This window comes from Notamacropus eugenii, chromosome 6 (genome assembly GCF_028372415.1).
Source record: "Notamacropus eugenii isolate mMacEug1 chromosome 6, mMacEug1.pri_v2, whole genome shotgun sequence".
In the NCBI taxonomy this organism is placed as follows: Eukaryota; Metazoa; Chordata; class Mammalia; order Diprotodontia; family Macropodidae; genus Notamacropus; species Notamacropus eugenii.
In genome coordinates this window covers 71,764,848-71,836,936 of record NC_092877.1, presented here as the reverse complement: position 1 = coordinate 71,836,936, position 72,089 = coordinate 71,764,848, and positions in this window count along the sequence as shown.

Here is a 72,089-nt window from a genome sequence, read left to right as displayed (position 1 = left end):
AGAATGAATAATTGCCCTCCTCATCCAAATTAAGGAGACTGAAATAATATAGCTAATCATCATAATTGCAACAGCAATAATAACAATAGTGGATTTTCAGGAAAATAAGAGGACATTGGAGTCTTTGAGAGAAGAGTATTAGACAAGAGGTGGTGAGGTTCCAAAAGTAAAGCATCTATTTTGAAGTTTTGCCTATAGCTATACCTATACCACGAGCCATCCTCATAGAATTATGGGCAGTTTGAGCAAAAAGACAGATAGAGAATGTCCAGTCAAACCTTTGATGTTACAGGTAAGCAAACTAAGTTTCAGAAAGGTGCTACATTTTGAGTGAAATGGGCCAACCTGGCAAGCTATCCACTATTTACAACATTATTTCTACAGCAGAATCAGTTCCAAATTCTAAGTAACTATAAAATGAACTTTAAGGGCATACAAATTTGAGGACTACATGAATAATGTATGTAAGCCAGTGATTTGGAGTTTGGGGCGGGACTCAGGAATTTTTTGGAGTAAGGATATAATTTCTCAAGGTGTGAGGAAGGAGAGCAGATGTTCATTTCTACACTTGTATATACTTTATGCCATGAAAATTGAGCCCTAAAATTATTGTAGCTAATCAAGACTAAAACAATTCTTTTTAAAGCTAATTTCATATGGAGAAATCCTAGGGTTTTAAAATGTACACACAAAAAATTTAGAGTTCTATTTGTGGAAAACAAGTATAGCACTACAGACAGTGACTAGGGACTCTCAGGATCCATATGGAATGCATCCCGAGAATCTAGGAATGTGGTTAGAATAGCATCACACAATGGAGAAATTTTATATATCTAAAGCAGTAACAAGACCCATCAATAAAATAGAATTTATCAGTACTTATTACATGGCAGGCATTATATTATATGCTGTATATTCAAAAACAAAACCAAACAAAAAATTAAGACAGTCCTTTGTCATCAGGGAGCTCACATCCTATTAAGAAGATGACATTTACACATGTAAGTGTACACGAAATGTATCTAAGTGACAATTTGGGGGGAGCACTATTAGTTGGGAGGGATCATTAATGCAGACTTTTTAGAGGAGATGGTACTGGAAGTGTATAATTTGAATTTTTCTACTTGAACTGAAAGGTCTCAAATGAGAGCAAAGGATGGACATCGAAAAGAAGAATATTTAATTTAATATTTAAGGAATATCTAAGTTTGATATCTAACACTTAGAGCTATTCACAAGTAGAATTGGTTGCCTCTAGATGAAGTAAGATACCCCTTAACTGAGGCATTCAAGCAAGGGTTGGATGACCACTAGTCAAGAATATTGTAGAGAGATTCTTGTTTAGCAGTGGTTTGCAATGGTTTTAACATATGACCTCCTTTGACCTTGGAATATCTGTGAATATTTTACTGGAGAACTCATCTCCAAAAAGTGAGATGACCAGTAGATATTATACTAAAATTATTTCCAATTTTCCCCTCCTGCATATTATTTGTACAAAGTTGTTTGCATGGTGTCTTTCTTAGGAGGCTGTGAGTTCCTTGAAAACTACTTTTTTCCTGTTTTATTTTTTAATTATTTTTCTCTCTATCCTCAGTGGTCAGCACAGTCCTGGTAATTAATAATCATATTATAACAACAGCAATGATAACTAACTTTATATAGCATTTATTATGTGTCAGCCTTTGCACTAGGCACTTTATAGATATTATCTGGTTCATAGTAGGTATTTAATAAATGCTTAATGATAACTTGCCTATAAACCAATTCCAAACAACAATGACATATTTCACAAAATATAAGTTGATAGCTATACTCGAGATAAAAAGAAAAGAATTGGAATAGAGATTCTTAATTATTTTTGTGTTAGGAAGAGTTTGATGTAGCAGTCTGATGTTGCTTATGGACCACTTCTCAGAGTAATGTTTTAAGCATTGGATCATAAAGGAAAATAATATTGAAATACAGTACACACGCGTACATATGTAATACACATATACATATGTATGTATGCATGTATGTCATTTGCGCTTTAATGATATATAATTTATTATAAATGGGGAAAATGTTCTAAGGGAAATACAATAAACAAAAATAATCAGAACAAGGAATACTAATCTGTCTCAAGAGATTGGAGAGTTAGCTCTGCTCTGGCAATACAAAGATTATAATCTAATACTGTTGTCTTTCAGTTTTTGGAATGAGGAGGGGCATGATGGTTTATCCTTCCTCTACTTGGGTCAAGCCAGAAAAAGAAAATGGTTGCCAGAAAGTCAGGTTCAATGAACTGATAAAGTAACTGTAACAGCCCCCGAACCTGTCGATTCAAAATTCACCTCTTCTTTGAAAAGAGACTCCCATTATCCTTCAAAAGTGCTCTTCAGAGTGTGTAATATACATGGTATCATGCTTCCAATTCTTAAGGAAAAGAAGCACAGCAGACCTGAGAATTCTATCATGAGACTCTACTCATAGTTGGTTGGAAGCAATGGACAGGATTTAAAGACAGGGATCATCTGAGGTCACTTTTTCTCTTCTTCTGTCTCTTTCTTGCAGAAAATGGAAACTTCTCAATTCTGCTCTGTCTTTCTGGTGAGCCATGGAACAGTAGTCTCATTTCTCTATTTTTTTCCTGATGGGCAATAGAGAAGAAGACAGTATCTTTTGTTCTCTGTCATCTTGCCTGCAGGAGGGATAATAAAACCCATCTTCTCCGTGTGCAGCAATAGGAAGAAGGCTACCCTTCATGGCCATAATGACCAGTAGGGTTTTTTCCCCTTTCTCTTTTTCTCTCTCTGTTGGGGATTGGGAAAGTTATATGACCTCATGTAAAGGTTGACCTAAATTGAAACAGTAAAATATATATTTCCTTGCAGGCTATTAGATCTGATCAAGAGAATGTAAAGCTGAAAACAGAGAAAGGAGATGCTTGAACACAAACGAATGTATAAATACACAAGGAGTTTGGTGTGGTAGCATATCATATTCAACAGTTAAACAGGAGGGAAGAGAAGAATTCAATAGGTAAGGAATAGTTACAAGCAAATAATTTTGGATTGTGGATCATAAATGGGACTTTTAAAGGAAAGAAAGTAGAAGAAATAGTCATTAGGGTCTTCACGTGTAAAGAAAGAAGGGGCAGAAGACTAGATCTTATCACTTCGGTTGTCGATCCTTCTCTCATTGCTTTGTAAGGAGGAAGGGGGAGAAAGAGAAAAAAATTATAAGAAGATACGATGGAAGAAAAATGCAAATATAAACATAAAACATAAGAAACATAAATAAAAATCATATTTGTTCATCTAGATGGTATAGATTTACCCATAAATGGAGGAAAAAAATAGATTATAAAATAGAATACCCAAAGAAAGTTCAAACTAGCTAAGTGGACAATCATAAACTCCCAGAGAGCAACAGTAAAAATAGATATGGTTAAAAGATTAGTAGGCAAATTGCATTGTGCTCAAAATATGTCATAGATAATAAAATAATATCAACACATTCTATACATACCGAATAGCACAGTATTTAAAGGACATATTAATCTAATTTCAGATAAAAGAGGCAGCAAATCTACAATACTATAATGGTGATGTGACTAACTAGTAGCAGATCTGAATTCAAGTCTCTTGACTTCCAATCTAGTGTTCTTTCAACTGCATATCCTCCCTTTCCCTTGAGACACTGTTTTATACATTTCCCATCATAATTTTAAAATTCTCTCACCTCACACACTCTACCTTTTGTCTTTCTAAGCCTTCCTCATTACTCAATTCTATTAGTACAGTGGTGTAAAACTCAAAAAGAAATAGGGGTCACTATGCCCCCATTATGTTTCATTAGTACATAAGGATCCAGGGGGGAGGCACATATTGATAGTTTTAAATGCAATATTATATGTTTTATTGTATTTTTCGCTATTTTGTTAAGTATTTTTCCAATCATATTTTACTCTATTCTGAAGCACTCTCATGTCTGGAATGAATTTTAGAGATCATCCAATCCAGTACCTTCATACTTCTGACCTGCCTTATATAGCCTGGTCTACTGCTTCACATGTCTTCTGACCAAGCCAGAGTACAATGGCAGTGTTTCCTCACTAGACCTGAAATCTATGCCTTTCTTAATGCAGCCTAAGTTTATAGTAATATCAGAAGATATAATTTTAAACTAAAAAGTAGTAAACACTCTTCGGAACTTGCTGTCCAGTAATATCCCCATGTCTTTATTTTTAAAAGATAACCTGTTCTCTAACAACATCAAACTAATACTTGTGCTTATGATTTTGATTTTTGGAACATAATTGTAAGACTTTTCATTTATCCTTATCAAATTTCAACTTTTAAACTTAACCCAAAGTTCTATCCTGCCAATTTTTTTAAATTTCATTTTGCCTCTCATCAAATATATTAGCTATTCCTACTTAATCTAAAGGTATGGAGAGCATGCCACCTGTATCTTTATCCAGGTTATTGATATAAATGTTAAATAGCATGAGAGCAAGCACAGATTCTTGTGGCACTCTGATGGAGACGTCCTTCCAAAATAACATGGAACCATTACTGTTTACAGTTAAGTCCCAATTACCATAAATAATGAATCTCCTGAAGTAGTCATATATTTAAATTTGCACTGTATATTTTCATTGTTATAGAACCAATTATCATATTTTATGTAATTTTTCAATTTGAATAGTGTGAATTTTAATATGTGGGACCACATCAGAGGATTCATCATTAATAGCAAAGGGGGCCTCCTTTGTCCTTTTAGTCCAGGCATTCTAAATCCATCTAATCTCATTATTGGCTAGTTCACATCTCTTCATATTTTCTATCAAAAAAAAGCATAAAAGATTTGTTTCAAAAACTTTATAAATACCTTGGTTTTATAGAGAGAAAGAGATACATACATACATACATATACATATATATATATATGTATATACAAGTTGTTCCTTTTTTATTTCCTTTTCTTGATGCCAAATAATCATGCCTATAATAATGCATAAAAAATTGTTAGGAATTGTTAGGTTTTCATAAGTGTAAAATAGTTTTGATGGCCAATTTACATATTCTATTTTCTCTCTCTGTCTCTTCTTTCTCTCTCTCTCCTCTTCTTTTACTTCCTCTACTCTCTGGGAAAATGTTTATTTTTCTCCAATTCTCTAGTCTTTCTCATTCACCATGGTCTTTAAAATTTACTGTCAATGGCTCAGCAATTCCAACTGCCATTTGCATTTAGTGACTTGAACTGGTCAGTGGCAAGTAGATAATATCTTAATTGTCAGGTGTATCAGTTCCCTGTAAATATTTTTGTTCTACATTTCCCATTATAAATATTATTCTCTTTGGTAGAAAAAATGAAATAAAGTTAAGAATGATATTCTATACCTTCTTTCCAATATCCCCATCCCCATCCCAAACAGTAGGACCATCTCTTCTTTGATCCTAAACTTTATCCTAATACAACTTTCAAAAAGAGGCATGGGGCTATTTGCCAAGAATAATCAAAGTTATCTCAGAAATATTGAACCTGAAATTGTATATATGTACATATATATATGTATATGCATGTATGTATATATGTATCTATGTATAAAGCAAATATATATAGTGTCTAAACATACGTTAGCTATGTGTGCAGTTGTACCATCTTAAAGTTATACGTTTGTATGTGAATATGCACACACATGTTTATACATGTGTGTGTTATTTTTGTTGTTATTCAGTCATGTTAATCGTATCTGACTCTTTCTGATCCATTTAGCATTTTCTTGGCAAAGATCCCGGAATGGTTTACCATTTCCTTCTCCAGCTCATTTTATGGATAAGAAACTGAGATAAATAGGGTTAAGTGACTTGTCTGGGATAACACATCTAGTAAGTGTTTGAGACTGGATTTAGACTCATGAACATGAGTCTTCTTATTTCAAGCCCAGTGTTCTCCCCTTGGTCACCTACCTCCATATATGTGTGTGTGTGTGTGTGTGTGTGTGTGAGTGTGTGTGTGTATGTATATATTTATTGTGTGTGTATTTGCTAAATGCTACAATTCTCACCATAATCCTGTGAGCTAGGTGTTTTTATTACTCTTCTCATTTTACAGTTGATATAAAAGGGGTTATGAGAGATTAAGTCACTTATCTGGGAATCAAACAGCTATTAAGTATTTGTTCCAGGTGCTGAGGATATAAGTACAGTTAATGCTACATTCTTTACTCTCCAGTTTCCCTGGTCAATGATTCCTTTTTCAAAGTCTTTTCAAAATTCACATTAGTGAACCATTTTTCTTTTCTTCAATGAGATTGAACAAACTAGTTCAAAGGGAAGACAAATCTTGACAGGGCAGTCTAATTTTGAAGTGAATAAATCAAAGACAGTGGCCACGAGAGACAATGTGATTATTCCTTGATATGATATGATACTCTTGTAAACATGGCCACCATTAAAAGTACCACTGGGTTTATTTTATTCCCAAAACTACCTTTTTTAGTGAACTTGAAATACATAAAGAAGATAAAACGAAGCTGCTGGTTTCATCAAATGGAAATGAGATGCTCCTGAGAATTTATGTTGTCCTTTCAGTGGATTTGTGATTAAAGTAGACTATGACTGGGTTGGCTAAGATGACTATTTTTTTATAAAAATTTTAAATAATAATATCTGGATTACTTAAATTCACATTTCTCTGATATTGTCATCCATAAATGTGAAAAACAAAAATGACTGTTATAGGAATCTCTGTATTGTGCTCTACATCTATCACTCATAGCAACCTTCATTAATTGTGGAGTTTCTTACCTCAATTTAATAGAAAATAGAATTTCAGTCAGTGGTACTTCGCAACCAATAAATCAACCAATCAACAAGCACTTATTAAGTCCCTGTGCTGTCCATCACTGTTCTAGGGAGCAATCAGCAGCAAAGTCAGTACACATAGTTTCCTAACATTTGTCTCAGTAATGATTGTATGCTTATGCTAAAAGACTTCTGTCAATGAAAATGGATTCATTTTGTGAGAAAAAGTTGGGGGAAGATGATTTGTAAGTGAAAGGTACCAACCATACTTAGTTAAGACATTTTGAGGGTAAATGTTTCAAATTGAGGTGTGAGTAGTTTGAGTAAGGGTATTGAGAGAAGTGAGTAATTAAAAAGGGCAAGTAACTGGAACATGAGGGAAAGGTTGGAAATATTTTTGATAACTTTATTTTGAATAACTTGAAGGAAGATGAAAGCCAGGAGGAGAACAAAAAAAAAGGCAAATATATTACCCTAAGCCCTGTTCTCCAAAGCTATCCATTAAAAAGGAAAAAAAAAAGCAGTACAATGCCCTTCTTCCTGTGCATCTATATTCTGAAATCCTTCCAGATACACAAGTTGGATTTCATTTTGGACACATTTTCAACAAATTTTTGACTCCGTTTGAGTTTCATGCACAAACAAAACCTCTCAAATGGAACAGTCAACCTCTAATTACTGTTCCAAATAGAATGGTGATTGGATTTGCTTAGTTTAGAACTCAGTCTCTCATTTGTGGGTTATGGATTATGAATCCTGAACCAGGCTTAGACCATTCAGAGTTCAAATTCTGTTTGGTGTTAGCAAAATCTGATCTCCTATTATGGAAGGGAAATGCTTTATCAGTCTGTTTGTTTTCAGTTTCCGTTTTTTTTTTTTCTTTAAAGGACTCCCCATAGTTCAGAACATCAAATAGCTCTTATAAAGGTCGTTTTTATGAGTAATCTTGAAATGAATCAGAATTACTGCCCTTAGTTTTCCTTGGGAATTGACATAAAGAAAATATAACTGGGGGAAGTATTTGGCATGAGAAACATTCAGTTTTGTACGAATCCAGACCTCTGGAAAAAGTTAAGACCTTGTTAGTGAATTCTGAAGAAAAGAAGTCATATTTCTAAGTATAATACAAAGGACATGACAGAGAGGTTTTTCATTAATTACCCATAAATTGTACTATTGGATTATGGTACTCACAGCCTATTAAGAATAAATGGATTAGTTAATGCTTTTAAGATGATCTTTTAAAATATATTTATATAGCATTCCTTATAGGTACAAAGCATTTTAACATAAATTTTCTCCCTTATCCTAGAAGATAGGTAGAGTAATTATTGTTATTCTACTTTATAGTTGAAGCAACTGAAGCTCAAAGAGGTCAAGTAACTCCCTGAAGGTCACCCAACTAATTGGCAGAGCTGAGACCCAGACTCAAAGCTTTGACATCCCAGATGGTGCTCTTTCCATTACTTTATCTGGATCTTCATTTCCTCTCCCAAATTACTTAGTGAAAAGGACAGAAAAACCTTTTATTTAATCAAGAAATAGTACTTCCTTGAACTGTGACACTGGTTTTTACCTGTGTATTGTGAATGTGGAAATTCACAGAATTATCTGTACTGTCCAAGTCAAAGAAATAGATAATTTAAGGAGGGAAGAACATTTTTTATCAAATGTCTATTGAATTTTAAATCTATAGATGCTTTAGAATCTATAGCATTGTCTGTTCCCCTTCCCCAACTTTCTTCTCCTCCCAAAAAGGGCATCCTCAAATAACTTTTAAATTGTGTTTTACTATATAAAAGCATAGAAAAATTCAGAAACAGGGAATAAGTTCAAGCACTAATAAATTAAGTTTGATTCAATGGATAAAGGTCAAATCATTTCTCAAAATTTATTCTAGTATAAATGAATAGGTTCTCTATTTCTGGATCTGTAATAAGATCTTTGCTTGTCTTCAAACTGAATAAGTTTCTTTTTAATGGTTTCAGGCAAAATCGTATGTATATATATGTGTGTGTGTGTGTGTGTGTGTGTGTGTGTGTGTGTGTGTGTATACATATATATATATATAAAACATAATTTTGTGCCACTGGTCAATTTACTTTTAAAATTCCTTACAGGATAAAAATTAATTATGATAACAATCACCTTTATATAGCACTTAAATAGTGCCAGGATCTGTGCTAATTACTTGACAATTATTATCTCATTTGATCCTCATAACAACCCTGGGAGGCAAGTACTATTTTTATTCCCATTTTACAAGTAAGAAAACTGAGGTAAATTGTGGTTCAGTGACTTGACCAGAGTCACAAAGCTAGTAAATATCTGAGGCTGGGTTTGAATTCAGTTCTTCTGACTTCAGGTTGAGTACCTTAACCACTGTACCACCAAGCTATCATTTATAAAATACTTTAAGGTTTAAAAAGCACTTTACAAATTTTATCTCATTTTATCCTTATAACAACTCTATGAGATAGATGCTATTACTATTGCTACTATTATTATGCCCATTTTACAGGTGAAGAAACTGAAGCATCTGAGGCTTTCTTTGAACATAGGTATTTCTAACTGAAGGTCCATTGTTCTATCTATTACATCAAACACCTGCTTCACAGACTTAGAGCCAGAAGGGACTTTTAGAGGATGTCTATCCCCTAGCCTTCATTTTACCAGTGAGGGAACTGAGGTCCAGAGAGATTAAATAACTTGCTCCATTCAGATGGTTAATTAATGTCTGAACCAGGATTCTAACTCAGGAACTCTGACTTCCAATTCATTCACTTTTCTTTCACATGAGGTCTTCCTTCATTAGTTCAGGTCTCAACTAGCACCATACCTAAAATTCTTGCATATGTATTTGCCCCTCTCAGTATTGACTCTTGATGGTGTTTCTATAAGGACCACAAAACCATCCGGGAAACCCATTTATGAAAGAGAAATGGAGATGTGGCCAATAATTATATAAAATTGGGTTTATAATTTTCTTTGCATTCAACCATGTCATAATTTGTTTACACAGTACTTGCTGTGGGTAGGGTTGTAGCGAAGTCATAAAAAGATGAAGATTTAGCTGAAATCTATGACTTTGTGTTACTTGTATGTGTATGTATGTGTGTTGTGTGTGTGTGTGTTGGGGAGATTAAATCCCACCTCCAGCCTTTCTTTTCAGGGTCATTGAGGATGTCACCATGTCTGCGTGTTGTCAAAGCATTTGCTTTCTATGGTGGATAGGATGAAAAAGCCATCAACACAATAGTAAAATGAAGCCTTGGGGCATTGTGTAGCTAAAATGATGAGGCAAGGGGCTGGACTTTTCCGATTTTAACAATGTGTCCTAGCATCCTAAAGATGCAATAAAAATATCTGTATTTTGAAACACAAAGAACTAGATACTTTTTTTACCTGAAGATAGCAGAGAACGTCTACTATGATGTTTGGCAGAGCATTTTACATTTAAGCTTCACAATAGTACTATTTACTAGAGAGTATAGGAGTTATTCCCATTTGGGGGATGATGAAACTGAAGCCCAAAGAGGGTAAAGAAAAGGTACCATAGATAGGAAGTACAAGAGCCAGAAATGGAACCCATGGCTTTTTCTTTCCATATCCAGCACTCCATGGACTATGTCCACACTGATTCTCATTCTTACCAGCCTCATTTTACAAGACAAGCAGAAATATGGAAGTGGCAAATGACTTGCCCAAGTTCACATAGCAAACTGATGACAAAGAAGAAAATTCAGGTGTCCTGACTTTTCTATCTAAAGACTTTGTGTGTGTGTGTATGTGTATGTGTGTGTGTGTGTATGTGTGTGAAAGCAAAACAACTTCATCCCCATAACGTGGTACCTTTCTTTGAGACTTGTCCTTTGAGAGTTATAATACTAGGGAAAAAAATTAAAAGGAGGTCATAAGCCATTGTTTCCTTTTCCAAAGAGTCCCAGTAGACCATCACAGAGAAGAATGTAATGAAAAAGCAAATAGTTCCTTTAGAATATTGTTTTGGATTGAATGAAATGAGAAATGAGAAACTAGTGTGTTAGAATATCCTGAATGATCAAAGCAATAAAAGTTCAGTTGCATAAAAGCCAACTAGGGGAAAAAAAAGGAGGGGAGTAGTAGAAATTCAGAAAGCCTGAGGGTGGGGAGAAGCACCTATACCTGTGATCCGATGTCTCAAAGGAGCGTAACGTGCTACCCAAGGACCTGGCATTTATGATTCTTACGTTTTACCCAAGTGAAGGAGGTTGGGAAGCAACAAATTTTTTTTTTTTATGTCATGTTTATTCTAACACTGTTTCAGGCAGCATTATTTCTTTCTCCATTTATTCAGAGAGGTTGCCCACATTTCTCACTGGAGAAACTGTAACCAGCAAAGGAAGAATTTGTAGCCAAGGAACCAGAGGCTATTACCTTCTTCCATGTCCATTGAACTATGACCTGTACTATTCAACTGGAGAAGGTTGCCTTTCCTACATTCCTCTTCTAGGTGGCATGTACACATATATACCTACATCTATGTGTATGTGTACGAGTCAGGGTTTGTATGTATGTATTTATAACAGGTAAGTTCTGAGGCTAGATTATAATAACAAGGGTCCTTCTTGTTTTCTTATTCCCCCCATTTACTTTGTCCAAGGCTGGCACGCTGGCTGTTTTGTAGGTCTAATTTTCTAGTTCCTCAGAAGCGTTTGTTTTTAATTGGGAACCTTGAAGAAAGGGAGAAATGTATGTTACTTTCTAAAGCCCCCTCTCCTTCTGCTCTAGGATTTGTTTTATCTAGCAGGAATGTATGCAGCGTGTACAACAAAAGGAGACTTAAAAGTGCATTTTGGTGACAGAATATACATGTGAGGAGGAGGGGGAAAAACAGCTGCCATAAAGATCCCAATAAGCTGACCTAGGAAGCACATACCTGCATAATAAGGAGACAGGAAAGTAAAGAATGTCTCTGTCAAAATGGGAGGGGGCAGGGAGGAAGCACTGGATTCAATCAGGACTGGAGGAGAAACAGAAGAGACCAAAGAATTATGTATCCTAAATGTGATTGAAAGCCAGGAAAGGAGAAAGATTTGAATATTTGAGAGGCAACTTAAAGATGATTGGTCAATCAAGAACAAAGTTCAGTGAGAGTCCTTGCCATTTTTCCTTTATGTAGTTTATGATAGATGATAGACAGACAGAAAAATAGGTAGATAGAATAAAAATAAAGAAATGAAACCAGCAAGAATTGATAGCCAGGCTTAAGTTAGATAAGTAAGATCTTGACAGTCAGGACTTCATATCGTAGAGAAATGTTTCAGCTAATTGTTTAATCTAAGGTGTGGAGGACCGAGGGGAGGTCTGAATGGTATGGGAGTTGGATAGTTACCATGTGTGCAAGTTTGCACCACAACTGTGGGCATATTCTTTGATCTTTATGTCTGTGATGAAATTCAATACAATCCTATCTTTCTAAAAAATTCAATACAGACTTTAGAAATACTGTGTAGTAGAGGTGAAGGGAAAAAACAGGAGAATAAAGGATCAGAGATCAGAAGAGAAATGAAAAACAGGATTGAAAAATGTAGACAGGGAGGAGTGAAGCAAACATGAGAGAAAAGAAAAAAGTATATTGACTTGATTTGTTGACCAGGGATACACAGAGTGGGAAGGGACTTAAGAGATCATCAGATCCAATCCTCTCATTTTACAGATTAAGAAACTGAGGCTCAAAAGTGTTAAGTAATTTGTTCAGAGTCACAAAGTTAATTAAGTGTCTGAGCTAGGATTAAAACCCAGGTCTTTCTGACTATAGGTCCTGCCCTCTATCCATTCTGCCATATTGTCTCTTTTGATAATGAACAGCTCCACTGTTTGCTCACTGCTCACAAGAAAAAAAAGTTCAGGAATGAGTTTTGGGCTCCCCTTGTCTCTTTCTGTATCTATCTATTCTTTCTATCTATCTATTCTCTATCTCTGTTCTCTCATCTTTCTCTCTGTCTATCTCCATGTCTCTCCATTTCTCTCCATCTCTCTGTCTTTCTGTCTCTCTTTTTCTGTGTCTCTGTCTTTGTCTGTTTCTGTCTCTCTCTATCTCTTCTTTCTTTCTCCCTCCCTTTCTTCTTTCCCCCATCCCACTTGCTTTTCTTCTCTAGAGGAAGGTCATCTCATTGCCTTGATTGCCTTAGGAATCTACTTGCACAATGATTACTCAGAAGTCCCTATAGGCAGGGACCCCAAAAGAACAAGAATATTTTCAGGAGTCATGTCACAGATGTAGTTGAAACACACAATTTTCATAGGGTTTCTGTTATTATTGTTTGGTTATATCTGACTCTTCGTGATCCAGTGGACCATTCCAACCAAGAGGTTTTCTTGGCAAAGATACTGGAGTGACTTGCCATTTCCTTCTCCAGTGGATTAAGGCAAACAGAAGTTAAGTAACTTGCCTAGGATCACATAGCTATTAAGTATTTGAGGCCAGATTTGCACTCAGATCTTCCTGATTCCAGGGCCCAGTACTTTATCTACTAAGGTATCTAGGTGCCCCATTTTCCTATAGAAGGAGATCCACATTTGTAGAATTAGTGGGGTAGAAGGAGGATGGGGTCACCAGCAAATGAACAAGAAAGAAAAGTCAGTGTTCCCTAAGAGAAAAGAAGAGGAAGGAAATAAGGATTCATTAAGTACCTACTATGTGGTAGGACTGTGCTGGGTGCCTTTTACAAACATCATGACCCTGAGCCTTCTGTCTCTGTCTTAATTCAGTCCATACAACGTATCTTAAGATTTCTTAATCTTAATGGATCTAACCATATTAGTCTCATTGAACATTGAAATTGGTCTCATTAGAACTCATTAAACTCCACTGGCTCTCTATTCCTCTAAGAATCAAAAATAAACTCTTTTTAGCTTTTTACAAACCTTAACAATGTTGCCCCAACCAATCTTTCTAGCCTCATGATTCGTTACTTCCCATTTTTTACTGTGAAATCCATCCAAATCTGCCATCTCTTTGTTTCTGACACATGATGTCCTATATCTTATCTCAGGGTTTTAAACCATCTGTCTTCCAGGTTTGGAACATACTCTTCACATCCACATCATAGAATGTTTCTCTTCCTTTAAGATACATCTTATGTGTTATCTTCTACTTAAAATCTTTCCTATCAGTGCCCTACCTCTCAACCTATCTAGTTTTTAAATACTTTGTATGCATTCTTAATAGACATATGTATATAGGTACATACACACTATGTATATATATATATATATACATATATATACACACATATATATGTCCTTGATATATATATATATATATATATATATATATATATATATATATATATATATATATATATATATATATATACACATGTGTGTGTGTATAGGAGAGAGAGATAGCACTATATCACATACATATGCTATTATGTAGGTTTAATTTCTAGTTCTACAGGATTGTTCTTAATTGGAGGCCTTGAAGAAAGGAGGAAATTTAGGTTTGTTCTGAAAGCATGCTATTCTACTCTTGCTGTAGGATTCATTTTATCTAGTAAGAATATAAAAAGAATGTGCACATCAATATATTTTTATATGCTAGGTAAAATGAATTTTATATTTATTTATAGATACATAGATACATAGATATGTGTGTATGCATACCTGTACACATGTATGCATGTTTGTCTGTGTGCATGTGCGTTCTTAAATGGCTCATCCAGCTCCATGGGAGCCAAGATTGCTTCATTCATTGGTATTCCTAGCACCTACTACAGTGCCTGACTTATAGCTGCTTAGTAAATACTGATTGATTGATTTTATTAATTTAATTAAGGTAGCATGATAACCACATTACATACACTGTATTGGGGCAGCTGGATAGCTCAGTTGTTAAAGCACTGAACCTGGAGTCAGAAAGACCTGAGTTCACATTTAGCCTCAGACACCTGTGGCCCTGGGCAAGTCAATTAATCCTATTTGCCACAGTTTCCTCATCTATACAATGAGATGGAGAAGGAAATGATGAACCATTTCAATATCCTGGCCAAAAAAAAAACCCAAATGGGATCTCAAAGAGTTGTACACAACTAAAATGACTCAACAAAACACACTGCATACCAGCCACCACAAAGCAGTGCTGAAAACTGTGATTGAATTGAAATGACATTGAGTTGTTGCCCTCAATCAGTCCCTTCCCACATCTCCCTCTACCTCTTGACTGATTAATTCCATGTAAGTCTAAATGTTTAGATATTTTCAACATTTCAAAATTATGGAATACTTAACAGGTCTAGGTACTATACATAGCTCTGATTCTTAGATCCTGATCCAAAAGAGAAGACAGGGCAATCACATGAAGAACAAGGAGAAGTGACAATTGTCATTCTATTATATTGAGAAAAGTATTATTGCTGTTCAGAGGTGGGAAATGTCACTGTTGGCTGGTCAGATAATATCAACTTGTACTTCCCAACATTTTAAGGTTTGTAAATATATATACGGTTTATAAATCATTTTCCTCACCAAAATCCCATGAGGCAGGTAATCTAAGTATTAAGAAATTACATCAAAGTTCTGAGAAGATTCTATATGGAAATCCCAGTGTGGGAATTTCCTTATCTAAGGCTGATCACAACTTATCTTTGAGTGAAAAGATAGGCCTTAGGGAGTTGTCTGGGGGCATCTAAAGGTACCCATGATCATACAGCTAATAACTGTCAGAGGCAAGATTGATACTTAGATTTATATTTATTCTGGCTTCAAGACCAGTACTGTATCCACTTGGCAATACTACTTCTAATCTAAGTAGTATTATCTCAAGTCTTATAGATAAAAGAACTGATCCACAGGGAGGAGAAGGCAATAGAACTAGTTAGTAAGTATTAAGAGACTGGATACAACTCTGGTTCTTTTACTTAAATCCAATGTATTTCCCATGATGTCATGCTATATCAGGGAAGACTTTATGCAGGATAAGACCTTTGAATTTAGACTTGAAGACTGGTTAGGTTTTGTGCTGAGTGGAGGTAGGGAGAAGGGAGTAAGCAAAGGTGTCAAAGCAGAAAACCACAAGGCATGTTCAGGCATCAGTAAGCCTTGCAATTTACCTGAAGCAAAAGGTAATGATCATATATAACATAGATTGTGACCAAGTTGTTAGGAGCTTATATGCTGGACTAAGAAGTTTGGACCACAGGAAGCTATTCAGCACATTGTACTCTGAGCTACTGCACATTGGCTCCCAACAAGTTGTCATTTATGTCTGTATTCTATCAAATTAAAGGGGAGGTTATCCACATTTATTCCATTTTTTCCATTCACTACATCACACACAAAGAATGGGCTGGGCATCTTCAGATGTGCACAACCAACCCAGTGCTCTATGAGGTCACCATCCTAATTCAGATCCTAACCACCTCTCACCTGGACAATTGCAACGGCCTCCTGATTGCTCTCTTTACCTTCATTGATTTCCCCATTCTAATCAGTTGTCCACACAATTGTCAGAATGAAGATCTTCCAAAAGTACAAATCTGACCAAGTTGCCATTCTCAAAGAGGTTCAAATACCGAGTTTTCCCAGAATGGAAGCTCACTGTAATACTAACCACCTTTCATTGCATGGGGTGTTTAAAGAATCTAAGAATCTGTGTTTACAAAACACTGTTGTTTGAGTAAAAATGTCAAGCCCATCTGTTTCCTTTATTTCCTTTTTCCCACCGATGACTCTCTAATTCCTTCCATGTTGCCCTTTGTAATTGCAACAATTTCCCTCTGCCCACCCTGCTGACTTCATAGTCTCCATTCTCTTCTTATGTTTTGTATTACTGAATCTAATTGTAAGCCCAATAGGCAAGAATTATGACTGATAGTAATCTTAGGGTATTTTTATCACCCAATAAATTCAGCATGGTGCACTGGAGAGAACACTGGATTTGAAGCCAGAAGACCTAGGTTTGAGTTATCTGATTTCTGCTGATTACTAAATGAATAGTTAATTCATTGTTTAAAAAAATGGGGTTAGAGATGATCTCTAATTTCCTCCCATCTCTAGTTCTATGATTTTCTGATTCTATCTGCATGATCTTGGGCAAGTCATTTGACTTCTCTGCTCTTTGGTTTCCTATTCAGCAAAATGAAGTGAGTTGGACAAGATGATCTCTAAAGCCCTGCTAGCTGCAATCCCTACAGTATGGCAACAAAAGTAATGAAAAGGGAAAGGAGGAAAACCAAGAGACTGTTGTAAACAGTAACAGCAACATTGATCTAAGAATAACTTTGAGTAACTAAGTCATTTTGACTACTATAAATACCCAAATTAGCTACAAAGGTCCTAGGAAGGAAGATATTATCTGCATTCAGATAAAGAACTGGCAAATAGAAGTATCTATAGAATGATTTTACATATATATTCATACTTGTGTCTAATGGTAGCCATGGAGGGGAGGGGGTGAGAGACAAAAAAGGGGAAAAAAAAGTTATATGACAAATTTATTGTATATTTAAAAGGAATTGCAAGCTGTACATTATTTAAAAAGTGTTTTGTAGATTGATTCTATAATCCTGTGATAATATCACTAGTGAAGCTTACAGTTTTGATCTCTCCAAAAAAAAATATTTCTTTTAGAACCCAACTGGGGTTCTGAACATATATATGTTAAAGGTTCTCAACAAATATTTTCTAAATGGATAAAAAAGAAATGATGAGTACCCAAACCCATTGTCAGTATTCCATTACAGATTCTGATTATAGTATCCCTGACACAGTCTTATAAATTAGATCTAGATGAATCATGGAGGTTATCATAATCTAAATGCAAACATTTTTATGATTTAGAAGCTTTTCAAACTAAATTCACTAGCGAGTGGGAGTTTGAAAACTCGACTGGTTTGCCAGTTATGATAATTAACCAACTGAGAAGATGTGAGTTTGGGGGCCCTCTCTATGTTTTTTTTCCAAGCCCAGACTTCTGCTTCTACTTACATAGGGAACTCTTGATGAAAAAAATCCATCTACTAATGTTAGAAAGTTGTCTGAGGGCGCTGAGAGGTTAAGGAATTTGCTTCTGGTCACACAGAATGTGTTTGAACCCAGCTCTGACTCCAGGGACAGATCCCCCCATCCCCATAGGGAAAAATAAATGTGCCTATACCTAATTCAGTGTTAGTTTACCATGTTAGCTCCAGAATAGCCTGGGGAATCATGGAACTGATTATATGTCTTAGAACTGGAAAGGAATCACAGAAACACTTTGGTCCAACCCCCACATTTAAACAGAAGAAGAAGAAATGTTCTAGAGATGAAGCAACTTAGCCAAGTTTACACAGGCAGTGAGTAAGAAAAAAGATTCAAACTCAGCATCTCTAATTCTGAATCCACTGATCTTACCAGTAAAATACCAAGGTAACCATCCCTATATCTGGGTAAGTGTAGACTACCTCTGCCTGCGTGATCTTCCAAATTTCAGGCTCCAGACTAGTGCCAGTGCTTTTTCCACCATACAATTTGATTAAATCAGAATAAACATCCTAATGATGTGGAACTGCTGCCTGACAAATCACCCCAGATGAGTTCAGTCATACATCATACTATTGTCTTTGTTTTTGTTCAGGTTTATGGCTTTGTTTTTTCTGAGTCTTCCTCATGTCCACTGTGATATGATAGCTTCATAGGGCCCCCAGATGAGGAGAAATAGCTCATCCAAAAGGCCAGAAGAAGGCAGCCAGGCATGTCTGAAGGAAACAAGGGGAAATACGTGCATGAATGGCTCAGTAAACAGGAAAACATGTCTCTGAAATCTTGGGACCTCTCGCCAGTTTCCCATTTCTTGCCTCTTCCTTCTTATTGCCTACTGAATCATTTTCCACAGGCATTAAAACTTCTGCTTACAAAGACACCCCAGAAAGAAACTGTTGGAACCAGATCAGGATGGAATAAGAAATAATAAGACTCAGGATGGGTAATGATTAAAACTACACATATATAGACAGAGATAAAATTGAAAGTTCATTTGCCAACATCAGCAGATTTTCCAAATATTGCTTATTAAAAAAGTAAAGTGCATACTTATTATTTAAAGCAGAATAACGAATCACCTCTAACTACCAAGTGTCATATGAATGTGTTTGAAATCAAAGGAACTCTATTGTTTGCCGTACATGACATGACGTGGCCCATTCTTGTGTGTGTGTGTGTGTGTGTGTGTGCGTGTGTGTGTGTGTGTGTTTTCTTTATTTTGGATGAGTGGGAGTTCTAAAGAGAGTAGAAGAAGAGTAACTTACAAGAAAGTGTTATTACAAGATCATATGTTTAGAACTGGGAAGAACTTTAGAGGAACAACTCTCCTTTCTAATATGGATGCTGAGGTTTTTTATACTAATCTTAGCTAAGGTACTGACCAACAATGAATTCTAGGCAAAACTGTGGTAGATGGGCTTGTGACTGAAGAAAGATCAGCATGTTTGGGGTATATATGTAACCAGAGGCTTAAACCCATTTTATGTGACTCTCCTCTTTGAAATAGAATGATCATGCCTTCATGATCAAGTTCATAAGCACTTGGGGAATGAGAGATCTCAATCTTTTGGCTTCCACTTTTGCGACAGAAGATAGACAGTTCCAGATTCAATTAATTTATAAATGTTTATTAAGTGTCTCTTCGGGATGAACACCTTGAAGGGAGATAAATGTTTTTGGAAGAAATCAGCATAGAGGAGCCAGAAACTCAATTATGTTTCCATCTCCAACATTCCACACTAGAGACTTTAGGGAATTCCCCCTTGGATAAGATCTAGGATTTTCTCTTGGTTGAACTGAGATACATCACTCTCTGTTGGAAAGCTCATTCACTCCATAGACTGTCTGGTATATTCTCATCTGTATAAATTCTCTAATTTCTGTTGGCTACCAGCAAGGAAAAATGGATTTATTTGCTACTTGCTAAGTGCGGTCTTTATGTAACTGACATATGGTGAGAAGGGAGTCAAGTTTGTTCAAATAGTTTGGAATACTTCTTCCCCATCAAGGGACAGAAATAAGGAGTACAGCTTGAACACAAAGATTATTTCCCCTAGAATGAGAATATTTAGAGGGGAGATGGATAGATATGAATCTAGATGTTCATCTCTGAAGATGAGAGTGATCAACTTTGTGGTCTCAATCTCCTGCTACCCTCCTGGAAGGAATGAAAATCTCCCTTGTACTATGTTTTCTCTACACAAATCATTTTTTTCACGAACAAAAATTTCAGAAACCAATAGCTTCTACAAAAATGTGAAAATTAATGGGAAAATATGATGGGTCTTTCTGTATGGTCTAATAATTTGAATGATCCATTTACTATAAACATAGGTATGAACTTACTGGAATTCCTAGCCAAAGACCTAATTCATTCATTCCAATCTAATCTAACTAGCATTTATTAAGCACCTATAGTTTACAAAACATTGTATTAAATGCTAGGGATAAGATTAATTTTTTTTTTAAAAGGCTGTTCCTGTCCTCAATGAGTTTATAGACTAAAAGGGGAGTCAATTACAAAGGTAAACAAGAAAGTAAGGTCAGAGAAAGGACTTGTAAACTGGAGTGCTTTCTTTCAACACTTATTAAGCACATAATATGTACCAGGCATTGTGATCTGGGATATAGTTACAAAGCCAAAAACAAACTAGTCTGTGTCTTTAAAGACCTCATACTGTACTAGGCATCTAGGTAGTGATGGGCAACTAGGTGGCACAGTGGATAGAGAGCTGAGCCTGAAGTCAGGGAGACTCATCCTCCTGAGTTCAGATCTGGCCTCAGATATTTACTAGCTATGTGACTCTGGCAAAATTACTTAACCTTGTTCACCTCAGTTTCCTCATCTGTAAAATGAGCTCTAGAAGGAAACAGCAAACCACTTCAGAAAAACCTCAAATGGTCATGCAGAGTCAGACACAACTGAACAACAATGACAACTCTTTTGGGGTCAAAAACAGATAAATTAATATAACATATAGAAAGTGAATATGAAGTAATTTTGGTTTAGTGGAAAGGGAAAGACATTAACAATGAGGAGAAATAAGAAATTTAATTTTGCTTAAAATAAGGGTGAGAATATGAGAAGGCTATTTTAAGAATTTCAGCTTGGGCTTAACCTCTCATTTAACCACTCAGGGCATATGGAAACAAGAGCTGAAGGTGGAGCAGTGTTAACTACAATCTATCTATTACCACAAATTGCATCAGCTCAAGTCAATTAAAATATATGTATGTTCAAGGCAATATTCTCTAAGTTTCTATTTAATTCTTATAGCTTTGATTCCTTTTATTGTTAAATTTTCTAAATAAATGAATGAGTAACAAATTTTTATAGCGTGACCTTGGACAAATCACTTGACCTTTCCATGTTTCAGTTTTCTCATGTTAAAAATCATTATGGACTAGAAGAACGTTTTTAGTCCATAGCATATTTTCTTTGAGTGATAATGAGTTGCAATCAATCAATAAATCATTTTTTGTAATGTTGTATTAAGTGCTTAATATGTGCCAAGCTTTGCCCAAGAAAAATATTCCATTTATCCCAGATACCCACTTTCTAATAAGAGAAGAGAACACATATAAAGCTGGAGAGGCCAGGTAGATGATTACCACTGGATTTGAAGTCAAAAGTTATAGATGCAGACCTCAGTCCTTTCACTAAATATATGTGTGACAATAATTTTGCCTCTCAGTGCCTCAGTTTCCTCATTTGTAAGTCTGGATCTCTAGGGTCCCTTCGAGCTGTGTTAGGTTCCATTGTACTTACTTATTATTTTTAATTATGATCCTGAGTGTTTAAATATGTTCTATATAATCTAACAAAAATTGCCATGAAATATATCAGAACAGTTGTTTAGATTTTTTTAATGTGTTTTGGGGTTTTTTCTTAAAGATATAAGACTGAAAAGGTTAACTTCAGTTGACAGAAATATCATTTCATCTAGAGCAGGGATATCAAACTCAAGTGAAATGGGGACTACTAAACAGTACATAAGGATCCCTGCAGGTTGAATATTGACTTAGAAAACCACATATTAACTATTTATGTTTTATTATATTTTTGTTTATTTTGTTAACTATTACCTAATTACATTTTCATCTGGTTCTGACCTTACTTTGGAGTGTATGGGGTTGTGTGTGTGGCCTGCAGACAATGTGTTTGCCATCTATAATCCACAATATTTCTTTCCCTGAGGATGCCAGATTAATGAGAGAATGCAATTCTACACAATTTCACATTTGGAAATACACTGAAACACATGTTAAGTATCAGAGAATAAAGTTAAGTGATGCATAGAATTTACACTCAATGGCAGCACGTAGTAGGGAGCAAAGAGTTATAACTCTAGATTCAGGTTGTTGGTATTATTTGTTCTTTGTTGTCAATGAGGACCAACAGCATCATGAGGATAACATCTTGAGCATAAATTGAATATGAGTGGAGCAGAGCTGCTCCAAGTCATCAACCTCACTGTCTCCTCCAGAGTCATCACAGTCCAGTGGCAAGACAAAGATCAAGATGACTGGTGATGGCCTGGGATGTAGTAGGTGACCTTGGCCTTTCTAAATTAAGGTCTTTCCCAGATCTCAGTTTGTCTGAGGTCATGCTCATTCAATGACTGGGTAAGTAAGAACAAGATGGTCTAATTTACTATCATGAAAATATCAATATGGGAGGGGGATACCCTCAGAGTTTCTGGTCAGAACAGAAAATGATTGTTATTTACACTCATTATTAGCTATCAAAACCTAAACAATGAACTTCGGAGGCTTGGACCAGATGTATTATTGGTCATTCAATGAAAGTCAGAGTGACCTGAGTTTTAAGATGGAATCAAATAACTCCATCTAAAACACAGTGAGATTTAAAAAGCTTGTCTTCCTAGGTCTACATTTCAAGAAATGAAAATTGAAAAGCATGGAAGGAGGAGGAGGAGGAGGAGGACAAGGAGAAGAAGAAGAAGAAGAAGAAGAAGAAGAAGAAGAAGAAGAAGAGGAGGAGGAGGAAGAAGAAGAAGAAGAAGCAGAAGATGGACAAGAAGGAGAAGAAGAAGAAGAAGAAGAAGAAGAAGAAGAAGAGGAGGAGGAGGAGGAAGAAGGAGAAGAAGAAGGAGAAGGAGAAGAAGAAGAAGAAGAAGAAGAAAAAGAAGAAGAAGAAGAAAAAGAAGAAGAAGGAGAAGGAGAAGAAAAAGAAGAAGGAGGAGCAGGAGAAGAAGAATGAGAAGAAGGAGGAGCAGGAGGAGCAGGAGACAAGAAGAAGAGAAGAAGAAGCAAAAGATGGACAAGGAGAAGAAGAAGAAGAAGAAGAAGAAGAAAAGAAGAAGAAGCAGAAGATGGACAAGGAGAAGAAGAAAAAGAAGAACAAGAACAAGAACAAGAACAAGAACAAGAACAAGAAGAAGGAGAAGGAGGAGAAGGACAAAGAAAAGAAGAAGAAGAGGAAGAGGATGAAAAAGAAAGGGAAAGAGGAAGAGGAGGAAGCATTCTATGCTTTCTGTCTTTAGACCTTTCCTCACATCATTCTTTAAATTTAAATGTTGCCCTCTCTTCCTGTCTCCATCAGTTGCAAACCTACCCATCCTTCTAACCCCAACTCAAATGCTGCCTCTTCTATGCTGCTGCAAACTGAAATGATTCTTCCCTTCTTTGAATTTCCATAGTACTTTTTATACCACCTTTAGACACTATTGCACTACTTTCGATGAGTTCAAGATATGGAATCTGAAGACCTGTATTCAAGTCTTGAATTGTCTACTTAGTAAGTTAATGACTTTGTCCAAGAATTCATTCTCTCCAAGCCTCAATTTCCTAATCTGTAATACAGGAATAACTATACTTCAGTCTTTTTCATCCTACTTTCTTTTTTGTCTTTTTATTAGGAAAAAAATAAGATACACTAAAGAAAAGACTTTTGTTACTCTGAAATTAATCTTTTCTATGCTTCATTTCTCTAAAATGTAGGGAATGACTAATTTTCATTTTTATATTCATAAGTATTATATATGTGTTATTCATATATTATATTCATATATCTATGTTCATATATATTATATTCATATATATATATATATCCCAGCACCTAACACAGTGCCTTTTTCATAGTAAGTAAATAATTACTTATTAAATTACATCATATTAAATGTATTTTGATACATTAAATGTATTTTGACATCTGTAGATGACTACCTGCTCAGTTTGGCCAACTGGCATTATTCATTTTGCTGAAGGTCCTCCAGAAAAAGTCCTACTCTGATGTCTCCTCTTGAAAAGATGATCACAGCAAGTTCTCAAAGGTTAGACCAATGGAACACAAGTTCTGGCCAATTCTATTAAAATGGAAAAGTTTCCAATACCATTCTAGTAATACATTGTGCCTGATATTCAAGATCTAATGTAGTCAAGTACAGAAAGGATTATCATCTATAGATGGGGCACTAGGTAATGAATTGATTTGGATATGGCTGTTAATGAAACAAAGAGTTTTATTTTTTCTTTAAATAGCCCTCGGTCCCTTGGCTCTCCTTTGTATCTCTGCAATTAAAGTGATGGTAGCAAAAAAGAGGACAGAAGATACTATGAATCACAATTTTCAGACTATTTATAAATATTAACTCCTGATTATTAAAGTAATGTTATGATTGTATAGTGCATTGATAAAGTTTCATAATATGTAATACTATTAGTAATATTACAGGAAATGTTAGCTCGCGAGCCAATCAGTCAAAAACATATATTAAGCATTTCTTAGGTGCCAAACACAGTGCTCACCTCTGCAGACAGAAAGAGAAACAACAGTAATAAATAAAAACCCCACTCTCCTTGCCTTCAAGGAGTTAACATTCTAATGAGGACAACAATACATAAATAATAATGCTTACATTCAATATATGTATAGCCATGTATTTTATATGTATGTGTTGTATGTTTGGGTGTACATCTCTATCTATCTACACACACGCATACATTCATAGACACAGTTTTATATACATACAGTAAATTAAGGACATTCTCAAACAGAAGGCATTAATAGTTTGGGGGACAGAGAAAAACCGCGATGGAAGGTAGGATTTGAGCTGAGTCTTGAAAGAAGCAGGGAACCTAAAAGATATAGGTGAAGTAGGAAAGCCTTCCAGGTGAGTGATGGTATAGGCATCATCAGGAGATGGAACGTTGTGTGAGAAGAAAAGCAAGTGTTCTGGTTTATAGAGTATGTGGAGGAGAACTAAATGTAAGAAGACTGGAAAGGGAGGACAGGGCAAATGAAGACATTTAAATGGCAAGCTAAATACTTGATTCTTGAGGTTGCAAAGGGCCACTAGAGTTTACTGAGTAGTGGGATGACATGATCCGATCTTTGTTTTAGAAAATCACTTTAGTAGTACTCAAGTGGAGAAAAACCTTGAGGCAAGGAAAACAATAGGAGCCTATTTCAATAGTTCAGATGAGAGGTAAAAAGTATACAACCCAATCTACTACTGGAAAAATTCATGTGTATCAATGTGCACATTTTTCTTAGAAGTGAAACCAGAAGAGAGAAGGAAGGTATAACTAAATGGGAAGATGTCTCAAGGGGTTCTTCTTGGTTAGGTTCAATAAAGGAGTTGGAGGACTTGATTTCATTGTACTTCCAAGGCAGTAGGAAGCATTATTTCATGGGATATTGAACATCTCAAAATACTCTTGAGGAACTTAAGGGGTAAAAAATACAAAAATGTTTATAGCTTATATATCAGGTGTTGCAAAAAAATGGGATACAAAAATTCCAGGAAGAAATTGACAATTCTTTCCAAATTCATCAATATGTACTTTAATCCTTATTCATTTAAAACAATGGTGGGCGTAGAGAAAAACAGTGATATACAGACATGAATATTGTGCATACATACTATATGTGTGTGTGTGCGTGCGCGTGTGTGTGTGTAATTGAGTGTACTTTAATATTCAATCATTTCAACACAAAGGTGAGCACAGATGAGGAAAGCAAACACATACAGTCAGACAGGTGTATAAAAATATATACATATGTATGTATATATGTCTCTGTATGTATTTGTGTATATGACTCAGTATAGTCATAAATTAGACCAAAGGCTTATAAAGTTAAAGATAATGCCTATATATCAAGAATATTTTCTATAAGAGAATTGGGTCATGGACCCAATTATCAAATAACTTCACAAAAATGACAAGATTATGTCTTAATAAGTATGATATTATTGTTTACCAAGTAGAAGCTATTTTGAATTATTTGTGTTCATCATCTTTCACTGTAGAGATCAAAAAATCAATAATAAATTAGAAGAATAAAAATGAGAAGATGACTATACAATTCACAGAATTCTAATCTCACTGAATAAAATGAGTTCTTGAAGCTGAAAAACTGGAGATGGATAACAGGACATATGTCAATATGAGCTAAGACTATTTCTACAAACTTAGGATGGAAACTTGGTGAAGTTTTCCCCCCACATTGCTCTTTCTATTAAGCCAAGCTTCCTCTTCTACATAATTTTAAAGTTTTATTGTTACTTTTATTTTCACATTAGTCATTTCCCCCCAACTGCTATCCCCTCAACGAATCCTCCCCTATAAAAAAGAAAAATAAATAAACTCAATCAACTGACACAGTGAACAAATATGATTGAGAACACAGTATTTGAAACTAATGGCTTTCTACTTTTCTATGAAGAAGGGGAAGCATTTCATCGCCATTTCCCTGGGACTGAGACTGGTCCTTTGGTATAGTATTTTCAAAAGAGATATAGAACGGCTATTCCACTCATATTCCCCTGTGTTATTACTTCTCATGAAGCTTAATTTAGTTTATTTGTACCATTGAAATAAATATATTTTGGCAATATTTTTAGATTGTCAAAGCCATTAAGTTGCAAGAGACATTAGAAGTCATCTAGCCTGCTTGATGACCTCCCAATCCAACATTCCCAAGAAGTGGTCATCCAGTCTCTGCTTCAAAATCTCCAGTGACAGAAATAATCACTTCCAGTTAAGGCAAAGTAATCACTACTCTGAAATGACCGAAAAAATCTTGTCCCATACAGCAAACATTTGATCTCTGGTAACAACCAAGGGCAACATTAGTTTGAAATAAACTAGTTTACAAAATGTCACAAAGGAAGATGGTGGAAGATGATGAGTTTCATTGTTCATGAGAATCAGTGACATAAAAATTTTGTTTGCAGAATGCTTGATTTAAGGCCTAATTAATTCAGTTTATTTCCAAAACATAAAAGAGTTACTATTCTAACTTATTCCATTTCAGTACACCTTGAATAATTACAATGTTCTTTCTAATGCTGAACTAAAATCTCCTTTTCCATAATCTCCACCTATTTGTCCATGATCTGCCTGTTGGACTATCTAATATTTTTTAAAGATATGTATTGCTGATTTACTTTTAGGTTGATAATGTTTCTCACTACCACCCCAGTAACAAGGAAGTGCAGTTAAACAAACCGAACCTTTCTTGATAACATGTGCCTCATTTCTCTTCTGTTACTCAGTACTCCTACTGAAAAAGAGGCCTTTAGCATCAGACCTTTGGAGTCATATTGTTCAATGCATTGAACTGATTCCGGTGTCTTCCAATTTCTTTTCCTTTTCATCATTGTCAACTGCCTATTAGTCTCTTGATTTTACTAATTCACACGAGGCATCCCAAGTTTCTCTTATCCCTCCTATTTGTTTGTATTGTATATTCTACTGAATTTATTTGCCAAAATTTCTTTAAACATCCTCAGATTAATAGGTGCACAATTCATTTCCAGCCTGTCCATTTGCTTTGCTACCACAAAGAGAATTTCTATTGATGTAATGATGTACGACATCTTTCCATCGTTGACTTCCTTGCCACAGGTTCCCGGTAATGGGATTCCTAGGACCAAAGAGATACAGCAGTTAGCGACTTCTCTTGCATAGCTCCAAATTACTTTCCAGAGTGACTGGATGAAATTGCAGCTCCACAAAGAGTGCAGGTAACCCTTCTGCCACAAGATAGCCAGCTCTCTAATATAATTTGTCACCCCTTAGCCTTTTACAAGCTCAACATCCCCAGAAACTTTAAACAGTTCTTTTATGAGACAGTTTCCATAACCATTAGCATCCTTGTCACCTTCCTTCAGGTTTTCTCTAGCTTGTCAATATCCTTCCTAAAATGTCTCATCATGAGAGGAACACAATATTCCACATGAAGCTTTGCCCTTCCTTATTCTTCACAGAAGGGCAGCAATACTGAAGCTTACAGATGCTGCACTTGATGTCCGGACATGCATTAAATTAAAGAAGAGGCATGCAAATCGCAGACTGCCCAAATTCAAATCTATACATAAATTGTTGGTGATGCAGTAATTGCCGCCGTCTGGTGTATTTTTACACTTTCAAAGAAGGCAGTTAACTGATAGGGTTTGGTATTTCTCTTCAAATGTCCTGGGTAGCTTCCTTTCATCTTTTCCATTCTGTGAAGCCTTTCCTAATTTAAAGTTTAATATCTTTCTTCTGTTCCCATACATGGCAGATGGCACAGGCAACTACCTCCTACTACCCAATTCCTTGGTGACATTTATTATTCATCAGAAAGGAAGTTAGAAAACATTATCTTTCCAATTCCTGGCTTGGTTAATCACATAGATTAAAGAAAACGTCCTGTAGTTTGCAAAGGAATTCTATTTAAACCCATGAAAATATTAAAAGTATAACGTAGTGGCCACCCAGTGGGGACAAATGTGTATTGTTCTGCCAAATAACTCTGTGGGAAAAGAGGAGCGATAGGGAATTAATCATAGTAACCTCACAAGTAGAGATCTGCTCACACGGATTATTTCTTCTGACCTATCAGTGGTTTGCAGAAAATAGCTATGAATTCCTTACCCTAATTCCACTCCCTGATTTGTTTCTTTCCCCTAGATGCTGTGAGTTACAAATACTCTATCATAGGCTAGAGTTATATGATTGCTTACATTTCCATTTTTAAATCTAAAAATATTTTTCAACAAGGAAGCAGTTGAAATATGTGGTGCAGATGTGATTTAGTATTCCTATTTTATTGATAAGGAAACTGAGGCTTAGAGTGGTAAAGAGTCAAAAATCTTAAAAGTGGGGAGGGACCTTAGCTTTCATCTAATCAGAGTTGTATCTAACCATTTGGGCATGCAGGATAAGCAGTGCAAAATAATAGCTGAGTTGAATGTCCTCAAATCAGCCTGGGGGTAGGGAGGAGACTGTAGCCTACCACTCCTATGGGACAGAAGACAGAGATGTTAAAATAATACTAGGCCACTTTAGGAAAGAGCACAAGCCCTTTGGCCACTTGGTATGTGGTCAAAGAGGAGGGAGGAAGGGAGAAAGATGCGTCTTCTGATAGCTTTCTAGTCTATGTAATTAAATTTACAAACTAGTTTCTATTCTGCTAGAACGGAAAAGTGTTGTCAACATAATTGTAAGAAATTTCAAGATGGTTCAATCTTTTGAAAATTACTGTTTTAGATTTCTGTGCCCTTGATCAAACATCTAGTTAGTAAACTAGGCATAGATTTAATATATTCCAACTTCCTCATTTTTCAGATAAGGACACTGAAGGTCAGAATTGGAATGTGACTTGCTTGAGGTCACTCAGGTAAGAAGTAGCAGAGCTAATATGGAGGAAACCAAATATCTTGTGAAACCAAGTCCAATGTTCTGTCTTTTAGACCACACTTATGTTATTATACAATGTCAAGTGAGTTTTAGTAGTTGTGGAAATTATGGTGTTAGGAGCATTCCAGAGTAGGAGAAGATTAGAACAGAGGTAATGTACATTTATTCACAGAATAATTCTACCTGAGTTGCATACCAGAAGTATTGCATACCTGAAGATCTTTCTGAAGCTACAACCGTAAGAGACCACAAAGTACAGCGGCTAGAATATGGGATTTGGAGTTCTAGGGCCTGCATTCAAATCCCAGTTCTGCCACTGAATAACTGTGTGGCCATAAGCAACTGACTTACCCTTAATGGGCTTACATTTCTTCGCCATAAAGGGGTTGGATTGCATGAACTCTCAGGTACCATGCAACTTTAAATCTGAGTCCTTGAACGTAAGTAGACTTTAAATGGGCTTTTATAGGTTGCTGCAGTAGATAGAATAAAGGGCCTGAAATCAGGAAGATTCATCCTCCTGAGTTCAAATGTGACCTCAAACACTTACTATCTGTGTGAAGCTGGGCAAATTACTTAACCTTGCTTGCCTCGGTTTCCTCCTCTATAAAATGAGCTGGAGAAGGAAATGGTGAACATTCCAATGTGTTTGCCAAGAAAATGGGGTCATGAAGAGTCAGACATAACTGTAAATGACTGAACAACAGTCAACAAACATATGGTTCCCCTAGGCTGCTGATAATAAGACATTATGGCACATCCAGCCGGGACATCTTTTCTGAATAAGATCGGAATTTTGATGTTGTCTTTGGGAAGAGAGTCATGGACAAACATAAGTGAAATCAAGCTTTTTCAACTTGTCACTCTCCTGAAAACTTGTTTTCATGTACCTATCATGAAATAAAATGATAATGTGCTGAATATGATCTGTTCCAGTTCCCCTAGTCCCAAAATGGGGATTAATCTGCAAGTGACCTTTGATTCCTCTTCCTTGCTACCTACACCTAATCAGTTGTCAAGTTCTGTCTCCCATGCTTCCTCTCCTTTTCCTTTCTGCAGCCACCACCCTAGTTCAGGAGCTTATGATCATTTGCTTGAACTATTAAATAATATATGTACAATTAAAGAGGGTTAGACATCACGAGGCACATTGGCATAGGATATGGTGTTAGCAGACTTGGCCTCAAGTCCCAGATCTATCGTTTAGTCCCTGGGTAACCTTGAGCAAGTCGCTTAACTACTCCTCTCTGTTTCTGCATCTGTAAAACGAAGAAAATTCTCTTGGAGAGTTGTTGTATTTTATTAATTGTAAAGCATTATATTACTTCCTATTCCCCAAGCCTCCTTTTCTCTCTGATTCATCTTATATATTCTTATCAGAAAGTCTTCTGAATGTACAGCTATAAATATATCATGTTATTAATTAAAATATTCCATGGCTCCCACTTCTTTACTAAATAAAGTTCACATTCCTTAGTTTGGCATTCAAAGCCCTCTGTTACCTGACTTGAACTAATGTTTTTCCCTTCATTTCATATTACTCAAATCTCTCTCTGTCTCTGTCTCTGTCTCTGTCTCTGTCTCTGTCTCTCTCTCTCTCTCTCTCACACACACACACACACACACATACACATACACACAGAAGGAATAGAGAAGTGTTTTAAAAAGTACAAGGTCTATGAGATAATGAGAGAAAATCCATGGAGAGCATTTTTAAAGGACTATAATTAGGATCTTGACGTAAATAGGGACCCAGTGGAGTCATGAGTAGGGATAATGTGATGATACTTCTTTATAGATGTGACAAAGTGGTATTATATAAATGATAGACCTGGAAAAGGAGAGTTTGAGGGTATCATAGAAAAAGTAAAACAATCCATCAAAGGGGTAAGTGATAGGTATCTCAAAATAATTCAAAATCATTTTAGAGTTAAAGCAAAAGGATGGAAGACTGATGAGATAGAGTGAAAATATTCGAATAGATCATGTTTTCCCAGAACTAAAATATACAGAACAAAAGCAAAACTTTTCTAATCAACTTAATGTCATACTCTTCATATAAAAAAACGCTGTGTAGGTAAAATATCTCAACAGTGACAGGAATTTTCTGCTCTTCTTTCCAATGTTTTGGTGGCACCTATTCATAGTTAATCCAAATTGCTTTCACTTTCTCAACTTCCAAATCAACCACGCCATTATTCTCCTCACTTTCATTTTGCAATGCCTCTTCTATCCACTCCATGTTTGGAAGAAGCCATAAGTGAATATTGTCTCTAAAAATAAAATTATAAATGAACATGCATTCGTTCAGATGCCTACAGCTTTACATTACCATGTTAGTCCATGTGAACTTTACCATTCTCTCTAGCTGGCTTGTCTTCCACCTATATGTCTTATAACCTTGTGGAAATGCTGAGGCAGGTGGAGGTAAGGAAGAAGATGGAAAAGATGACTTTGATGGGTCTATGATCCTTGAGGATCACACTAAGATATAAAAATTAAAGCTCACCACGTTGCATGTTCTTCCTATCAGGAGAAGATCTGCTTTTCTACCTTGTCTTCACTGGGTTAGTAGTCTAGAGAGGTATCCTTTGTAAGTTAGTTTTATTCTTTCTTATGCCAGATTGGGACAGGGAGTCTAGAGTAAACTTTTGGCTTAAAGGATCTAGACCTTGCAGGCTATGATCTGAGCATCAGGTTTCTCTTGATGTATAATCAACCCTATTCTCTGTCAGCTATTGAATGAATGATTGAATGGGGCGTAGGCTATGAGTGCTAAGATGTTCCATTGGTAAGGCTGCCTATTTGCCTTCTAAGAAACTTTATCTAAAGTAATTGATCTGTACTTTAGGCCCATGTATGTTCACTAAATGTCTCAATCTATAAAATGGAGATAGTAATAGCACCTACCTCACAAGGTTTTTGTGACAATCAAATGAGATAGGAGGTAAATGCAAACCTTAAAACACTCTGTAAATGTTAACCACTATTATTTAATGTGTTTGTGAAAGACAGACAGAGATCCACAGACATTTATTAGGGGTGTTGGGCAACTAAATGGCTAATTCTACAGTTGAGATTCCAAGGATTTAGTAAGCTAGTATTGAAGGGAAAGATGGGATACATTCTCATTCAGAGAGTGGGTCCTTAGACTCTTTTTACACCCACATTCCTTCCAGCCCCAACACACAAAGCAACTAGTAAGAATTCATATAAAAGAAAATAGAGCCAATTCTAACACAATAAATAATACAAATTAAGAAGAATAGCATTTATATGGCTCGTTAAGTTTTACAAAGCACTATGTGTACATATTTTATCTCATCGGATCCTCATAACAACCATGTGAAGCAGGTACTGTCATTACCTCCATTTCACAGGTGAATATTCTGAGACCAAGAGAGAGGTTAAGTGACTTGTTCAGGGTCATAGAGTAAATATTTGAGGCAGGATTCAAATAGTTTCTTTTTCCAGATTCCAAGTCCAGCACTCTATCTACTCCACTACCTACCTACTTCACAATATTAATTAAATGTTTATACACACACACACACACACACACACACACACGTGTATATATATATATATATATATATATATATATATATATATATATATATATATATATCTGCTTACTCATTAATATGGCAACAGAAATGAAACATTTCTTCATGTGCCCTTGATGAAGAACCATAAATACTCATTCTACTTTTTTATGACATTATCACCTATTTTGAAGTTTGCTTGATTTGGGGGTCTAAAGCCAGTGGACTTTTACTGGTCTCTAAAGATCATAATGTATTGAAAAGCATAGAACTTTAGAGTGTTTGCTTGCAGCCCAAACCACATGCTACTCCTCATGACTGATGAATGCCTAAGTAGTCAGAGGCATCATGTTCACAACCCTCATGGTTATACTGACAGTCATTGGGTTTTTTCAAGATTGTTGTTTTTTCACTGAATAGTTGCAAGGATCCAGTGGCCATGTAAACAGCTGCTTTGGGTGGGCTATGTGGTTTATAGAGGCGTGCTGCATGACAACACATAAGGATAATTTTGGAAAGAGGGAAAAATTTATCCATAAAAGGAAGCTTCTTGTAGTTGGTCATCCAATGGAATGCACATATTAATAATCTGTTACTTTCCCACCACATCACTAAATGCTGGCACTGGAGTGAAATGCCAAATGTAATGTTTCACAACTTAATTTTTTTCCCTAAATATTCATTTTTTTTTACAAGTTGGAGAAAATGTTGTCATTTATGTGTAACTAAAAACAAAATCACTAAAATAAAAACATCTGGTAAAAATAGGTCAATATGTTAACATTTGAGGGAAAAGTATGCCTGTTCATTGTATCCTGCCTTTCTTCCCCACAAAGGGGCCCAAATCTCTAGAATCCTTACTATATGGATTGTAGAGGGAATTTTCTCAATGCAGGTCACTCTAAGGTGGCTAATGTGCCTTGCTATATTAGAATTTCCTTCTATTGTATGAATATTTTAAATAAATCAAAGGAGATATATAAAACTTGCATAGCTTACTGGTTTTATTTCTGGGATGCTTCATGAAATGACTGAAACCCTGTTTTTGAAATGAAATTCTATCAGAGCTTTATTTTATTCATTGAATATGCAGGTTTTACTTGTAGACTGAAATATCATTTCATGACAGAAACTACTTTGTCCTAAAAACCAAAGTCATCAAGGGGGTCCCATGGAGAAGTCACATGCCACTGGGGACTCAAAGAAGTTAATTGGTTGGACTGAACTTGAACCCAAAGGAAATTGGCTCTGGGTATCAGTTTAATTTACATAGAATCTTTTGAAAAATTCAAGTTTATGTAAGTATTTCATTCCTCAAATACTTGAGACTCTAAGCTTCTGTCTCTGCAACCCTGAAACAAAACAACTTTTCAATGGGGAGGAAGAAAATCGATCAAACAATTTATGTGTCATTTTGCTAAACCTAATCAGCTATCATTCTGCTTAATCAAATGTCATTCTGTTTGATAAAGTTTGTCCATTTATATCTACTCTCAGATACAGGAAAACTTGCAATTTCAATCTAATTATAATAAACACCAAAAGATTGTCCAAATGAGTTGGTTGTGAAGGAATTATGTTTTATGACATAGTTCTATGACTTGTCCTTTTTGGTATATTTTCAGATTTTCATTTCCGTAGCCTCAAAATATGACCAATGTTGGTTCTCTGTATCTCTTATGTTGATATTGAGTTAACTTTTTATAGGAATAAGGAGACCTATAATTTCATTCACTTCTGATGTGGGAACTTCCTCCATCAATATAGAATCTGTCTATGCATTGTACTAGTTGTTAAGTCCTGAGGAGTTGCCTCAGGTACGCAGAAGTTAAAAGGCTTGGCTAGAAGCATACAGCAAATGTCAGAGAAACAATATGAACTAAGTCTTCCTGATTTCAAGCTGAACGTGCTATCCATGACTCCAGGCTGTTTCTACAGCTACCAAATTAGAAAAAAAAAATTAACAAAGCCAAAAGCAATGTTAAAACTTTCATGTGACTCTTCTGACTATGGGACTGTAAATTGTTGTGAATAGTATAATTTTCCTCTTTGTCTTATGACATTTGCCCTCACATATTTCTGTATTACCTTCTCTTCCCTTTGTCAAGTTCTCGTATTCTCATTTCTTTCCCAGGTATGACTTACCAATATTCTCAACCCAAAAGACTTTTAGGTGAGGCAGATTTGACACTGTCAGTATTCAAACCTAGAAAGGATTTTAGAGGTAGAATTTTTTCATTGTCATCTAGTGACAGCTCAATCAACTTACTTTGTAGATGATACAACTGAGGCCAGAAAGTTTGATTTGTTCAAGGTCATGTCATCTGTTCCAGAAAACTCAGTGGTGCTAGGAAAAAAATTGATTTACCTCACTACCTCATCTTCACTCCCCCAAATTACTTTATTATATCTGATTCATCACAAGTGGTGGTTAAATCTACTAATATTAGAAGAATCTAGCACACCAATTGATATAAAACAAATTAGTATAATCTTAACTTTGAATTTTTTAAATCATACTGTTTCTATTTTCTTTTCACTATGAATGTTAAAAAAAAAATGCTCTGAGTCCATTGATGCAACTCGGGGTTTTAAGGCAGCATGTTAAACTCAAATCAAAAGGGGCAACGCTGAAACTATACATAAAGATCCCTGTTGGCTGAATGTTGACTTAAAAAACTACATACAGTATTTACATTATCTATGTTCTATTGTATTTTTATTTACTTGGCTAAATATTTCCCAATCATGTTTTAATCTGATTCAGGGTATAATTGGAGTGTTTCAGGCTTCAATCTAGACCACAAATCCCACTTCTGACTTCTCTGCTTTGAGGTATTTTCTCATTCTGGTACTTTTAATTGAATAAGTACATGGAAGTATTAAGTGGCACGTATATGTAAAGAATTTGTGATATCACAGAATACAAATGTTGATAACAGTCAATAAGTCATATGTATTTGCATGAGGGAAATCTTTATATTAAAATAAGGTTTGTCCTTTGGTCATAATGCTACTAAATGGGAAGGGATGGATCTGAATCTGGATCTTGGCTCCAGTTCCAGCACTCCATGAACCACCAGATCAAGAGACTGTCAAAGGTCACATTTATACCCCTCATCCACATATATATTTCTCTCCAGTGACAGCATTTAGTGATACAATGGGAAGTAATAGGGTAGTAATCTGTGCATATATTAAGAGACAAGATAAACATTGGTGATTAGGCATCACATGAACCTCAAAGGATACCTTCACTTTTTATACTTTCCTATATCTTAGAATACTTATTTTTATACCCAAGAAAAATGTAGTAATGGACCCATACAGATCAGGTTAAACATTGGATCATTTCAAGCATAAGGTTAATGACTCAGTAATGGAGCTAGAATTGGGGGTTAAGTACCAAGTTTATGTACTACACTATGTCATTTCCTCACATAATGAAGATGGGCTGTTAAGGATTCAACTTTTTCAAGCCTGCTTAACCCAAACAACAATGGAAAAGAGTATAAACACAGTTTCTCAGCTTTCAGATGGATGAGGTTAAATTGGGCAAGACAGAAAATAATGAGGAGTAATAATGAAGAACTCCAATCACCAAGTGCAGTGACTGAGTTAATATGGAGCTAATGCAGGATATTAGATAATGATATAGAGTTATGGGAGCAGGGAAGAAAGAATGAACTTCTGAAGTAGAAGTGGAAAGACAGTGAGGATTGCTAGAGCCATAGAATGTCTCACTCTATAGGGAAGGCAGGATAGCAATAGTCTTCCTTAATGAGAATGACTGAGAAAGACAAAACAGAGAATAATAGTGGGGGGGAATAATAGTGGAGACAAAGAAAAGATTAAAATGAAGCAATTGTACCAGGAATATTTGAAGAGGGAGAGAGCACTGAAGTCACTTTGCCTCACCAATACTTGCTTTGTGCTGTTTTTACTGATACCCATCCTCCCAGTTCTAGGTCCAGGCTTCATGGAGGAGAGAATACCTGAATTGAACTTCAAAGAAAGAAAATTCTGAAAAGCAATGAGGAGAAGGAATTTCACTTGAAGAAAAGGGAACACACTACACAGGTTGTCCTTCTTTTGAGTACACAGAGAGAGGCAAGAGGGAATATTAAGTTCAAGGATCCCCTAGTAGACCAAGTTGGCAAGAATTTGAGTATACAAAAAGGAGTGACATGGGATAAGACTGAAAATGTGGATTGGACAAGAATTGGGAATCACCAAAGCTCTTTGCTTAGGGAAGGGATTTGGCCATATTTATGTATTTGGAATAGAATATGATCCGCACTACAACTAAATGTATTATGTTCTCATGAGAGTACCTTTGCTCAGGTTGTTCCTAGCACCTGAAATAACCTTAGTTGTCTTTTTTTTTTTCTCATTGAGCTCCTAGCTGTCCTTTAAAAGCCAAGTCAAATTCTACCTCCTGCTTAAAACCTTCATGATGTTCTATATGTTCCATCATGACCTTTCTGAGACCCTCAAATAGGCAACTATTTTTGATTTCCTTGATGCACCTGGCATATAGTAGTGTTTTGTCAACAATTTGTGTTTATTGTCATTTTCTAGAAGATTGTATGTTCCATCAGGGCAGAGATCATTTTTTTTTTATAAATTGTGTTTCTCTCCAGACTCCGAATACAGCTCCCTTCTCAGATTAGGGACCTAATTAAATTTTATTATATTGTACTGTTGTACTATTGCTTATTTATTTTAATTAACTTATAATTTTACAATATTCCAAGAGTAAGCGATTATTTAGAAGCAAAAGGAAAAGATAGAGAGAAAGCTCCCACATAAAATATTTGTTGTATAAGATTTTTATAGAGCCAAGGAACTGGAAGTAAAGTGATTTCTCATAGACTAGGAAATGGATGAACAGATTGTAGTATATGATATAATAAACCATTATTGTAGGAGTAAAATTTCAGTGAGACAGTTGAGAAATTTCAGAAGATATGTATGTACTGAAGCACAGAAAAGGAAGCAGAATTGGGGGAGAAATTAGCCAATGGGCACAACAAGGCAAAGAATTCAGAACTCTGATCAATGGAGTGAATAATCCTGATTCAGAGAACTGACAGCAGATTTTGCTTTCTGTCATTCAACAATGAAGTGGTGAATTGCACGTGCAGAATGAGAGAGTCAATGTGTTAGTAACTTTACCATACATAGGTGGGTCAACTGTATTTCTTTCTTACTCGGAAGGGTTCTACAATGCAGGGATAGTTATTGGGAAGTGACAACAATGTAAAAAAAAAACCAAACCTTTTTTAAAATAGTCAGAAAAAAATGTTTCTAGTCTTAACTCTTCTGGGTAATAGAGAAGGGAAGAGGTTAGATAGCAGGGTTATAGTGAGGGAGCAGCAACTCACACTGGCCAGGAATCTCTCCCATCTGCATTCTACCACTTTGAGATTTGTCATGGTTAACATGTTCTTTTAAAATATAATAAACTGATAATAATATTGATATTTCTCCTATTTCCAACTTATCTTTATTCATGCTGTCAGTTCCCTGTGTTAGATCCTTTACACCTAAATGTTGGGATTGGAAGCTCAATTCCGTGTGGACAGTCTCGGGTGGGTAAAGGTGGGAGCTTCTAAATCTTAGAGCTCTCACGAGACCCTCCCAGGAAACGGCAGGGAATAGAGGTGAACCAAGCTATCTCAAGTAATTCCGCCTCTTCCCGTGAGAAACGTGATGGGAGAGAGATCTCCCCACCCTCGAGATGGTCCCGGATCTGGGCACACTATTGTTATCTAACAGCACGGTATTTAGATGCAAACTATGCTGCTGGAGAGTTAAGTAGGATTGAGGAAGCCTGAAAGCTCTCTTAGCACGTGAGGAGCCAAGAGGACAGTAGGCTCCTCTTCTTTTCTTTCCTCTCTCCCCTCCCCCTCTCTCCCCGCTTGTACTTCTACTTCCAATCCCTTAAGATCCTAGCCTTCTTAGGAAATCTCCCCCTCTTCCTCCTAAGGAAGACCCCCCTGCACTTGTAACTAGACCCTGAAATAAAGCTCAACCCTTGTTCGACTCTGGAACGTCCTTTCTCTCATATGTGCATCTGGTTTTGGCCAACCGAAGACCTCGGAGGTGAGGTAAGAAGACTCGGGTAGCCCACACAGGCCTCTAGGCCTGGCAGTTGGCGCCCCAACAGGGATTGGGAGCACAGATAATCCTGGGTGCTTTTGGGGTACACCCGGAAGGGGCTGTGAAAGAAGCGAGTCCCGAATCCTATGTTCGGAAGGAGAGAAAGTGGAGAGAAGCTTCCCAAACCCCTGGGAAAAGGGCAGAGATGGGGAATCTATTGCCAGTAATAAAGCCAGAGGAACAGGAGGTCTGGGCTGAGAAACTTCACAGGGAATGCAGGAAGGCGGGGGTCACAATAGAGTTAGATGACCTCTGAGAATTTTGTAAAAGGATTTGGAAAGTTTCTCCTTGGCTCAAGCAGGCAGGAATATCAAGAGAAAAATGGGGAGCGGTCGGAGAGCAAATGACTGCTCATGAGCAACAATACCCTGGGGAGCTGGAGGATTTAGATTTCCTGATATTCGGTGTAATTAAAAGCCTGCTGGAAGGGCCGGAGAGGCCAGGGCGGGATTGGAATGACAGTGGAAGCAGAGAGAGGGGAGGGGAGAACACGGGAGGGACAGAGAGTCCAGGCAAGCAGAAAGTTAAGGAGCGTAAAGAAAAAATAGACTCGGAGCTCCATCTAGCGGATGGAAAAGGCGAGGCAGGGGAGAATACGCCGCGCCTTCCCTCCGCGCCTCCTTATAACCTGCTCCATTGGTCAGAATCATGACTGCAAAAAGGCAATGCTGGGACTGCCAAAGAATGCATCTGTTGAAGAAATGATACAGAGATGTGAAAGGGTAGGAAGTCAGGTCTACTTGGCACAGGTGCAAGGGAAGTACCTGGTCGCCGCCTTAAGTAATATCTCTTTGGAGAAAAAATGTTTTAACTGGGGAAAACCGGGACACCTTAAGAAAGAGTGTAGGAAAGAAATAAGTACAGGGAGGGGCCAGGACCCTTGTTTTTCATGTGGAAAGCCAGGTCACTTAGCTAAACAATGTAGGAAGTCGGGAAACGGGGTGAGGGGCCCCTCAAAGGCCCCGAAAGTGTACCCTTTGGCAGAGAATCGGGACGGCCCCTTGGAGGGAGACTCCACCCATCACGTATCTCCCGGGGAGAGGCGGAAATACCCGAGCTAGCCAAGCTAGCTCAGTCTGACCTTCTCGAATACCCGCTCTTCATGGAGGGCCTCGTAAGACTCTAAGATTTAGAAGTCCCACTTTTACCCGCCCGAGACCGTCCACACGGAATTGAGCTTCCAATCCTCACACCTAAAATTTTCACAATAGCATTCTAACTAGTCTTCTTACCTGTAGTGTTTTCCTCTCTCTAATGTATCCTTCCTGAGACACAATTTTTACCATCAAAAACCTATAGGGATTCCCTGCTGCCTATAGGCTAAGATACAAACTCAGTCCATGATGGGGAACCTATGACTTCTAGGCTACATATGGTCCTCTGGGACCTCAAGTGCAGCCCCTTGACTGAAGAAGTTTGGATTCAGTCAAAGGGTCGCACTTGAGAGCCACATGTGGCCTTGAGGCCACAGGTTCCCCTACCCCTGGATGGAGTCTGAGGTCCCTTGTAACTGAGATTCTGGAATTCCCTATTTTGGGGTTCACAGACACAGACCTTCAGAAGTATTTGTAGGACTGGACACAGGGAAAGCTAAAGACAGAGGTTCAGTGGTTCCTCAACATTGCTTCTCAGGTTGGGTCTCCACTCAAATAGCTATCCTGGAGGTGAAGAATAAAGAGGCCTGGCATCTCAGCTTAGTTTATGGAAGATATAAATATGGAAGAGTTCCTATATGTCCAGACCAGATTGCAGCAATCACGATAACTCATGAGAATGGCAGCACCAGGAAGGATCTTCAATGAACCCATTGTTGAAGGAAAACTCCCCTCTCTGATGAATGCGATTCTTCATTTTCTGGTTTCCAGAGATTTTATGGTAGTAACTGACTAAACGGCATCAGTAGAATAGACATAAAGCTCTTTCTTATTTTCATCCAAAGTCTTTTAACAAATGATGCGGAAATCTGTTATTTTTAATCCTATGAATGAAAAAATCCTACAAAAGACGTACATTTGGGCCAAAATGAGCATTCTCTAAGAAACTAAATTTTGTAAAAACGTAGAATGATCTTCTTAGCAGTTAAGGGACATCAAGAAAAATAGTAGAAGCATTACAGTGCATAGGTAAGTAGGGTAATGATCAGTAAGAAATATAGTTGCTGGGTAGAGGTTTCTTTAACTCTAAGTTATTGGACCACTGTCAAGAGAGATAGCTTGGCATGTTCTCTGGTAAAAGGTAACAAGTTCCATATTCCAGGAGATAATTTCTTTTCCAGCAAGCAATGTTGCTTCATTTACATGGAAAGGATAAGACTTGCATTTATATACCCTTATATGTACTAAAAAAAAGGGCCAAAATAACTACAAACCAGACATCACATAAATGACCCTAACACACCAACTTAGTTTTGCTGGCTTCTCCCAATTGCTTCATTCCTGATAAAGTGTTAACTAATCAGAAAGGTACTTCATGGGACATTTGCATTTGAAATCAGGACTCTGAAATTCAGACTGATTAGCCATGCTCCTTCTCCTCTTGAAACTTTTTTTTTCCTGTATCTCTGGTTCATTCAGTTCTGTGGCTTAAATGCCAGATAGGACAACTTTTGTCTTATCATTGAGGTGTGTGAAGTGACAGATTTGGGATGGTTCAAGGAGAACACTTATAAGTAGCTCCCCCACCCCCATCTAAGTTGAAAGTGATGGGTGGATTCAGAAATGGAGAACTTGACTTTCCATTCTAGTTCTGCCACTTTTTGATTTGTAGGAACTGAACAAGTCACTTCAATTCTCTGAGCCTCAGTTTTCTCAATTATAAAATAATCATATTTAACTAAATTTCCACAAGTTCCTTCTAGCTTTAAGTATATGGATACTATAATTCTTTTCTCCTTTTAGAAGGAAATGATTATTTAGACAGAAATGAATCTTTGACACTTCAGGAAGTCCTGGATTACTGCACTGTAGAACAGTTAATATGCAATTGCTAGAAAATCAATAAAGTTCAGTCCAGAAAACAGAACAAAGAAAGTAAAGATTGAAGAAGAAAGGAAAGAACCATATATGAAGAGTCAGAAAAGCTCGGTTCTAGGTGTCAAGTCCTCCATGAACTGTATGAATCTGAGTGTCACTTGGATTGTTTTTTTTTTTTCTTCTGTAAAACAGTAAGACTAAGACATTAACTTTTTTGTGTTATAGATCTCATTAACATTCTTTTTAACTCTTTTTCAGAATTTTTTAATGTCTAACATAAAATATATAGGATTACAAAGGAGACCAATTATGTTGAAAAAAGTTATCAGAATAAAAATTTTAAAAATTTCTGGGACCTCAAATTAAGAACCCTAGCTAGAGGAACTCTTCCCTTTTAGTTCTAAGACTATAATAAAACTTAATTCTCATTTCATCCCATCAAGTACCCTGTATTCCAGTTGAATAAAAATATCTAGTAGCTATTTTCTGGGTTTAGATTTTCATCTCAGTCTCTGCATTCACAAAGGGAAGGTAAAGGATCCCTTCCCCCATAGCTGGATTGCACTCCCTACTCATCTCTGCTTTTCAGAATTCTTTTCTTCCTTCAAAACTCAGCTCATATGCCACCTCCTCTGTGAAGCCTTCCTTACTCACCTTCAACCCAGAGTTAGAAACATTCTCTCATTCCTCAAACATCCCTAAAGCACTATGCCCATTTTCTTCACTTCCATAACTACTTATCTTATACATTTTATCGTACATACACGTGTACCTTTATATTCTCACCCTTTACTATCACTCTCCCATATACATTCTACCATTCTACCAGTTAGAGATTTATCATGGTTAATGTGTTCTTTTAAAATGTAGTCCACTGACAATATTGATATCTTATCTATCCTATTTCTACCTTATATTTATTCATGCTGTCAGTTCCCTATCTTAGGCCCTAAAAGGAGATTATTAGCTTTTTTGACCATAGGCACTATATCATTTCTTTTAAATCTCTCTATTCTCAGTACTTGACACAGTGCCTTGCACTACTACTAAGTGCTTAATAAATGTTTATTGACTTTTTAAAAAAAATGAATTGAACTCCTTGTAAGAGATACAACCTAGTGACCCTGAAAAGTAAAAAAAAAAAACAACCCACTTTTGTTGCTATTGCATAGTTTAAGTACCCCCAGAACAGCATTACAACTTTTCCAATTGGGTTTCTCCAAGCACATGGTGACATTGGGAATTTGGCCAAAATTCATCTCAGACTACCAAACCTTGACCTTGAAACAATGATCACAGATTCCCAGTCTAGTCACTCTCTGAACTTAAGTTCTTCTACCAGCACTGAAGAAAGATAACATTCTGGTAATATTAACAGCATGGTTGCTGTGCAGGTCACAGAAAACCAGAGCTATGTGCATAAATGTCAGCAGGATCAAGAAGCAGCCTCAGAATACTGAAGAGGTATGTTCTCTGCCAATTATGTCTATCCAAGGTACATTCTGCATCCAGACAGAACAATAAAGACTATTTTTTGCCTTCTGATTTCAGACCTGAATGAGGAATAGAAAACAGATTAATTGCTGGATAGACAACTAAACATCTTTTTCTCCTTTATTTTTTTTGTTTAAAATTTTCCCTTACTCAAGCAAATTCTTTCTGAAACACGCAAGATGTCTACATATTCAGAATTCATTTCTACTTTAAATATCCCTAAACCATTCCTTTAGTGAGGCTATTAAACTATGTCATGTTATAAAAAAATGTATTCAATTCCCATACATTTCCTATCTGCATGCCTCTTAAATCCTAAATAAAGTCTAATAAAGCACAATGTTATATTGTTTCTAATTATCTATGTCAGGTAGATATACTTATGGTACTGAAAAGTCTTTCTTCGAGAGCATTATGGCTATGGTTATGCATGTTATTCCAAAGAACATGTGTCTCCTGTATCGCTCTCAATCCATTTCAAAAGCCAATAATAGTCTTTCATTTGTAGATACCTTTATCTCTTCTAAGTGTTTCCAAATCCATTCATTTGATACTTATTACAGAAGAAATACCATGACAGGAAGCAGAGTGTTGCATCTGGATTAAGAGGAGGTAACTTCAAATCCTACCTATGTTACTTACTACTACCTCCATGATCTTGGACAAATCATATTCTTTCTCTGAATTTTCTTCTCCTACCTCCTGGTCTTCCTTCAAGTTTCAGCTAAAATTCCATCTTCTATGTGAAGTCTTTAGCAATCCCTCTTCATGCTACTGCCTTCACTCCACTTCTATTGGTTCAGGATGTTATTGAGCACTACCCTTCATTTGACAAATGTGAAGACTGGAGTCCAGAGGAAGGAAATTACCCAAATTAACACAGCAAGTGAATCACAAAGTCAAGAATGGGGATTCCTTCTCCTTGTCATGTTTTGTCTACTATAACATGCTTTTTCTAAATAGACAAATTGCTGCTACTGAGCTTTTGGTTTCTATCAAATGTTCTTAAAAGCATAAAGACTTCTTTGCAAAGTCTGCATACTGTATCCAAGCAAAGTATGACATCTGTCTTTTAAATTCTTAAGCAAGACCAAAAGAAAGAGGGGGAAAGGAGGCAGGGAAATACTGATATTTCTAAAAGAAGTCAAGGCAGTGGTCCCTCAAAATACCTTTGAGTGTGGTGGCAAAATGCAAATTTTTAGAGTCCCACATGAGGTTAGCTCCTACTTTCAGTTTTATTAATCTGTCCTTTGATTTTCAGAATTTCTAATTTTAATTTTTAATTTTCTGGTTTTTATCTGGGGATTTTAATTTATTCTTTTTCTGGCTTCTTTAGTTGTATGCCCAATTCATTTATCTCCTCTTTTTCTATTTTATTCATGTAAACATTTAGAGATATAAAATTTTCCCTAAAATCTGCTTTGGCTGCATCCTATAAGTTTTGGTATGTTGTCTCATTATTGTTGTTCTTTGATGAAATTATTGGTGGTTTGCATGATTTGTTGTTTGACCACACATTCTTTAGGATTAGGTTATTTGGTTTCAAATTAATTTTTAGTCAATGTTTTCATGGCCTTCTATTATGGATTTTTTATTCATTATCTGAAAAGTATGCATTTAATATTGCTGCCTTTTTACATTTGATTGTGAGGTTTTTATTCTCTGATACATGGTCAATTTTTTGTGTAGATGTGATGTACTACTGAAGAAAAGGTATATTCCTTTTATCTCCTTTCAATTTTAGCTTCTAAAATTCTATTCACCTCTTTAATTTCTTTTTTGCTTATTTTGTGGCTAGATTTATTTAGTTCTGAGAGGAAGAGGTTGAAGTCTCCCACTAGAATAATTTTCCAATCTATTTCTTCCTGTAACTCACTTAATTTCTCTTCTAAGAATTTGGAAGCTATTCCACTTAATATTGACATTATTTCATTGTCTGTATGTCACCTTTTAGTAAGATGGAGTTTCCTTCCTTATCTCTTTAAATTAGATTTATTTTTGCTTTTACTTTGTCTGAGATTAGGATTACCACTCTGTTTTGTTTTGGTTTGCTTTTTTTTTTTAACTTAAACTGAAGCATAAAATATTCTGTTCCAGTCTTTAACCTTTACTCTGTGTGTATTGATCTTATTCAAATATGTTTCTTGCAATTGACATATTATAAGATTATGATTTTTAATGTACTCTGCTGTCTGTTTCCATTTTATGGGAGAGTTCTTTGCATCCACATTCACAGTTCATCCTATTTTCCCACTGGTTATACTTTTCTCTCTCCTTTCACCCTGTCCCTTCTCACCAGTGTTTTACTTCTGACTACCATGTCCCTCAATCTGCCCTCCCTTTTACCAATACCCCGCCATTTTCTTTTCCCTTTCCCCTCCTCCTTCCCTACTTTCTATAGTCAACTGAGTGTGCATGTCATTTCCTCTTTGAGCCAAATTCAATAAGAGTAAGGTTCAAACAATGCTCACCCCCACCCTTCACATCTTTTCCCCCCACTGTAATAGGTCTTTTATATCTCTTCATGTAATGTAATTTATCCTATTCTTCCTCCTCTTTTCCTCTTCTCCCAATAAAATCCTTTTTAAACCCTTAATTTTTTATATCAAAATTAGATGTTTTGATATATATCAACTTATACCCATACTCTCTATGTATATCCCTTCTAACTGCCCTAGTAGAGATACAATTCTCAAGAGCTACAAGTATCATTATCCTATGTAGGGAAACAAACAGTTTAATTTTATTGAATAACATTTTTGTTTTGTTTTGTTTGCTTTCCTGTTTACTTTTTATGGTTTTTTTGAATCTTGTGTTTGAAAATCAAATTTTCTGTTCTGGTCTTTTTATTGGGAAAGCTTAAAAGTCCCCTAGTTTCATTGAATATCCATCTTTTCCCTTGAACGTGTATGTTCAGTATTGTTGGGTAATTGATTTTTGGTTTAATCCAAGCTCCTTTGTCTTCCAGAATATCATATTCCAAACTCTCCAGTTCTTTAGTGTAGAAGCTGCTGAATCCTATGTAATCCTGACTATGGATCTTTGGTATTTGAATTATTTCTTTCTGGCTCCTTACAGTATTTTCTCCTTAACCTGATAATTCTTGGATTTGGCTACAATATTCCTTGGTGTTTTCATTTTGGGATCTCTTTCAGGAGATAATTGGTGGATTCTTTCAATGACTTTTATCCTCTGCTTCTAAGATATCAGGGAAGTTTTCCCCGATAATTCCTTTTAAAATTCTGTCCAGGCTCTTTTTTTGATCATGGCTTTCAGGTAACCCAGTAATTCTTAAATTATCTCTCCTGCATCTATTTCCCAGGTCAGTTGTTTTTCCTATGAGTTATTTTACATTTTCTTCTATTTTTTTCATTCTTTTGATTTTGTTTGACTGGTTTTTTGATGTTTCATAGAGTCATTAGCTTTCACTTGCCCTATTCTAATTTTTAAGGAATTATTTTCCTCAGTTAGCTATTTTTACCTCATTTTCCAATTGGGCAATACTGCTTTTTAAAGATTTGTTTTCTTCAGTGGACTTTTGTTTTTTCATTTGGTCAATTGCATTTTTTTAAGGAATTATTTTCTTCAGTCAATTTTTGTACTTTCTTTTCTAAGTTGCTGACTCTCTCTTAAATACCCACCCCATTTCTTTTCCCAATTTTTCTTCTCTCTTATTTAACTTTTAAAGTCCTTTTTTGAGCTCTTCCAAGCAGGCTTTTTGGGCTTTAGATAAATTCATATTCCCATTTTGAAGTTTCATATGTAGACTTTCTGATGTCATCCTTTTCTGAATTTGTGTTTTGGTCTTCCCTGTCACCATAGTAGCTTTCTATGATCAAGGCTCATTTTTTATTTCTTGATCATTTTTTCTTTATCTATTTCATGACCTTTAAAGTTGAGTTCTGCTCCTGGAGCACAGTGAGCACTGTACAAAGTTTCTTGTGCTGAAGGCAAGGGAACTGATCATTGGCTTTATGTATTGGGGTCACAGATGCTGGTCGCTTGCATACTTCACTGGGGTAACCTGGCCTAGTCACACCTGTTGTTACCTGGGTTGCAGGGCTAGCCATTTGCCTTCTGAGCTGGGGCTGAGGGTCTTCCAGTTGGCCTGATGTGTCACTAACCTGCTGTGTCAGGACCAAGGGGCCTTGGTTGCTGATCTGTGCTAGAGCTAAGAACCTCCTGCTGACTTGCCTGGATACCATCTGTACTGGACTGCACTCCTTTTTTACCCAAGTGAGACAGACCTTTCTTGAAGTCCTTCTAAGTTATTTTAAACTGGAAAATTGTTCCACTTCATCTTTTTATAGATGCTCTCAGTCCAGAATCCATTTAGCAGCATGATTTAATGTTGTTTGTGAGGGAAACTGGGAAAAACTCAGGCAAAATTCCTGGCTTCTCTCTGTCATTATTACGACTTTGCCTCTGGAGTTAGCTCCACAGGGTCATTACAAATCTCCACCTAAAGACCAAGATAGTAATCAAAGATTCCTAGATAGATCTTTTTTTCTCTTTTTCTCCTAGGCAAAACAGAGCCAAAGCCATTTGGACTTGGAATTAGGAAAACATGGATTTAAATCAACCTCAAACTCTAACTTTCTCTATGACCCTAGATACACCTAACCTCTCTGAAACTGAGTTTCCTCAGTTCAAAAACAGTTAGATCCACTTGATTCTAAAGTCACCTCCAGACACTAATCTATGACCCTAATTCATGTCTCCTTTCTTTCCCCATAGAATCATAGATATCTTCATTAGTTAAGAAGTTATCATTAAATGCCAAACTCTGCTGAAGTTGCTGCTTTTCCTACCTCTCCTTCCTCACCCTCTGGAATCTAGTTTGTAAGACTACCATTCCATTATAGTTAATAATTACAAATTTTGGTGACCTTTTTTCAGTCTCCATTGACTTTTCTGCATTGTTTGACACTGTTGAATATCCCCCTTTCTTATATAGTCTCTCCTCCCTTGCTTAGTATTCTGAAACATTGCTCTCTTACTTTTCTTTGATGAATTTGATGATTTCTAAACTTGTTTGCTGATTCATTATCCTGCTCCCACTCCTAAGAATTGACAGCTCCCTACACTTGTCTTTCTTCCCTCTTTTCATACCTATGCATTCTTGCCCTCCACACTCTCAAATGCTTTCAAGATGCCCTATATTTGGGAAGCTAATTCCAAAGAAATAATCATTGTCTCCCACACACTCTTCAACATTAAGAAAATATTCTTTAAATATATAGTTATGTGATAAATGTCATTTCTGTATCACTAAAAGATAGAAGAAAAACACCTCACATATATTACATACATTGACACAAAATTTGTTAGAACATATGGTACAGATTCTAGAATCCATCTCCAAGGTAGATAGGGAGTATAGGAAAGAACAAAGCTGCAAAAGAAACCTTGAATATATCTAACTTATGATACAGCTTTTCTAAGCCTTGAGGATTCCTGGTTCTACATTATCATTTGCTTTATTGATATACATTAGGGTTGCAGAATCAGCCTTCATCAGCAATATTATTTTGAAGTGGAGTTGCTCCTATTTAATAAAGAATGACTGCTTCTGACATAGCTTATGGATACTACCACTGTTTGTCTTTTGTTTGTTTTCTGAACTTCTCATTGGTCCTTCAGATAACTCAGTACCTTGAAGATGCTCAACAGCTTTAGACTTATATAGCTTTTATCTGGAGAGAAATCTATGATGTTCAGTTTCTCATAATTAGCTCAAGTACTAGATGCTTGGTCAGTGATGTTGGGGGGTGGCAATCATCTCAGTCTTCTCAATTTAGGTACCAATAATTATCCTGAAAATTACTTAGAAGAGGCCACTGCCATCTTAAAGTGTGTGTCAAAGAAGAAGGAGCAAAGAAAAATATTGGACAATTAATTATGTGCTTGTTTTTCTTTCCATTTTCATTGTTTTAGTCATCACATATATTGTTTCCTTGCTCTGGTTACTTCAACATTCTGCACTTCATATACATCTTTCCATAGTTCTCATAATTCATTATATTTGTTGTTTCTTATAGCATACTGATATTACATTATATTCATATACCATATTTTGTTGAATCATTTTTCAATTGATGGACATTTCTTTTGTTTACAATTCTTTGCTAACACACACACACATTCATGTGCACACACACACACAAATACATGCCTTCACATTCTCATATGCACAAACATCTTAGTTTTCTATATATGTATATATCTCCTCTTTGCCTATTTCCAAACATACACTTTCCAAATAATATTTCTTACTCCATATATTGCATTCTACTCACATGCATTATATGCCTTTCAACTGTCCTTTGAGTCACCTAAAACTCTGATTCTTAGGGAATCTTGTTCCAAGATTTGGGACTACGGTACGACTAGAAGAATTTTGCACAGTTTGGTATTGGATATAGTTTTACTTGGACAGGCAATTTTGGTTTCTGAATGACACTGAAATTTTCTTAATATAATCCAGCCCAGTCTCTTTTATTTAGTCAATTGTGTAGTCAATTCATTGTCCATTTGTACTATCTGTTCCATATGTATGTGCTGCTATCCTAATTCAGTGGACTGTTCTTCCAATTACATGCCATAGTCTGAAAAACAGGTTCATTCATTTAATATTTTGTGTCCATTAAAATATAATCAATTTCATTTTAAGTGTTCTACATGTCCAGTGCCTTCTGACTTTCTTTAAAAAGTATTCATGATATACAGGCATAAGATTTCTTAGAAGACCCTGAACCTTTAGCCTCCTTCATTCTTGATCCAGAACCATATTTTGTGAGATATCGTTGCTTTCTATTCTGTCCTGTGTCCATCTTTGTATTGCTATAACAAGGCAGGTCAAACCAATAATAACACCTTGACTACCATCTCTGCTGAGATACTTATGGAGATATCTCAAGACTCTGAACCTAAGGACCTTTGGAATGGCAATGTTTCCAACACAGAATCAGATAGTTTAAGATAAGAAATTGATCTGATTTTATCAATGGAAATAACTAAGGAAGAGGAATTGTCATATGCATTGACATTGTACCCTAAAGACCATGAGGTCTTTGCATTTGACAGCTGAAACCGTACATGTTGGAATGCAAGCACCTTGGAAGCAGAAGCTGTTTTCTTTTTCTTTTTGTATTTCTTGCCCTTAAAACAATGATTTGCATGTAGGAGGAGCTTAATAAGTGATTTTCCTCTCATTCATTTATTCACTCAAAATTCACATATTAACCATATGTGCATATTAACCATATGCTAGGCATTGTACTAAGTACTAGAGATGCAAAATATGCAAAAACATGGCCCTTATCCTTAAATAGGTCACATTCCAATTTGGGAGAAAATGTACATGTATGAGAAAGGGATAGAGACAGTGAAAGAGAGAGAGAGAAAGAGAGAACACCACCATTAGTTATGGATATATTTAGGTTGTCACCTTCTTAAAAAATTTCTGAAGGTTCACATTTTAAAATATCCCTAAGCAATTCTGAATAAATGGCATATACTCACATGTATACAATGCATGTTTGCATGTGGACATATCTCTATGTGTGCATATACACATATGTATAACACTTCTTTGCATGCCATGTATATTTGCTGTGAAACATATATCAAAAATATATAAAACTGTTGCAAATGGTAAAATTCAATCTCTAATTCTTATTAAGAATTCATAAATGAGTTAATGAACAAACCTTTCCATGGTTATAAAAGATAGCAGTTTGTGTGTGTAGTTCAAAGAAAAGAGATCTAAAACAAGTCAGAGTACCTGAATACAAATCGGCTCTGATATCAGCAGTGTGACCTTAAGGAGGTCATTTGACCTGTTGGGATCTCAGTTTCCTTATATGCAAAATGAATTATTTGGGCAAGGTAAGGTCTCAGGCCCCATTCAGCTCCAGTGTTTTATGAGGCTATGAACACTGTCTTACATGAGTATAAGGAAGGTAATGTAAGAGAGATGGAGGAAAGGTCTAAAATGAGGATTCACTAAGTTCAGGACTTTCTTGTCACACAGTTTTGTGAAGAACTCAGTGGTTTTGCTCACAACCTAAAGAAAAAGAATTATAGCTTGGTTTGCAATTTGGATTGAAGATTACAATGACTCTTAAAAGTTCAGGAAATGTATTTGAAACATTAAAAAGGTAACATAGCTCATCATATCAAGGTGTATATTTTTTTTCCCAGAATGACAAAAGCTGAAATAAAAGGGATTTGAATCATTCTTCTCTCAAGAGGAGAAAACAGTATGTGATGATTGATTTTGACCTTGAAAATATAATTATTTCCATGGGTATGAAGATGCAATTTATTCTTTTCTGTATTTGGGACAGGGAAAAGAATTTCACATTGACCTGATGAAATGAATGGAGGGCACTTGTAATTCAAAATATAGAAGCTGCAAAATGGTCTATTTTAAATGCTTTGTGCTTATGCTTGAAGCATGTTTTTTAAATGTCATTGAACCTATATGTCTTTGAGCCATCCTTTTACCTTCATAGGTTAGATATTTTTTTTAAAGAGCACTGAGTTTGGAATCAAAAGTTAGGATTCAAGTCTTGGCTCTACCACTTATTACCTGGGTGACCATATAAAATTCTCCAAGACTCTATTTCTTCATTTATAAATTGGAGAGCTTTCTTCCTTCCCCTCCCCCCCCACCAGGTTGTTTTCATAAGAAGAGAGAATATGTGTGAAAGAGCTTTGTTAATTAGGAATTACTATGTAAATATTTTCTATTTCCTTATAAATTATTGTTCATTTGAATTGGAAATCATTAAAGTAAGATATGAATCAAGGAGATCAATTTAGTTTTAGCATGGTCAGCTAAGTTTGTGATGGTTTTTTACCAAGGTTTCTAAGTATTAGACTACAGATAACTGCTATAAAACTTCCTCAGTTTGAAATAGAACTGGAGAATGCAGGGTCTGGAAGGAATCTAAGACAATATTGATGTAATCTTATCATTTTTTTCAGAGAGTGAAAATGAATTCCAAACACAAGAAGTAACTTGCCCAGGATTAAAGGACTTGTTAATGTCTTGTTGGTGTTTGGTCACTTTTTTCAATTGTATCTGAATCTTCATGGCCCCTCTGGGGTTGTCTTGGCAGAGATACTGGAATGATTTGCCAAGTCCTCCTGCTCATTTTGGAGATGAGAAAACTGAGGCAAACAGGGTTAAATGGCTTTCCCAGGGTCACACATCTAGTAAGTGTCTGAGGTCAGATTTGAACTCAGCAAGATTTCTTCTTAACTCTAAGCCCAGCGCTGTCCACTATGCCATCTAGCTGCCAGTGCTGATTCCCAAATTCCTGACACCCAAATCTAGGACTCCTCCCACTGTAAGCATTCTTCATGCCCATATATTCCCTTTATTCCTGAATCCTCAATTTGAAAAATAAATGGTCAAAGTATACTTTGTAACCAATCATTTAAATTTGGAGGAAATTAAAAAAATAATGCAACATGACTTCTGAAGGAAAATATTGTCCTTTCAAAGTAGCATGAAGCAGCTTGGTGGTACAGCTTATAGAATGCTGGACATGGACTAAGGAAGACTCAGACAGCTCTATGACTCTGGGCAAATAATTTAAACTTTCTCAGCTTCAGTTTTCTCATCTGTAAAATAAAGATGATATAAGTATCTACCTCAGACGGTCGATTGAGATCACATCTAAAAATATTTTTTTATAAACCTCATATTGCTATGTAAAGTTTAGCTCTTTGTTATTATTAGCATTATTTATTACAGCTCTGACTTTATCCCAGTTCTATGGCGATACTCTCAGCACATATCTTCTGTACTTTTAAACCACTCCTAACTCTTCCCTGAATCGTTATATTTATCACCACTTGTATCCTTCTGTTTTTGTGCCTTACCCCTACACACACACACACACACACACACACACACACACACACACACACACACACACTCATCCCCCCTATCTCAATGGCCCTTCTCTAGCCATACTATCCACCCACATTCTATCTACACTTCTAAACCCAGCTCCTAGTTCCACCCCTTCCATGAAGCCTTACTTGGCTAATACAGCTCACAAGGACATCTTTCTCAGAACTCTTCTAGCACTTACTGCCCCATTATATAATTTAACATTTAAATATTTACCCTTTTTGTTTCATATATGTTTTCCTTGGCAACCTAACAACATCATAAGCTCCTTAGGAGTAGGTTCAGATAGGTAGAAAGGTAGATAGGTATACATAGTAGATACTATAAGTATATATGAGTCCAGTAGATAGAATTCTGAGCCTGCAATTAGGAAGACATGAGTTCAAATCTGTCTGTAAATACACATTGGACAAGCCACTTAATCTCCATTTGCGTTAATCCACTGGAGAAGAAAATGGCAAACCACTCTAAGAAAATCCCTTATAGGGTCGAGAAGAGTCAGACATGACTGTATGACTGAAACAATTACAACAATAGTATAAGCATATATACATTTTCCATCTCCCCAAGGATACCATGCAATACATGTCCATGTATATACATATATAACTGGGCAAGGGGATGAGAATAAGCATTTTTATGTCACCTACTATAAGTCTGGCACTGCATGAAGAACTTTTTACAAATATGACATAATTTGATCCTCACAACAACCATGCAAGTTTAGCACTATTATTATCCCCATTTTACAGATGAGACAGACAGTTTATCTCGCCCAGGTTCACACATTTCATAAGTATTTTAAACAAGATTTGAACTCAGATCTTTCTGACTCCAAGTCCTTCTCTGCATCCACTGTGCTACCAGCTGTTTTTATGTAAATGCATGCATATATTCACTATATTATACATAATAAGATAAATGCATATATTTAATATATACACATAATTATAGGTTTTAGGGATATGCAAAGCATATGTATGTTGGGGGTGTAAGCTCAATTCCATGTGGACAGTCTCGAGCAGGTAAAAGTGAGGACTTCTAAACCTTAGAGTTCTCATGAGGCCCCCCAGGGAACAGCTGGGAATTGAGGTGTGAGACCTGGGCTATCTTATGCATCTCCGCCTCTTCTCTGTGGGATACGTCCTGGGGAGAGCATCCCGCCCTTGAGATTGGCCCGGGGTCTGAGCACACCTGTTGTTGACTAACAAAAGGCTGAGAGCACGCCCGGTATTCACATGCAAACTATGCGGCGGGAGAGTTTATGTAGGGTCAGGAAAGCCTGAAGGCGCTCTTAGTGCTGAGGGGCCCTTAGAGGACAGAAGGCCCCTCTTCCCTCTTCCCTCTCCCTCTCCCGCTTCCATTCTCTTACTGTAAGATCTTTGCCTCCTTGGGAGATTCCTCTCTCCTCAGGAAGAATTCCCCCTGCACATGTAACCAGGACCCTGAATAAAGCCTAACCCTTGTTCGACTCTGGAAAGTCTCTTCTCTCATACGTTTATCCGGTTTGGCCAGCCGAAGACCTGGGACAGGTAAGGTAAGACTCGGGTAGCCCTTAGACCTCTAGGCCTGACATATGTATATACACACTTAAATACATACATGTTTATGAGTTACTTATATATTAATGTAGCTACCATAATCCTGGGATAAATAAATGCTTTTTGAGATTTTGTGACATAGCAAAAAAAAGCATTGGTTTTGAAGTGTAAACTCTTGATTTTATTATACTAATGACCACCTTTGTTAACCTGGACAAATGGCTTTACCTCTGGAACTCAGTTCCTTCACTTCTAAAATGAGATCACATGTTCTCCGAGGTCTCTTAGATCCTGTGATTGATTCAACAGATCCAAAGTTAGAAAGTTCCTGAGATGTCTATGGGATTTATGGTAGATCTAAGAGAGATGCAAAGTTTAAACAAGATATAGTTCCTTCTTTCTTTTATCTTATAATCTAGCAGGTAAATATGGCACAGATTTATCTGTTATATAAATATATGTAACAATAACATAAAATATATGATAATTCCATTATTTGGGTGTGAACAAGGTGTTTTCTGAGGCACAAAGACCTTAATAACCTGGAATAATTACTGAAGATTTCATGAAGGGAGTAACATTTGAACTGGCATTTTTTTAAAAATGGAGAAGAATTCAACAGGTTAGGAAGGGGGAAAAGGATATTTTGCTTATAGGGAAAAATATGAACAAAGGTATGGTGACCGGAAAGTACATAGTATATAAGGGCATAGAGGATTTTCCTCATTCCCTACTACTTACAAATTGTGGATTGAATGCTAGGCCTGGAACCAGCATTCTAGCACTCATCTTCCTGAGTTTAAATCTGGTCTCACATACTTACTGGGTATGATCCTGGGTAAACTATTTAACCCTGTTTGCCTCAATTCTTAATATGTAAAATGAAGTGGAGAAGGAAATGGAAAACCATTCCAATACCTTTCTCAAGAAAACCCAAATAGGGTCATGAAGAGTTGAACGCAACAGAAATGATTCAACAAGCATAAAATCCCAGCTCCATCAATTAATGCCTATGTGACATTGGTCAAATCACTTAACTCCTATGCAACTCAGTGTCCTCTGCTATAAAATTATAGAAGGGGCTGAACTACATGACTTCTGAAGTCCCTCCACCTATGAAGTCTATTACACTATGACAATACATTGGAAATGCTAACCATAAGACTGAGAAAAAACAGAGAGTTGAGTATAAAAAGACCACAAAGGAAATATTAAAGGGTCAGTTACAGAGATTAGAAAACTTGGAAAGTATGTGTCTCTAACGCAAAAAGACAAAATAACCCAAATAAAATGGTCAACAACGTCAGACATTGCAGAGAAGTTGCAGAAAAAGAGAATTGGTTGTAAAAAAGCCATTGCATTAAATGGTGGCCTTGAAATGAAATAAACTACAGGAATTTGAAAAAGGAGAGTCATGAGAAACAATAAATAGCTGGTAGTACCTGTTAAGTCTTTGCAGAAGAGAAGGCAAAAAATGGAAAAGCAAACCACAAGCTTCTCCTCTAGTTAATATCCCCCACAAAATCATATCAATTTAAAAATCTGTTTTGGTCGGGAGAAGGGTGTAGGAAGAGTGCTTTTGTATGGGAGGTAAACTCTTTATGAGCTTAAAGATAAACCCATGCTATTTACCTTAATTTGTAAATAAACTCCTTGTTGTTGTTATTTTCATTGATGTTCAAACTTGTGAGTCAATGCTTGCAAGGGGAATTGATGGCTACCCTTAAAGGAATGCCTTCTACTAGAGTCCTCAGGTTTTAACCTGTGTAAGAACAAAGAACCAGTAAAGTGATGGTTTCCAATGTGTTCCCCAACTTTTCATATAAGGAGAGAGATTCTGAAACAAGGGTTACTTTTTTCATGTATCATTTTTTTTTTTTGCAATACTCTTTCCTTACCAGCAAAGAAATAATCTTACCTTCTTCACAAAATAGATATACACTGAAGATGATAAATGGTTATGATTAAAATTCTTCCTACCACGTGCAGACACTAAACTGGACATCTTTAATTCTTCTTCTGATAAATCAAAATAGCTCATTTGAAGGTAGAATGTAAAACAGAGATAATTTGAAAAATGAGACTGGTTAGTTCATTTGCATTCAGTTTGGGCAAGGTTATTTAGTTACCCACGAAAAGATCAGAAAAATATAACTTTGATTTCTACATCAGCTTTATAATCTCTACAGTTTAGAAATCTGGGCCCCAAAGAAGCAGTAGCTTGAAAATCACAATCATTGATTGTCCACAAGTATCATAGGAAAGTCAAAAACATTACCATGATTCCCATGATTCTCTGTCTCTTGATGAACTGATTCTGTCATGTCTTTCACTACAATCTGTAAATGTGCATATTAAACAATCATATTTCCATCTCTACCTCTTTCCAAACTCTCAGATGATATCCACATTTATTTCTATTACTGTCATTTCAAACTCAACACAAATAAAGTTGAATTCATATTCTAAAACAAAAAGGTTTTCCAGTCTAACTTTTGATATCACCATTTTTAATGACCTATACTTCAGACTTCACTTATCTTTGATTTTTTCCTTGCCAACCTTGCCAGATCACACATTATACTGTAAAGTACTGATCATCAAAATTATTTGGTATTAGTTGGGGTCAATGGCACATTCAGAAAGGACTAGAACCTCTAGTGTGAGAATTTGCCGTAACTTTTCAGGGCTTGCTCATCCACCATTGGTATCCATCTCTCAACCAACTCTCACCTATGGCTTCAAGAAACTGTAACATACACAGCAGTCACAGTCTAGTAAACCTCACTAGATGGGCTAAACAAAGTTAAGGGCAACCAAAGAGCCTCTTCTCTGTCAGTAAATTAGGGATATGTCTATACCCAAGCATGTGAAGACTTCCCTTGACAGAATGAGCAAATAAGAATAATTTGTTCCAACTTCCAGGAAGATAGCTGAAGTATGGGCAACAAATCACTTAGAGCTTGTCCAGACATTGAAGATGCCAAAGTTATCCACTGCATCCTGGGCCATCTTTAGTTGCTTGACTTTTGTCCTGCCACTGATGAGTGAGGAAGGAAAGAGTAAGGCTGATAACTTTGTGCAACTGTTTCACTTAAATCCAATTAACACATGAATTAAGATACCACACATCATGTGACTGGTCCTCTTTGAAAATAAAGGACAAACTACCACCAGAACAGCATCTAGTAAACACAAATTACAGGGGATTGGGGGAAAGGCAGAAATACCTATGTGGAACAAACATCTGGAAAAAAAAATGGAACTTACTCCTTTCACAATTATGTTTTAGAACAGTTTTTTACACCACATAACACAGTAAACTTCAAATGAACATATAACCCTAATCGAAATGGTATCTTTTGTAAAATAGAAAATAATAGCTAGAGGAAAAATTCTTAACCAAATAAGGTATAGAGATTATCATAAAGATAAAACAGATCATTTTGACTTCATTACATTAAAAAGCCTTTGAATGTGCATATGATACATAAATTGATAGAAGTAGGAAAAAAAGGGAAACTATCGTAAGCTGGAAAATCTTTGCAGCCAATATTTCATATGCACAAACAACTCTGGTAAGGGTTTTTTATTCAAGATATAAATACAGTAACAAACATATAAGATCAATATCATGCCCCAATGACAACTGGTCAAAGGAAATGAACAACAGTTCTCAAAAGAAGAACTGAAAATAATTAATGACTATAATTAAAATGCTTCAAATCACTAATAATGAAAGTAAGACAAATCAAAGCAATCCTGAGGCTTGAACTCACACCCAGAAAGTTGTCAAAGATAATAGATAAAAGAAAACATAAAGACTATCCATTTTAGAGATGTTATGAGAAGATAGGTACTCAAAAACTTTGTTGGTGGAACTATGAATCACAACAGTAATATTATAAAGCAATTTGGAATTATGCAAGTAAAGTGGCTGCTTTGTACAATAGATTTCACTTCTATCCCAAGGAGGTCATCAACAAAAGAAGAGCTCTACACATACCAAAATATTTATAGTAGAACTTTTTACAGTAGTAAAGAATTAGGAACAAAGCAGATAGCCATCAATGGAAGGATGACCGGACAAATTATGGTACATGAAAGTTGATGTCAAGCTTTGTCACAGATGCCCATTTTTTGGCAACAATCCCCAGGAAGGGGATTGATCTCAATGGTGAAGAACAGATATTGTGACTATAAAGTTAAATCTTTAGGACATGTCACTGCTGCTCTGAACTTCATTTAGGTATGCCCTAGCTTGTAAGCAGCAGGAACCAAGGAAGGACCACTTACGACATTCAGGGAATACACATACCGTACCGAACACCACAGGAAGAGAAAACTTCAATCCCTTATAGTTTGCCAGTTGCTAGATTCTCATAACATTACCAATCCTGTATTTTTTTTTTTTTTGACACAACATGGTAAGTTGTCCAAAGATTGGGCCAGTCTGACCTGAGAATGTAGACTACAATGAAGACTGGATTAAATACCTACAAGATCTTGGCATAATTGCTGATGTCTGTTTCTAGCACCCAACCATATCAGGTGGATTCTACCAGACTATGCTGAAGAGCCCTGTATGCCTGTATTCAGAAGAATATAAAGAATTTTCTTGTCATCTTACAGAAAAGACATCTCTATTCTCTGTCCCTAAGAAAAGAGGTGGGAAGTTGTAATTAGGTACAGATTATAGGGGGGTTCAATGGGATAAGGATCTAAAAATTCTACCCACTACCCTGTTTTCTGGGAAGAAAATAGCAAGTGCCCATTTTGTACTGTCGCATTTATGATAGAGGAGTGCTTTCTAACTTGTGAGAATTTGGCCAAGGAAAAATGAAAGATGTAGGTGATTTGAATAATACACACACCAAGTTATGCTCTTTGGGTTGGCAAGTATCCTAGGGATGTTGCAGTGTTTCATTAATAATGTCTTTTCTGAATTTCTAGATGGATTGGTTGGAGCACAGTGAGATATGCCTTTTACAAGGGCACATACCTGGTTAGTCACAGAGCTAGGATCAAATGAAGATGTCACTGGATCAATCTTATTATTTGTGCTTTGTGGATATATCCTATGTATTTAATATCTTCTCAGTGGATGGATCAAGGGGCAAGGAAAAGAGTATTGGAACAGAAAGTCAGGAAGCTTAGGTTTTAGGCCTAGTTCTGTTACTAACTCTATGTGTAGTCTAGATCAAGTTGCCTAGAATCATAGGACTTAAGATTTAGAGTTGGATGGGACAATTGGACATTATCTAGTTCATTTCAGAGATAATAAAATTCTTTTTAGGGTTACGCATGGAGTAAGAAGCAAAGTCAAGTTTGAAACCCCCATTCTCTGACTCCAAATACAGTGTTCTTTTTCCTATACTGTGATGCTTAATGACCTCTCCTCATCTGTAAGATAGAGGATCTGGATTACAAGTTCTCTAAGATTCCTCCTACCTCTAAGTATCAAAGAACCTCTTTATCAAGGAGCAATTTTGACCCATTACAATTCTGATCATGTCTAACCCTGCTCTGTCCATCACTGGCAAGTCAAATAAAAGATCCTGGCCTGGTGGTCAGATAATACTTCTGTAGGTGTCCAGTATAAAACAGAACATAATGGGAATTCATGAATTCCCAGCAAACAATTTTTGCTGTATGTCCTACTATGTATCTGGAATCAAATTCCTGTTTACAAAAATCAAATAGATTTCATTAAACATAAGCTATGCCACTATCTCCAGGTTTATCCATATCTCCTCTAACTATTTGTTAAGGTGAATCTCCCATTAATACGTTCTCTTGTCCCATCATCCATGCCTGCACTGACTCTGTCCATAAGGTTAATATCCTAAGCTATTTGGTGCACCATGTTCTGTATCCGCCTGTTACTTTTTTTTCCCCCAAGCTTTTATTTTCTCTCCTTCATGCACCTTGACTTTTATAGGCCCCAGTTATAATTGCTTTTTAATTGCATCTTCCCTGACAAATACAAACATTATCATCCTGACTTCTGGAATTAATAACTTCTGAGATGGTGTATCATTGTTCTCTGCTGTGCCTTTTCCAATTAAAATGGAAATTGCATGGAGCAAGACTTGAGGACGAAACATGGGCAATATTTAATGGGTGCAGACTCTAACAAGTGATGCTGTGATTATCAATGTGATGAATAATTATTAAGAACCTACCTTGTTCAAGGCACCATTTAGTGGATTAAGAGATAGATATGATAGTCCTTGCTCTCAGACAGTTTATAATCTAATAGTGGTAAAAGATATGTATATAAGAATCTTTTTTTTCTGCTCCGTCATTTGCCAATTAAAACAGAAATTGCACAAAGGCAGATTTGATAACTAAATTTATAGTAGTGTTTAGTATAGTAGTGTTTAGGAGGTAGAGACTCAAAGATTGAATTCAATCAAATTCAACAAGCATTTATTAATCACCTATTACTTATCAAGAATTGTTCTAGGCTCTAGGAAAGGAATACAAAAATGAAAATAATGACATTCTTAAGGAGTTTAAATTGTAAAGGTTCTAAATTTTTATATCTAAATCTTAAAATAAAACAAAAATCTAAAGATTAAATTCTAAAGATATGAGAGTTTTAGTAGATTGCAAACTAAATGTAATTCAACAATGCAACTTACAAGAAAGTCCAGTTCGATCCTGGTTGCAAAAGTGTAAAGCAGCAGTCTTCAAAGCATGATCCCACCCCAACAGACGTATGAACAACCAGTCAGAGAGTGGGAAATGGGTTACATCCCACCCATTCTACAACAACCTATTGCAAGGGCTTATTTATGATACAATTAAACCTGTCTTTATTGCACAATACTCATTCACTCTGTTCCCCTCTATACTGTGACAGTTTCTGTGAGCCCCTCAGAACAGCTATAATCAAAATACAACTAGACAGATTCCATGCAGAAAAAAATCACCCCTCTATATGGTCAATCAACAACGAACCCCAAAACCAAAAAAGATTTTTAGAAGGAATTTTATTAAGTTTGGTTCAGCAGAAAAAGATGTGGTTCCTAACTCTCTGTGAGTTTTATATTACATAGAGTTCAAACAAGGGCATAAGGACAAGTAACTGGTCAGTACATAGGCAGCTTGCTTGAAATGCTTATAGACAGATAAGTAAAAACATTTGATAAAATTTGAGTGAGGCCAAAAGCAGTTGGGTAGATCCAAAACACAAGCTTTTGGGGTGGACCCCAACAAGCACTCTGGCTTCCCTAGAAGGTCTCTGATATCAGTACAATCTATAATTTGGGGTTAAACAACTTCTAGCCACACAAAAGCTAAATTTAAATAATATGAATAAATAATTAATAACAAAGTATTTTCCCCACAACACACATTCCTTGAACTCCACATTACTTCACAGCCACAACAAGCACTTCTCAGAGGGTGACTTTTGACTCTCATTTTGGGTGGGATGGAAAGAGTTATACAGTATGAATAGGTATGAATAGTTTATGACCATGTTTCTAATTTCATTACACTAGTTTCACCTTCAAATCTATTTCTTCCAAATATCCTTATTGTTGTTGAGGGCACTGCCATACCTTTAACCACCTAAGTTCATGTCATAGTGACATCATTAACTCTTCTTTCTCCCTTACCTCCCACAGCCAATTAATTACCAAGCCTTGGCATTTCTACCCTCTACAATATCTCACATCTGTCCCCCTTAACTGGCACAGCTACTTTTCTACTACATATCTTTGTGTCCTCTTGCCTGGACTGTTGGAATAGCTTCCAATTTAGTTCACTTTACAAAAGTTTCTCCTTTCTCAAATCCATGCTCTACTCAAATACAAAAATAAGGTCATGTCACTATCCTACTCAACAAATTCCAGTGGCTCTTGATTAGCTCTAAGACCAAATATTACAATTTTTATCTTTTCCTCTTCAATTTATGTTTTTGTGTGATTTATAATGTACTCAATTATTAGTATAGTTGTACACATATCTAATTTGTAAGTAAACCAATATTTACACATTGGTTATATGCTCATCTTTTTTTTAACTTTTAGGGGTTCATGTTTAAAAAATGGAGACTACTGGACTAAACAAGATGAAGTCAGATCCTGAAGAAGGATGATTGCAGTGAGAATTCATGGAAAGTGTAAGATGGATAGAAGCAATATTGAGGTGGTTAAAAAGAAAAACAAGACTTGGCAACTGACTGGCTCTGAAGAAGTGGAAGTCTTAGGGAAAAGTCAAAGATCACTTTAAGTCCTCAAGCCTGGGTTATTAGGAGGATGGTAATGCTATTAACAAAAATAAAAGTATTAGATAATTTGAATCTTAAACATGCTGAGTTTTAACATTGATAAGATATTCAGATAAATCTTCCCTTTTATTTGTATTTTTATTAATTATTGTTTCTTCAATCCCACCAGACCTTAAGCTAAAAGAAAATGTTTTAAGCCACCCCCATACCTTGTCCATTAACACTAATGAAAAGAGTAGTGATTTGATACCACTAAAGGAATATACTTCTTTAGCATTTTCTACTCTGTATCCAGATTTCCTAAATATTTTATTAATGATATTATTGTGAACTTATATTTATTTTTTCAAGTATTCATTTTTAGTTGTGTTAATTCCTTCCACTATTTCTAGGACATTGTTAGTTCCATTTTCCATAAGTCAATTTACCTTTTACCCAAGTGAACATCATAGTTTATATAAAAATCCTTTGAGTAAAAAAACGCAGTGGAAGTTTAGACCACAGGGTACATTGGTATATATAGGAAGGAGATAGAGAGTTCAAAAGGACATTGAAACCTTCTTGTTCAACCCCTTCATTTACAGACATGGTAAAGTAACTTGGACTGGGTCATAGAGTTTGTAAGCATCTGAGGCAGGATTCTTACATCAAGTCCATCAAGTCTTACATCGTCTTACATTCAATCCATTTCACCTCCTCTGATCCTCCTTGGGAGAGAAAAAGGTAAAGTTATTGAAGACAACTGGAGCAGTTGAAGCTGTCACCCTCTCAATTTGTTATCTTAGTTACAGTAATTAGAGTCTTTCTTGTCCCTAACAACAATGATAGCTCATAGTTATATGGTCTTTTATATCTTACTAGAATTTTACACATATTATTTTATATGAAAGGCAGTAATGTATAATGAAGGTAATACAGGTTAGAAGATCATAGAGTCACAGCTTTAGATTTATGAAACACTAATAATTCTCTAAGTTCATTTACCAAGAAAGACAAAATAATAAATCCAATCCCTAAATTGATATTCAAGGAAGTGCTTTAGGAGTAGTTTAGACCTTACTCTGGGAAGCAGGGATAGCACAGTAATAGGGTGATTATCTTTGGAGTCATGGCTGAGGCTTTGCTTTAATACACTGAAATATAGAGGGTCCTGATGGAATGTGTAGGGTTTCAGGATGTGGAATTGAATTCAGCACTTAGTCTGGTCAATCATCAAGCATTTATTCTGTATCATTTATTGACCAACATCACTGACTATGTGTCAGGACCAAGGTTTACATAAACACACACAAAATGAATACAGAGTAGGTCAAAGGTAATGGCACAGAAGGTGCTAGCAGCTAGGAAAACTGGGAAAAGCCAAAAGGGCAACCCTTCTCTGTTTAGTCACATCACTACTACCACCACCTTTTTGCCCCAGTAGAGCTCCTCCTCCATAGCCTAGCATAGCCCAGACCTGTTACTTGCTGGGGAGAACCTTCATGGTGTCCCAGGAGCTCTAGATCTAAGTTCTCTTTCAGTGGACCCTTCCTCTGATTCACCCTTCTTGCTCAAATGAATCTATCAGTCAATAAGTATTAGGTACATACTATGTACCTACTATGTGAATCTATCTTAAGACTTTGATGCCAAGGCACTTTTTGTCTTAGAAACTTTATTTCAAGGCATGCTTCTTGATGCTGATAAAAGAATCATTAATTATGGTGCTGCTTACTGCTTTTGCAGAGAGATGCAGCTGAGCAAAAGACAGCTAGATGGTTCAGTGCATAGAACTCTGGGCCTGGAGTCAGGACAACCTGAGTTCAAATATGGCCTCAGATACTTGTTAGCTGTGTGCTCCTGGGCAAATCACTGAAACTCTCTTTGTCTTAATCTACTGGAGAAGGAAACAGTGAATCTCTCCAGTATTTTTGCCAAGAAGACCCCATTGACAGTATGGTCCACGGGGTCAGACATGATTGAACAACTGAACAAACCTATTACTTGCACCACCAAAAGCCAATGGGTTGTGGTAGTAGCAGTCAGTCTACATTATGACAGTCTAGAAAAAAGATCGGCAGCCAGCATTCAAAAATTAGGCAAAACTACAGGGACAAGACTAAAGCAAACCAGGGAAGACCTTAAACTTAGAAGATGTGAAGAAAGGTAAAGATAGGCAGTTGGTACTGAGATCCCACAGGTAAGTGACTTGAAGGTCTTTCAATAAATAGATAGAAAGCAGTAAGCAGAATTCCAGGCAGAAAGGGAAAAGTAAAATAGTCTAGTAGCAGGCAATAGCTGTATGCCCCCAGAAAATAGATAATGTTAGAGGTCTGGCACCCAGCAAAAAGGAGTCCTGGGAGACAGGAAGTCAATGACAAGGGTAGTCTACCAGTGGGGGCCAAGACATAGCAGTCAGAAAGAACATACATGGTTATCTGATAAAAGGTGATTAAAATGAAATGGACCATTGATTGAGTTTGTGAAATCTTTTCTTCTCGATAAGTATAAGAGCAAAATAAATAATCATCAGGCCACTAAGTAGCAAACGCTGATACCTACCTAAAGACTTCAGGCAAAAGTAGATGATATGTGAAGGTCCTTTCCCAGTTCAATAGTTTGGAGGGAGCAATTATTTATTATTTTTATATATCTATCTCTGTATTAGTTCAATAAATACCATGATTCTAATACAGACAATGCTCTTGAACAGGAAAATCGAAGAGATTTTTCAATATGCAGTTAGAGGCCACTACAACATGTTGATTCTGTTATCAAATTTAGCAAGAAGTTGACAGAAGAAAAGGATGCTGTATTTGAAATTTTTGGAAAATGTATTATTCTATAGATTTTCTCTCTTTTTTTGTCCTTTCACTGGAGCAGTGCACGGAGAAAGCCACTGTACTAGTTACCAGAAAACCTGAGCTGTGGTATGGGCTTTGCCACTCACTAGTCATATGACCTTGGGAAAATCAGTTGGAATCAGATATGCCAAAGATAAATTACCTTCTCTGAGCCTGTTTTCTCACCTATAAAATGGAATGGTTGGACTACATGATTTCCAAGGCCCCATCTATCCCTATTGCTCTGTTTTCCTTAGGGACAACTTCTGAAATAACATAGAGGATAATAAAACCTTTCTTCAGCCACTTCTTTTTTGTAGTCACTGAGTTTCTCAATGTTATGTCAATGTAAAACTAGAGTGGACTTCCTCTTGTGGATTTACATAAAACATGTCTCTAATTCACAAATCAGTTTATCATCTCCATCATAATTCATATTTATAGAGGATACGGAGGCTTATAAACTAACCTACAAAATTGGCAGTACGTTATATTAATACGAAAAGATTTATAAATTAGTCAATGTGGAGAACTCCTTGTTTGGGAATTCTCTCTACTCTAAACACAATTACGAAGTAGTAGAAAAGTTGAAGGGAGTTACCTGAGGCCAACAGACATTAGGTGGTTACTTCAGCGTTCCCCATCCAGAAAGATGGAACTTTTGAGCTTGGTCTTCTTGATTCTGTCTAGCACTATAGCTGTTGCACCATGCTAAGACTCATGGGGCAAGTACTATTTTCTCTATTTTATGAATGAGGAAACTGAGGTTTAGAAAAGCATGGCTCACCAAGCTAGAAAATGTTGGAATAAGGATATTATAAAGGCTTTTGATTTGATGCAGCTAAATGTAGCAACAGATGAAGTAATGTGGTAGAGTGCTAGATCTGGAAATGGGAAGACGAGTTCAAAGCAGACTTCAGACACCAGCTGTGTGATCCTGGACAAGTCACCTAACCTCCATTTACTTCAGTTGCCTCATTTGTAAAATGAAGATAACACCTACCTCCTAAGGTTGTTGTGGGGATCAAATGGAATATTTGTAAAGTACTTAGCACAGTGTCTGACATATATCATATCACATTATACATCTTTACAAATACTTGTTTCTTTCCTCCTTGTGCTTTCTCACAATGCACTGCTGGTCAGTAGCTTTATTGACCACCACTTGAGGCCACACATTGTGCCAAATAGTGATGAAACAACTAGGTATAGAAACACAGTCACAGTACTCAATAGGTAGGATAGAAAATGTACCTTAAGGAAATTAAGAAGAAAAAGCCATCATGTATTGGGGTAGTCAGGGAAGGCTTAGAAGAATTTAAGTTGATTTTGGAGTATGTATAACATTTCCTGGAATGAGCGTAAACAAGATAAAACCTGCATCTGGATAAAAAGAATGTCTTAAGCAAAGATGAGTAAGTAAAAATATTTATAGTATCTTTGGAGGATAGTAAGCAGACTCTTTAGGATAGAACACAGAACTGTTAGATAAGGTCAAAGGCATAGCTTTGACCAGACTGTGAACTATCTTGAATGCCAAGTTAAGAAGTTTAGATTTCTTCTTGATTGGGAGCAATTGAAGGTATTTTGATGATACAAACACAAGTGAAGGATATTTCTGAATGATTCATCTAGGGGTTGACCATCCAAATTCAAAGATGGCCCTGCTAAAGAAAATCCAAGTGCTGAATTTGATAAAAGCAAGTGTAAGATGGTGATGAAAAGCACCTATCTTTTCCCTGGAGACAAGATGAAGGGTTCCATTTTAAATGTACAAGTTCTCACAGATGAATAGCTAATATACTTAGAGGGCATTTTTTGTACCAGGAACACCTGCACTCAAGGCTTGCCTCTATGCAGCATATTAACTGTATGACCATGGGCAAGATGCTTAATTTACTAATGCCCCCAAGTAGCTTTCTAGAATCATAGGTTTCAGCTTACTCATCAATCTACACTCACAAAGAGAGGTTTCACCCTGAAAGTTCTCTGTACTGCTCTCCTATAAAAGTCTACCCAATGTCCCATCCCATGCACCACCATGGCCACCTGCCAAAAAATTCCCATTGTCAATTATGAGTATAGACATTGTTCAGGATAATTTCATAACTAAATCATCTCCAACCTTGCACCATATCTTAATGAAATTCATCAAAAAATATAGAAAATGTGACTGTTTGACAAATGTTTTTGGCTAGCATTTTGTTTCAAGATATGAAACTGAGCCACACAGAATATCTGATTTCAACAAAATCAATTAATCCTTGGGAAAGCAAATAGACAAATAGGAGGTGCTAGATAGTAGTATGAATCTGTAACTTAGCTACTTGGCATTAATTAATAGTGAAGTGGGTTCTTTTTTTTATTCTAAATTGGAAATATTTTTATTGTTCCTTATCTTAAGAGACAGATATTTGCCAAGTAGTGATTTTGACTCAAACTCAAGATGACATTCAGATCCCTAAACTACTGCCCCCACAAATATCATTTATGGTAAAGTCTTACTTGACATCCATAGGTCTTTTCTTTAAAACTCTTTGAAGGCTTAAAAGGTTAAGATTCTTATAAAGATTAGTACAAATGTAGTGGGCTCTGAAGGGACCTGAATATATTATAATCATCTCCATTAAAGAGTTATGGCAAACAACCAAGAAATTTATCCCATATCGTTTTGAGTGTGACGAAAAAAAGGCTAAGAAAACCCATACTGCATGGAGATGAGCTGGCATTGTAGCTGGTTAACTTGCCCATTGAGAGGTATGAGTGAAATTATGTTTAGAACACATGACAGTGGTAAGAAAACTAAGCAGTGTCAGAATTCCTAGGAGGCAAATGTCTTCAGTTGTCTGTCTAGACTATGATGACTTGTCAGTGTCACATAATAATTAAGCTGCAGCTGGCCTGAGTGCAAATTTATAATTGGTCTAATCCTTATTGCTGACATGTCAATATTTAACTTGCATTAACCTTTCCTTGGAGGCTGATAAATGGTGCATCTGTGGCTTGTTCAATATAATTTTTCATGTCATTGCCTTGCAAAGCACACAGATTTATAATGTCATTAGGTGATGGATGCAGGCCCCGCCTTCCCCTTGTGTAAGGGATACAACCCACTTAGGCTACCAGGGGCTCATTTATTTATTTCCAGGTCTACCTACCAACCATTTCTTAAAGCCATCCTGAGAATTTATCTCCTGGAGGCCAACACAGTTGAAAGTGGAACTGGATAGCTAACAGTGCCATGAATTATTTACATACTTCTGCTGAGTAGTCTACACATTACACATTTTCCTGACCCATCTTTAAGAGCACACTTTCCTTCAACCGACACACAATATTTTATTTTATTTTATTTTATTTTTGCATGTGTTGCTGCTTCTATTTTGTTGACAGAAAATGAAAGCTGGCAAAAAAAATTAGGTCAGAACAGTGAGGGAAAAGTAAAGTGACATTGCTGTCAATTTCACCTAATCTGCAGGAACAGAGCTGTCAAACTTACAATTTCCTCAGACCTTGGACAGTGGAGATTTAAGCCCATTTCTTCCATGGACCTTTCTGATGTTGTATTTAAAAAAAAGTTTTTTCTCTCCACACTCATAAAAAGCTTTGAACACCAAAAGTGAGAAAGTTTCCCACAGTTCTCATTTGAAAGTTTTGGGCCCAAATGTTAAAGATTTAGTGCTAAAGTAGAAGTCTTAGGAAAGGTGAGTCATTCTCTAGGTTTTCACAGTTTGCTTCCAATACTGGTTTATATAAAAATCAAAAGGAGTGACCTGTACATAATTATTTTCTCCCAAGTCACACAACAATACCTCACAAATTCCAAGTCACCTTCTCTCAAACCTCCAAGGTAATGCTCCCAAGCCTGGTGCTTGGTCCCCCATCATCACAAACAGCAAGTGTCTAAGATACCACCTGAACTAAAAGACTGACATTTTTCCTCCTTTTTTAATTAAAAAAAAATCATGTTATATGAAAAGTTTAAGAGAGAAAACCAATAATGTCAGCCCTGAAGATTTTACTTTCCTTAAAAAAGGTACATTATATGCAAATTTGCTATTTGAATGAGAAAATCATTGGCCTGTTTCCTGGAAGCACAGATTAAAACCCTTATAGGTTTAGAATGTCTGGGGTGATTTATGGAAATTACAATTGGTTAATACTTGTGTTTAAAATTGCAATTCCTCTAATTCATCACTTTCACTTGGTTCCTTCAGATGCCTGAAATGCAAAAGACACACACACACTGATACACAGTCACCACATACACACACGCACACACACACACATACACACACACTTTTGGAATCTATATGTGTGAATATGTATTTATGTGTATATGCACATATACATATATGTATGTGTTTGTATTTTTCTCCAAATCTCTACATACATATAAAGATCCAAAAATGGCAGGGCACTATACACACACATAGATGTATATAAATATACATATTTATAAATATATACATGCATTATATAAATATGAATATGAATTATTAATAGAGTTAATTATAAATAAATAACAGTTAAATGTAAATAATAACTGTTAATAACAATAATTAGGTTACATTTTCAATTCTTTCACAAACCAAATTTTTTATCCATTTGCAAAGTATTCAAAGATTAAAACACTGGTATTAAAAGAAATAGTTATTATAGACCTAAACCTACATGTAGTTCAATTATCTCAGTGCCAAAGCAAACAATAGCATTGTCAACCTATTTGGAGCCATATCAACTTTTCTTAGGGGGTCACAGAATCTTATTGCTTAAAATAATCCAGAGACTTTTTTGAATGTGCTTCATAAAATTTAGAGTTTAGAGGTTTCATTGTAACCATAAAATCTATAAACTTGAAGCTAGAAGCTATCTTAGAGGTTACCTAGTCCAACTCCCTCATTTTATAATTGAGGAAAATGATGCACAAATTGGTGATATGACTTGCCCAGGGTCACAGAGGGAGGAAGAGGATTTCAATGTAAGTCATAGAGCTAGAAATGGGCTAGAAATTTTAAAGAGGAGGAAATTCAGTGCTCTGGAAGATACTGCCTCTTTGTCCTCTATCTAGCTCATGACTAGGTTAAGTCTAGAACACATTCTCTGGATCCATCATCTTCTGGCATTCTTTCCCCTGCCCTGAGCTTAGCAGACCTGTTTGCCAGGACCAGTTTTATCAAAGAATAGAGACTACTAGCTTTCATCAGATTTTCTCTCAGTTTCATAGAAAATTTCTATTTCTTGGTTATATTCTGCATAACTTTCTGATAATTTTTGAGGTAAGTTCTGCTAATAAGTAGTTACAAGAACAGTCGGAAAAACAACAGAAAATCCCATCATAGTCAACTCCTTTGATGGGGGTACGAATATGACATGTAGGCTGGAAAGGGAAAACCAAAATAAGAAAATGTTTGCTATAGCTGTGAAGGCAGGACAGGACCCAGAAACACTAGCTAGTGGAGTCTAAAGATACCTCTGGTTGGATTAACATCCTCACCAGTATGATTTCAATTGCTACTATGAATCTCAGAAATAGAAATATAGAAATTATCTATAAGAGGTAGAGAGGGAAGGAAGGAAGGAAGGAAGGAAGGAAGGAAGGAAGGAAGGAAGGAAGGAAGGAAGGAAGGAAGGAAGGAAGGAAGGAAGGAAGGAAAGAGAGGACACAGGAGGGAAGAGAAGGGAAAAGGTGGTGGGTGGTAGAGGGAGCAACAAAATATTTGTTAATCACCTACTATGCTCCAGGCACAGTGATAATCAATGAACAAATATTATCTCATTTGATCCTCACAATGATCCTGAGAGATGGGTATTATTATTATCCCCATTTTATAGGTGAGGACACTGAGGCAGTCAATGGTTAAGTGACTTGTTCGGGGTCACACAATGAGTGTCTGAAGCCAGCTTTGAACTCATGTCTTCAA